The sequence below is a fragment of the Silene latifolia genome, chromosome Y, assembly GCF_048544455.1.
Source record: "Silene latifolia isolate original U9 population chromosome Y, ASM4854445v1, whole genome shotgun sequence".
NCBI classification, from domain to species: Eukaryota; Viridiplantae; Streptophyta; class Magnoliopsida; order Caryophyllales; family Caryophyllaceae; genus Silene; species Silene latifolia.
In genome coordinates this window covers 184,972,596-185,044,684 of record NC_133538.1, presented here as the reverse complement: position 1 = coordinate 185,044,684, position 72,089 = coordinate 184,972,596, and the positions used below count along the sequence as shown (strand labels likewise).

The 72,089-nt window shown below is 38.5% G+C and overlaps 2 long non-coding RNA genes across 2 annotated transcripts; one reads left to right on the top strand and one right to left on the bottom strand.

Annotated features, from left to right (window-relative positions):
- The first annotated feature begins 31,231 nt into the window (after window positions 1-31,231).
- Window positions 31,232-31,857, top strand: LOC141634458 (uncharacterized). The gene is made up of 4 exons (XR_012539190.1): window positions 31,232-31,291; window positions 31,391-31,522; window positions 31,622-31,731; window positions 31,811-31,857. It is a non-coding gene; the product is annotated as an uncharacterized LOC141634458 (long non-coding RNA).
- A 20,433-nt stretch (window positions 31,858-52,290) lies between these two features.
- On the bottom strand, window positions 52,291-53,408 carry LOC141627125 (uncharacterized). Its single transcript, XR_012536684.1, has 2 exons — window positions 53,166-53,408; window positions 52,291-52,577 (listed from the first exon to the last, which is right to left on the bottom strand). It is a non-coding gene; the product is annotated as an uncharacterized LOC141627125 (long non-coding RNA).
- Between the last annotated feature and the right edge of the window lie 18,681 nt (window positions 53,409-72,089).

Sequence of the window (72,089 nt, the reverse complement as noted above, 5' to 3'; positions counted from 1 at the left end):
AATTAAAATTAGGCCAAGTTTCCCAAATTCCATTAAATTCTTAGATGAAAATAAACAAGTTGTCTCTGTTGACATTGTTTATGAGTGGAAGCCTAGTTTGTGTACTAAATGCAAGCAGCTGGGGCATGAAAAAGATCAGAGCAGAAGGAATAAGGCAGTAACTAAAAATATACCTGCTGCTAAGGCTCCTGTGGCACAAAAAGTGTGGCGGCCAATTCCAAAGCCTGTTGTACCAATTGCTCCAATGATTGCAAATAGTACTGAGTCACCTGTTACAAAGAACACAGCTGATGAGAATGAGAATGCTACTACCCCTATAACTAGGATCAACAATAATTACTGTGGGACTATCTCCCCTTTAAGACAACCTAGGCAGGGGAGTGATCCTAGCAGGAAAATTTCAACCTCTCCTCATCACATGGCAGAATTGAAGGGAACTTGCAGCCCAAACATTAATCAATGAACTTTGGTTTTTGGAATGTGAGAGGGATGAATAAAGAAGTGAAGCAATGTTTTGTAAATAATTTTCTACATTCAAATAATATAGGCTTGTTTGGTTTGTTGGAAACCAAAGTCAAAGCTAGTAATCTTCATAGTATTGTTAATAAAATTTTCTCAGATTGGAGTGTCTCTACCAATAATGCTTATCACCATGGAGGTAGAGTTTGGGTGATATGGAAACCTCATGTTTTTGATGTTAACTTCATCAAATATGATGCCCAATTTATCCATGTTCAGGTGACAAATAAGCTCAATCTTATGCAATTCTACTATACCATTATCTATGCTTTTAATGGAGTGGGAGAAAGAGAGTCTTTATGGTTGAATCTCAAGCACATTGCAAGGAATATTAATGCTCCATGGGCCATTGGGGAGGACTTTAATTGTGTTCTGCAGGCTGCTGAAAGGCTAGGAGGAAATGTGACTGAGGCTGAGACAGAACCTTTCTATGACTGTATTCAAGAGTGTGGAGTGATGGATATTCAAGCTACTGGTGCTTTCTACATGTGGAATAATAAGCAACCACCAGAAACTAGAGTCTATAGTAGGTTAGATAGACTGATGGTTAATCAAGAATGGTTGGATCAATTCCCTGAATATATGGCTAATTTCTTACCTGAGGGGTTATTTGATCACAACCCTTGCCTAGTGAGTAAAGGTAGCATGGGAGGAAATCAACACAAACCTTTTAAGTACTTCAATATGTGGAGTGCTGCCGAGGGTTTTAAGGAAAGTGTGTCTAATGTTTGGCAGCAGTGGGGATATGGCAACAAGATGTATAGAGTGGTTAAAAAACTGAAAATGCTGAAACCTGTGCTTAAGAAGATCAATAAAAATCATTTCTCTGATATTGAGAAAACAGCTGATATTGCAAAGCTTAGGTTACAGCAGCTTCAGGAGGAGCTTATTGCCAAACCTGGGGATTTGAGTCTACTTCAGCAGGAATATGATGCACATCAGCAATATATATCTCTGTATACTGCTAAAATGGACTATCTTAAGCAGAAAGCAAAAGCACATTGGTTGAAGGAAGGTGATTCTAACTCAGCTTACTTTCATGGAGTTCTTAAAGCAAGAAGAAACAAGAACTTTATTTGTCAAATTTCTGATCAATGGGATAAAACTCATAATGATCAGGAAGGGATTCAAAATGCTTTTTTGAACTATTATACTATGCTGCTGGGATCAAAAACCTCTACTACTAAGGTTAATAAGTTCATAGTGAAGCAGGGGAATATTTGCACTGATGCTCATAAAAGCATACTTCTTTCCCCTGTCACCAAAGATGAGGTAAAAGAGGTAGTTTTTCATATTCCTGATGACAAGGCTCCTGGCCCTGATGGCTATTCAAGCAAGTTCTTCAAGGATAGTTGGGACATAATAGGAGAGGAAGTCACTGATGCAATTTTGATCTTTTTTTAATCAGGGCTCATTCTGAAGCAGATTAATGCTACTGTGGTCACTCTAACTCCTAAAATCACTAGACCCACTAGTGTGCTTCAGTACAGACCTATAGCTTGTTGTAATGTCATCTACAAGTGCATTTCCAAGATCTTGTGCAATAGACTAGCTAGAATTCTCCCTGATCTGATTGCCCAAAATCAGGGTGGATTCATACAAGGGAGGAGCATCATGGAGAATATTCTTATATGCCAAGACATCATCAGACTTTATGAAAGGAAGGTAGTCTCACCTAGGTGCCTGTTCAAAATGGATCTTCAGAAGGCATATGACACTGTTGAATGGGAATTCTTGGATCAAATGCTGAGTGCCCTTAATTTTCCTGAGCAATTTAAAGGGTGGATAATGCAATGTGTCACAACAGCTAGTTATTCCCTCAATCTTAATGGCATTGTGTTTGGATTCTTTAAAGGAGAAAGAGGGTTGAGACAGGGTGATCCCTTATTTCCTTTACTTTTTACTGTTTGCATGGAATATCTTTCCAGGATCCTTACCTATACTACTGGGGCAAATGATTTTAACTATCACCCAATGTGCAAACAAATGAAGCTGACCCATCTTATGTTTGCAGATGACCTACTTTTATTTTGCAAAGGAGATTGCTCATCAATTATGACAATTCTCAGATCCTTTGCAACTTTCTCCAAAGCATCAGGTTTAAATATGAGTAAGGGCAAGTCTAATGCATATTTTAACGGCGTAAAGGCTGACTTGAAACATGATATCTTAAGGATCTCTGGTATGGTGGAGGGTTCACTCACATTTAAATATCTAGGAGTGCCTATCAAAACCACGAGACTTAATGCAAAGGACTGCAAGCCTCTCATTGATAAAGTTGTCCAGAGAATCAGAAATTTAGGGGCTAGGAAGCTATCCTATGCTGGTAGGCTGACCTTGATTCAAGCTGTCCTTAAGACCCTACACAACTACTGGGCTAGTATCTTTATCTTACCAACTGGTGTGATCAATAGGATTGAGTCTATATGCAGAAATTTTCTTTGGGATGGAGGGGTGGACTACCTAAGGTCACCTCTTATTTCCTGGGAAAAAATCTGTAGACCTAAGAGTGAAGGGGGATTAGGACTGAACTGTGCCTCTGATTGGAACAAAGCAGCTGTTGGAAAGTTGGTCTGGTGGCTAGCTACAAAGCCTGATCACTTGTGGGTTAGATGGGTTAACACAGTCTACATAAAGGGTAAGTCGTGGTTGGATTATAGTCCTTCTAGTAATTCTAGCTGGTCTTGGAGGAAAATTTGCCAGATCAAATCCCTATACCAGGAATCATATCAGCAGAAAATCTGGAATTTGGATATAGGGAAAGAATATTCGATTGCCAAAGGTTAAGACTTCATCAGAAATAAAGGAAGAAGGGTTCAATGGCACAGTCTAATCTGGACCAAATACACGACTCCTAAACATGGCTTCATAGCTTGGATCTATTTTCACAAAGCCTTAAAAACCAATTTCAAAATGCATAAATTTGGGATTGGTGATGATGATACCTGTACGATTTATGGGATGGGCTCAGAGACGGAATCCCATTTATTCTTTGAATGCGAATATAGCTCCAGGATACTTGGCCTCATTGGCAATCAGATCAGGGAGACCATACCTGCGAACAACCATACTGAATGGCGTAAGAGATTAACCGGCTCAGGGATATGAAAAGGGATCATAAACGCTCTGTTAAATGCCTCAATCTATGCCATATGGAGACAGCGGAACCAGTGCAAGCATGATCTTGTGCTACTTAAGCCGGAAAAAGTCACAATTGGGATTATTAAAGAGGTTATGAATCGTACCTTAAGTTTTCAGGAGCATATGGACAGTAGAGATAGAGACCTGATAGAGAGATTGCATGCTTACAGTGGATGAAGATGGTGGATGAGCAGTTGAGGAGTTTGGGACGATGATGAGAACTGTTCAGAACTCATCTGATTTTGTTGATAAGGTTTCTTAGGCATGTCGGTAGTGTTTGCTTAATTTGTTGGGCTGCATCTTATGTCTTTTTGATAAGTCTTAAGAGGGTCGGGTTGGGTCATTTCCCCCGTCTTTCTCTTGTATGGTGACGGTTTTTTCTTAATACACTTACATTTTACCGAAAAAAAAGGGTGAAAGTATATGTGAAAGAGAGAAAGAGAAGACAGTCACTCACCTAAACTGCGACCTACATAACATGCATGCAACAAAAATGATAGACGATTCAAGTACCATACACACATTCCAACCAACAATGTCCGTCACAGCCGAGGGCTTACAAAAGATATGGGAGAGTGAGGTTACAGGTAAGAAAAGGCAAAACAGATTATGGAAATGTGGAGGTAAAGCGTCAAGCTAGCACCTAAACAGGACCATTTAAGACTATCCAATTCTCAGCTGTCTAGAAATCAAGCACAAGCACGCCCTTCCATCGGCGCAAAACTCACTACCCAATACACAATCTCCTCAAAAAGATACAAATAAGAGTGGAGGAGTAGACCCTCACAAACTTCCCTTTTTTAATACGGTCTCTTTTCCATCTCAAATTCTCTTTTTTTTTCTTTTCTTTCTTTTTTTTTCTGTTCACGTTTTTTTTCATTTTCATTTTTTTTTTTGTATTTTTCATCCTTTTCATGCTTTTCTCATTTTCTTGCCCACGTTTCTTTCTTTTCTACCAACTCCATATAAATGAGAACAAACCAACTAGCAGCAATAAAAATATACAACAAAAATTACACTAAACTAGCTTGACATGCAGGCTTAATTTGGGTGTATCTAATGGGTCAAAAGGCTATTTTTGGCTAATGTGGAGCTAAATGGGTGAAAATGAAAGAAAGGGAGAAATTGTAAGCACCTCCCTGCATGTGACTCCAACCACAAACCCGAATGTACGCAAGCAACAAACAATCAAATTTCATAAAAGTGCAAAAGTGATGAACATGTTATGCAAGGAGTACTACTCTCAATTCCTACATGAGCTGGTCATGAATGACACCAGTTATAAGGCTCTAATAACTCAGAAATTGTAAAGTAGGTTGCCAATTTATCAGGTCAAGTCTACACATTCAGCTATATTTTCAACATTAACTCGTAGATATGCGCATGACTAAACTAATAACTGCCAATTAGATGCAAGGCTTACGTGATATGACAAGTTAAAGTGCAATTTCATCATGGAAATATACCGTTCCGACTCAACCTATATGCAAAATGAAACGTGAATATTTTTGATATTTTAAAAATTTTCTAATTTGTTTTTTTAGATTTTTGATGGTTTATTTGAAATAAATTACAAATGCATGCAGAAAAGTAAACCTGAATGCAAAAACAAATGCAAAATGCAGACTCAAAGGATGAACTACCCTCCCCAAACCAAAACGAACAACGCCCTCGTTGTCCTCCAGCATACACCAGCAGATATATAATGGGAAAGGGATAAATACAACCAATAGATGAATGCAAAACAATAAATAAAAAGGAGACGAAAATAAAGAAAAGGGCAAGAAATACATACAAAATGACGAACTTCCCCAAACCAGCCAGAAAACTGGAGAAGTGAGTAGACCACTAGCTACTCGTCAGCAGTGTCCTCCTCCTCTCCCACCACCGTGTAATCGGGATCCCGCTCCTGCTCCCTCCTCCTCCCCTCCACAGCTCGGACTCTCTCCTCCTTCTCAGCTGTGTCCGCCTCGCTACCTGGTTGTGGGTGCCCCTCCGCTGGGTACCGGTAGAAAGAAAGGTGTAGCCAGCCCTCAGGAACGGGGCGTCCTCTCCTCATCTGATACTCGTACAGAGGGAACAAAGTAAGTGCAATGTCCCACTCCATACGAGCCTGCCTGGTAAGCAACTCGAGCAGCAAACTGTCATGACGCCCTTGGTCAGTGACCTCGGACGCCTCAAAGGGTGGAGGAGGAATAAAATTAGCCGGGTAGACCGGCTGTGTAACAGAAGGAGTGGGAATAGAGATCGGTGGAGGCGTGGGCGTGGAAGACTGCCCAGCCTCGGTCTGTGCGGATCCCTGCCCAGTCTCACGTCTCTTCCGCTTCTTAGAAGCGGAAGTAGTGGAAGGTGGTAGAAGGTCAAAAGTGGAGGAAACCTACCCCTAACAGTGGTCAAAGAGACAAGACGGTGTAGGTCGGTGGAAGGTAGGACCACGGACAAGGAACCACAAATCTTCCAAGTCTGCTGGTCAGAAGCTAGCCAAAACATTGCCAACATGGCAGAGAGATCTAGGTACCTATCAGTATCTACATGTGCCAGGTCACGAGGAAAGACAAGAAAGATAGAACGGGCAAGGTAGGTGGCTATGCCACCACAGACAATGGTGCCCGACTTCTTCCTCCCAATAGTATTAAAATACTGAGCAGTCAGATAGGCGATGATAAGAACAAAGGGGTCCTCGATATCAATGTTCAGATAGCCCCCAAGAATCGACAACTCAACATTGTTAATATTGTTGGGCTCTTTACGGCCAAAAATCGTCCCACCAATGAGACGAAGAAAGTAACGAGCTGGAGGGAGGTGGACATGAGCGAGTATGCGCTCCTCAAAGGGTATCTGTGCCAAAGTCCTCCAAAGTATACATAGGACCTTCCTAAGAGGGTCCTACTCACCGTGGGAAGACAGACCTAACCTACTACCAAACTCAGCTAAGGTCCAGGTCGTAATCCGGTTAAACAACCGGAAGGAAACACACGAGCAGTCTAGGTCAGTGGCGTAGGCAGCAGCAGAAAAAGTAAAGGAGCTGAAAAACTCAAGGGTCAGCTCCTTATAGGTCACGACACTCATAGTGGTCAGTCCAGTCATCCCCGTCCCGTTTAAAATCTCGACAACAGGCTCGTAAATACCCAACTTTTCAAGGGATTTCCGACACAAAAATTTAGTAGACGCAAAGTCACATCTCTCTAAGTCGAAAAAGCAGGTACGATGAATAGAGTTAACAAAACTTACCTCTGGGTAGTCGGGATGTGGGTCCAAGGACTCATCGGCACGGAACGTGGCACGTCCAGCAGCAGGCGTACCTCGTCCTCGACCCCGTCCATGCCCTCCATTACCCGAAGAATAAGCCAGTCCAGTAGTGACTGGGCGGGGTACTAGGGCAGCCCTGTAGGCAGCTGTGACAGCTGGTGACGACGCAGCAGGGGTCGTCACTGTAGTGGGAACGGTACCAGCAATAACAGTAGTGGCAGCAGCATTAAAAATAGCAGAAACGAAGGTGGCATCAGCAGGGACCACCGTCTCAGTCAGGGATGGGGCAACAGTCGAACTAGTCGACGGCATGGTGTTACTATCCATCCTAATCAATCAAGTAAGGGCAAAAACTAATCAATTAATCAATTAAACACGAATTCCCCCAAAATTTCAACAAACCCAAAACCCTAATCCTTCAATCGAGTCAAAAACAACAATTAAACAACAAAAGGAGGGAGGAAATCACTTACTTGATTGATTACCCACAAGAACAAGCAAAGAAATCGACAAAAATGCAAGGAATTGGCGGATTTCGAACCGACTCAAGCAAACCCTAATTTCCCGATTAAACAGAAACAAAGATGAAATAGAAGACGGGAATATGGGGTAAATGTCGAAAATCAATCTATAAACACAATGTGGGTGGTGATTTGGTAAAAAGGGAAGATTAATTGAGGAATTGAGGATTTTTCACAAGAGATATCGCGCAAAAGAGGAAGGCAATAATAAGAATGAAAATAGAAGTTAAAAATAATAACTCCCTGCGCATAATAGGCATAGTCACTCGATCGAGTGATTTGAAACCACTCGATCGAGGACTTTAACATCCACTCCGCTCGATCGAACAAGAATCCCCTCGATCGAGAACTCCCTTATTTCAGTAATTCGATCGAGAGACTTAAACCACTCGATCAACCTCTTTTCCTGGGCAATCCTCTCGATCGAGTACAAAAAGTACTCGATCGAGGTGTTTTCCTATTGCACACATCCCAATGCGACATATCTTCCCCAAACCTGCATAGAAACACACAAAAACACTTTCCGTAAATACCAAATCACAAAAATAGGCAGTCTATATTCGGTTTTGCTAAAACTAACTAAGCTACTGTCTAAAAGTCTAAAACTCAATTAAAAAGTCTAACGAAAATTCAAAATTACAAATTAATACAACGGGGCATTCCCCGCTCATCGTCCAAAACACTGTAGTAGCCCACGAGAGAGCTTCTAACTAGAGGAGGTCCTTCATCATCTCGGACCGTCCTCTTTGATCGCCACGAGGTTGAACTAGAACTGATGGAAGGAGAATAGTTGGCATCTACGTACGCTCTAACTTTCTTCTTCCCCTTTGCATTCCTATCTGCATTATTGACTTCAACTGTACCTTGACCGATTGCATCTCCAGCTTCCACTCTGTCTGTACCTGCAGCAAGGAAAACAACAAAATGGTCCTCCTTTTTGCTCTCAATTTGAGGCGGAGGTGTTATAATAGCAGCGCAATATTCAATATTCTCAACTGGAGTGTCTATATCTAGGTCAATAGAGGGTAGGTTGAACTGGCATGGGAGCCCTGCGAGATTTGGACTGATGAAATATTAGCTCCTCATCTCCTACCTGAAAAGTAAGGGTCTTTCCCCCGACGTCAATTACTGCGCGTACAGTAAATAAAAATGGTTGCCCTATAATAGGGGTATGAGTGTCCTCGAGTATGTCTAAGACCAAAAAGTCTACGGGAATAAAGAATCTCCTGATCTTTACATGTATGTCCTCTATAACTCCTCGTGGCCATGATATACTACGGTCGGCCATCTGAACGGTCATATTGGTACAATTAAACTTGGTCAAACTGAGTCTCTTAGCGAGAGACAAAGGTAAGACACTCACGCTAGCTCCTAAGTCGCATAGCGTGTTGTCAATCAAGTGGGTCCCTATATGACAAAGAATTGAAAAGCTACCCGGGTCTGATTGTTTGGGTGGTGTCTTATTCTGAACTAAGGCGGTCCCTACTTCAGTCAAAGCCATCGTTTCGTGGTCATTTATATGTCTCTTACGCGATAAAATTTCTTTCATGAATTTTATTTAAGAAGGTACCTGGGTAAGCAATTCGGTGAAAGGAACGTTGACGTGAAAGCTATTCAGGATCTCATCAAACTTCCGGAACTGTTGGTTAGCCTTGTTGTTCTGCAATCGCCTTGGAAAGGGTACCGTGATAGGAATTTCGAGCCCTTTATTCCTTTTTTCCAATGTCTCGATAGGTTCAAACTCATTTCGGTTCGATCGATCTCTTTTACCTCTCGATCGATGTCTTTCAACAGCTTTCTCACTCGATCGAGCATTTTCAGCTACTCGATCGAAACCTTCTTCATCAGCATTGCTCGATCGAGGTGGAATTTCACTCGATCGAACATTTTTCCCAGAATTTTCACTCGATCAAGGAATTTCACCCTCTCGATCGAAACCCTGATCTGCAGCTTTACTCGATTGACTCTCGATATCACTCGATCGAGTACTATCTTTAGTAATTCTACTCGATCGACCTCCAGAAATGATTCGATCGAGTATTTTCTTCGGATTAAGCATAGTTTCGTCAATGGACAACTGTTCACCATCAGCAACATCGCTTTTCGGGTCTGATATATCCTTAACAACTGGAATTTTGGGTCCTTCGTAAGCAAGACCACTTAGCAAGTTTATCAGATTTATCGTCTCGTATGAATTCTTCTCATATTAAGATGGTAAATGACCCGGCTTTCTCGTGGATTGGCTAGCAACAAGTTGAGCTACTTGGGTCTCGAGTGACTTTATTGATGCTTCTTTCTGTTGGTCACTCATCTGCAACTGCTTAGTCAATGATTGGATCATCGACTTCAACTCAGCCAATTCACTAACTCTACTAGAAGAAGCTCCTTGATGCGGCGGTGGAAAAGATGGAGGCTTTTGAAAGCCCTGTTGAGCTTTGTGAGGAGGAACATAAGCTTGTTGCTGCTGCGGAGGAGGAGGATTACGCACATTCTGACTAGTCCATCTTAAGTTGGGATGGACTCCACTTTGATTATTATAATAGGAACCTCCTCCTTGCCTATATTGCTGAAAGGCAAGGACTTGCTCCTTCTCTCTCAGACAGTCAACAGCAGTGTGACCGTCATTACTCCCACATCTCTCACAAGTAACGGCTTTCTGTATAGTCAACAAGTGAACCGTTTGTTGATCGCCAACAGCTTGCAACTCCAGCTTATCAAAATGGGCATTCATGGCTTCCATCTGAGCCACAACTGCACTATCTACTGAAGAGACAGTACGAATACCTCCTCTCGGGTTCCCATATTCAACACAATGGGTAGCCATTTCTTCAATGATACCCCATCCCTTATCATCGTCATTGTTCTTCTGAAATCGCCGATTAGATTAGGCGTCCAATATAGCACGGTGGTCATCATACAACCCATTGTAGAACTGGCTGCATAAAAACCACTGATCAAACCCATGATAAGGAAGAGACCTCACCAACCTTTTGAAACGACACCAAGCTTCATACAAGTTCTCGTCAGGTGTCTGCTTGAAACACGTAATTTTCCCTCTCAACTAATTAGTTCGTTGTGGAGGAAAATACCTTTTATAAAAAGGAAGGGCCACGCTCTCCCAGTCAGTAATACCGGCTGCAGTACGATCAAGATCAGTGAGCCATTCACGAGCTCCGTCGGTCAGAGAAAAAAGAAACAGGACTTCCTTAATCTTATCCTGGGTCACTCTCTTAGTGGTGGGAATGGTAGAGCAATAGTTAGTAAACACCTCCATATGTTTTTGTGGATCTTCACCCGCCACACCCCGATACAGATTCCGTTCGACCAGATTGATATAGGACTGTCGAATGTCGAAAGTATTACCATCCTTGGTCGCAAGACTGAAACCTTTAGGGATCGAGGCAGATGTGGGCTCTTAGTGACTCGCAATATTAGGCATCTTTATTGGCTTGATAGCAGAAATAGAGTTGTCTTCTTCATAAGACAGATCTTCTGCAAACATAAAATGTTGTAGCTCGGGTTCAAAAGTACTCAAGTCTTCCTTTTGAATCTTTCTTCGCAGTCTTAGTCTATGCCGAAAGGATCTCTCTGGCTCAGGATCAGCTGGGACTAATTCTGACCTGTTAGACCTGGGCATATACAACACTGAAAGAAATAAGTGGGAACTGTCTCAAGGAATAAAAATTCCCTGAGACAAAAAGAGACAAACGAAACAACACGGATAGACAGGGCTATTGCCTCCCCGGCAACGGCGCCAAAATTTGATACGATCGTTATGTACCAAAAATAATACCTAGATATAACTAACAGAAGCTAGTGATAAGTAGGGTCGATCTCCACAGGGAGGCAAGGTATCTATCTGTAGGTCCGTCTATCTAAGTCACAAATGGAGGTTTTAAATTTGGTTTTCTAAACTACTAAAGGTTAAGGGGCAAGAGAAATAAAGCAAGAGCAATAAGACAAGTAAATGATAGATAAGTGATCAGATAAAAGAGAGTATGTCAGGACTTCGGTTCACCATGGCAATTTATCGACTCAATAAAATATAGCCTAGACAATCTACTGTGAGAAGGGCAAGGGAAAGGTCCTTCCGATCCGCTATCCACCCTAGATTTCCACGAACTTAACTTCCGTCCTCATTAGGGTAGTCTACTGTTCATTGCAGGTCTGTTTATTCCAATCTTCCGATCCAGGAACAAAGTTAACCAAATTAATTTTATTTAGAAGCGTGCACTCAACTAAATATGTTATAGTTATATTGCTACGGTCACAGATTCTCACATGTAAATTACCTAGTCTATTCACTACATCGTCACAACACTACCATGGATCCCCTAATCCTAACATAAAGAGATTAGTTGCTCATGTTCTTAATGCAATCAACAATAATAAGAATAAGCATACTAATAAGAGACATAATGAAAGAATAATAATAAAGCATAAATCAAAATAGGAGAACAATAAATAAGAGCAAGTAAGAATTAAGATTATAAAGGGGAGTAAAATTTAACATAAATAAACCTATCACGGATTAATAAAACCCGTGTAGACTAGCAAACTACTCGATCGAGTTATTTCAGACAACTCGATCGAGGATATCTTCAACCAAACTTCTCGATCGAACACTTTAGACTCTCGATCGAGTATTCCCATAAAATCACATTTCGATCGAGTATAAAGAACTACCCGATCGACCTCTAATATCTGCCAAAGCACTCGATCGTCTTCCAGAACCTCTCGATCGAACATTTTCCACTGAGATCAGCCTTCAACTCGTCATGTCAGCTTCATATGACCTTCTTTCACGCATCCCGAGGTACGACTTCCGCACTAAGTATCCGTCTCCTTACAATGCATGTTAAATGGGACGAATAAGATGCGATTCCACTACTTTTAGGTCCATTTCTGCAATTAAGACAAAACAAACCAAAGTAGCCAATTCGGGGCATTTTGCAATACAAAGCGATACAAATGGCATAGAAATGCGTGCAATAAGAGGCTAAAAAGTCTATATAAATTACACGTATCAATCTATCTCATTAGATCCGGATATTTAAGATGCGTCATGCTACTCTCAAGTATTCACCCAAGAATATTTCTAGTCACTAATATGCCAAACACATATTTAGACTAAGAAATATCACCTTAGCTACATTTCTAGTCACTAATATGTCAAGCACATATTTAGACTAAGAAACTCACTTTAGCTCCCACTAAACTCCATGTATCATCATGGTACCTCGACAACTCGAGTAATACCATTATGATTAATGACATAATTTAACCCAAGGTTCCAACTCTTTGACGTATATAAGATCACAAAAGGGATCTTTCAAGCATGCTAGGCTTCTTAGCATTTACAAGATCAACAAAACTTCTCCCAAGGAGAAAGTTTCATTAGTCTTTTGCCGAATCTCATCCTCATGAGAGGCTATATTGCTAAGGACATACGAATTGATAAAGGCATTTGGGTTGTCACAAACTCTCTGTAACGAACTCAAAATTGAAACATCTTATGTAACCTTTATAACAAGATCAAGGTAACCTAATTTGGTGCAAAGTATTCGCCCCAAATCAAGTCTCGAAAATATCTCATGTTTCCTTCCTTATCACATCTTGTGGAAGAAGACCAATTCGATTTGTATGGTGACACGCCATCACATAGAGTTCATACTACATAATAGCCTTTGATGAGGGTTGATGATTCGTTACTTTCAAAAAGTAACGCAATATTATCAAAAAATTATCTCCTTATAACCACTGAGCCATAATAAAGAACATCTTCTTGCATTGTACTCAGTTTGTGGGTCTTGGACTTCCGTAAGTTCAAAATTTCTCCTACTCTGTCTTCCAAAATATGAAAATCTTTCTAGAAAGACAGCATTACGAGCCACAAACTCTTTGTTTTCGTTTTGGAGGAGTAAAAACCAAGTGGTTCAATTTTGGATAACCCTCACAAATACATAAATTTGTTCTGAACATAAACATTTATGGTCCCAAATGTATAAAAATGACAAGTTAGGGACCCTCCCTATTTATAACTCATATGGAGTCATTTAGGCTTTTATAGTCGGGTTTTAAACTTTTAGTGAGAAAATAACTTACAAAATTGCGAAAAACCTCAAACTATATCTCATAAAGTTTGGTTTATCTTCTTGACTACACCATACTCTATGGTTCACAATCTTCTTAGTGATAATCAAGATCATTACTTGATATTACCCATTTGATCTTCAAAGTCATTACTTTGAAATTTCCGATCAACATTTTTGAACTTGTCGTACATTTGGTTTACTACTTCATTTTGAAAATATTCCACGTTTCAAAAATCACGTTTATGTCTTATTAAATAGATACGAGGTTTTCATATCTACTTAACATTACGGTAAAAGTAACGAAGTATGTATATAACCAACTATTGTCCTTACACATACGTATGTATATGGTCAATCACCTCACTATTGTATTTCTTTTCTGCAAAAGAAAACATAATACATGCACACATACCATAAGATTCTCAATCAAATGGTTGTTCAATGTTCTTTTCGTTTACTCGTTTTAAACGAATTTACTTGAGGTTTGATCAATTGGGTTCACCGGATTAGAGACTTAAAATCTACAAGATAGTATAACATTTAGTTTTCGTGAAGAATGTAAAATACCTCTAACTTGAGTGGTCTAAACCAACCACCAAGTTATCATAGGAGTAGGTACAACCTTTTGTTTTAAATCATATGAGTGATGCCTTCTATGTTTAAACATAGATGATTATATTCTTTGAAAACCAAATTTAGGTACATTTTTCCCTAACGAGATCATTTCTACTCTAGCTTTATTTCGATACAAAAATGTCCTATGCTAGACGTCTTACGTTTTATCAATTTATGTAAACTTCTTTACAAAGAAATGACTCATACTTGGTACCTCATACCAAGATAGTGGAACTAGCCTATCCTTTGAGTAGATGTCTCCTTCAACTTTGTCCTATCGCATACATCTAGGGTTGCTTCTTCTTAACTCCCACTCACTTTCACATTCCTCTTTGCTTCAACAAGCAAAAATGAATCTTATGAAGACCTCTCTTCAAGTTATTCGTGATATTTTCTACACTTAGTAAGAGTGAATTACTATAAAGTGAGTGCTACATGTGGCAAAATCTCAACTTCTTGCGAAATTGGATTACCTAACCGTTCAATTGTCATCATATGCCTAAACTCTTTAGCGCATAAACAATTGATTTGGCCTTTCTCAAAGTGAGCCATTTGACAGTATCACATTGGAGCATTCTTTGTGTTTTGAAAACTCTTTTCGCAAACTTTTGAATTACTCTTGAGTAATTAAAACTAATATGTCATCATCATGACGAAGGTGTCACTTTCGAAATCAAGACTCTCTTGATAAAATGTGACTCCCTTTTAAACTAATAATAAAAGTTTTCTACATTAAACCCCTTTTTAAATATGTATGGATGTTAAGTTGTATAATAATCGCAATAATTGTTGTAAGCTTATATAGGTGAATAAGTAAATCATGTTACCAATCATTGCTACCGAATTCTTTCAAAGAAACCGCTTTCTATGAAAGAATGAAACAAGTATAATAATAAATAGAGGATGAAAGGAGGATGAAGTGCGCGATGTCATAGTAAATACATTAATGAAAAAGAACGAAAAAATAGGAAAAATTAGCATTCAATGTTTAAAAAACTTGATAAATATTTTTAACAAGTCCATTTATATAATGACCTCTCACTAAATTATATAAATGATTCCAAGATCTGTCTTTAGACAAAAATAGGCATCGCTTGGGCGAAACATCCCATAATTGTGTAAATTCGGTAAGTCAACGCTTGACTAATTCTACCATGAGAACTCTTGGTCGACGGATTTCGACAAACCCATCTACTAGCCCCGGAATACAATACCGTCTTATACCCCGTTGAGTCCAACCAACTTTGGCATGTGATAACCGTTTACCACTCTATTTACCTAAGGTAAAAAGAGAACACCCCGCTTGGGCGAGCATGGCTCTAATGAACAAGGGATTCATAGGTGTTACTAATTGGTAAGGCTAATCTCAATTTTAGTTATGTGAGAGATTTTATCAATTTAGTCATAAATTCCCTATAAGTGAATTAAGTCGGTGAATGTAAATGGCGTGAATTGACAAACGCGAAAATAAAATGCATGTGAGTGGCGATTTTGGCATGCGCGAAAAATAAAAGCAAGCAGGCATATGAATAATCCTAGGATGGCGTCCTAGTTAATAAAAAAATAGGCTATTACATATCGAAAACCAAGTCCTTGGTCCCTTGCCTCTTCATTCCAAAAGTGGCTTCTTCTTGTGGGTTTGGAACACCTTCCAAAAATAGACTCCGTCTCGATGTAAATCAGTCTTTTGGAAACGCCGGTAAGAATAACTATTACAATTAAATTACATAGATATTCCTATTATACATTAATTAATAAAATAAATAAAACTATTAATTAATTACAAACCGACGATATGAGATCGTATTTAAAGTACAAACAAATCGCTATTCCCATTCATTTCGAGTAATAACGATTAAAATAATCTAGGCCATACTAGGTACAACAAGATAAATACTTTAAATAAATGACAATCATTCAATCAACTTAAATAAATATGCTTAAAATGCTGTAAAGTGATGCCAAAATCGCTCTATCTAACAATCGTTGGTATCCATCTCAGTTTTGTGGATTTAATCGATTTTTAACTTGTAAAAATCAATAATTAACTCTTAAATCTCATTTAAGTTCAAACTAATTGTCCATACTGTTTTGGACCTCAAAATTAGTCTTCACTAATTTAATGATGAAAATTAGTTTGATTTGGTGATATTTGATAATTTAATCGATAAAATCATAACTTTTAAGTAATAAACCCAAAATAATTGAAAATATAACCAAAAATTGAAACCAGAAATTTTGAGTATTCTGGAACACTCCCAAGAACACCAAAATGTCATAAAAAATGGACAAAAATTTGGATAAAATTTTATGAAGAAAAAGATTGATATTTATCGGTTTTTAACCACTAAAACCAATAAACATCAAAACAAAGTGAAAACACATTTTAAATTTCACTTTTAACTTTTAAAACATATTTTTAAATGTACATAAATTTATCAAGGGCAGGAACAAATATTTCAAATATATGATTAATTTATTTCACTTTTATCGACTTTTATCTCATAAAATCACTAAACATGCAAAACTTCAAACAAACCTTTGAAATTTTACATACAATCTGTAGAAAATATGCATGAAATACCATAAAAAATTCATGACCCGAATCAACTTTTAACTATTTTTAGTTAACTCTTAACCAAAATACGGCATTTTTGACTCGGTTTTCTACCAAAAAAACATTAAAAATAGCAAAATAACTTCACAAGTCACCAAATTTTGCCACAAACCTTTTGAGATCAATAGGTATGCATGTTCAAAAAATTTCGTGCTAAAACCTCCTTTAACATAATTTTTGAAATTTTCAAATTATCTCATAATTTGTTTAATATGCTAAAAATCAACATGCAAATTACAAGCCTAAGCTCTGATACCACTTGAAAGATCATAGATCCTAATTAGACTCTCTAATTAAAATTCAAATTATCTCATAATTTGTTTTAGTTGATCTATGTAACATGCATGCAATATAAAAGCATATTAATATAAAACATGAGGAAAATAATTTTCCTTACATTGAGAAATGATAGTATTTGGGCACAAACAAGATCACCCATCTTGGTTGTTCTTGAGCTATTCATATTGGCAAGATCCTCCTAGAATCCAAGTCTCCAAAAGAGAAGACCTCCTTACATGATGCACCCAAGAACTTACCCAACAACCTTACAAATATTAACTAGATATTTGGTAAGATTACCCTTGAAATAATATGTGAATAATACTAACTCTTAGTATTAATTTTAATCACTAACTATTAGTAATTTTATGTGTTTTTATTTTAGAGAGAAGTAAGAACTCTTTCCATCTTTTTCTCACATGCAAAAATGTTCAAGTGTATGAAATGAACAAAATGATGGAGTGTAAAAGGAGGGAGAGTGGCCGGGTAGGTGGAGTGTATGAGTGGAGAAAATTTTGCAATTTTTCATGTCCAATACAATTTGTCCATAGATAAGAACAAATTAGATATGAAAAAATAAAGGCATGAGTGTAATGATTATGTTTATAATCATCCATTTACACTCCATTTACACGGTCCAATGTCTCATTTACGGGTCAATTTTGGTTCTTATTTTTGTCGCACAAATACGTGTAAATTTTATTTAAACATCATTTTATGTTTAAATGCTTCCCGATTAATTTTGTCCAAAACACTCCGTAAATATACGTGTACTGCTACACATATATTTTATGTAGCAATACTAATCACATTAGTTAATTAAAACTAATTTAACAATTAATTACTTAATCATTAATTCCCGTCTCAAATAATTTATTATTTAATTATCGCATAATTAAATAATAATTTCCGCGCCTCGAGTTCACAACTCAATATCTTTCTAAATTGATTAATCAACTAACTCTTAGTCAATTTATCAAGGGACTAATTAAACTGTATCTCATACAATTAATTAGTTTTTGTGTTGGGGTTCGTTCCTTTAGGTGTGACCGAAAGGGATCGGCTGAACACTGCCATCTCACGACAGTAACGTCTAACCCTAGTTGGTCAACCGTTACCGATATACGTTGATCAGCTGACTAGTATTGTGAATGAATATCCCATGCATATTCCTTAATGAGATTTAATAATATTATCACGCACTATTATGGAGAACAAAACTGCAACAGCCCCAGCCATGTAGTATTGCGTTGGAATTTGGTTTACATTCAAAGGTACGTCTATAGTTTGACCGGGAGATATAACATTTAACTACCTGTAAATATTTTTACGTAACTACCATTTAACCCAACAATGATTAAATTATGGTTGTTATTCTAAAGAAGGAGATTTGTTGCATCATTGAGTTGATTATGCAAAGTAGATATTACTGTTTTCTTTTACCAATTGAAAAACAAACAGGTATGAATTAACAAAATCTAAAAACTCTCAGTCCCAAGTATCATATATATATATATATAAACTTCATATTGGTTTTATTTTCCTAAAAAAACAACATTGTCGAGAGCAAGGGTTAGTTTCCATTGGATGGTGTATTTTTCTAGAAGTAGGGCTTTATTTTTTCACTTGGTTGGATAAATTTGAGATAAGTTTCGGAGACAATAATCGATCTTTCAAGGGATGAGATTGTTTTAGATCATGTGTGTGAATAGGGAAGAAAAATAGGGGTCTGCGTGAAAGATTTTGTTTCAAATGAGAAGATGGGGGCCAAGACTATTGTTAGAGAGAGAGAGAGAGAGAGAGAGAGATGGGGGGTCATAAGCAGCCCTAGCCATGTAGCATTGCGTCGGAATTTGGTTCACATTCAAACGTACTTCTATAGTTTGACCGGGAGATATAATATTCTAACTACCTCTAAATATTTTTACATAATTACAATTTGATCCAGCAATGATTAAATTATGGTTGTTATTCGAAAAAAGGAGATTTGTTGCATCATTGAGTTGATTATGCAGAGTAGATATTATTGTTTTCCTGGACCAATTGAAAAACAAACAGGTATTAATGAACAAATTCTAAAAAACTATCAGTCTAAGTATCATATATATAAACTTCATATTGGTTTTATTTTCCTAAAAAAAAGTATTTTATTAATCAAACACTCTTTTATTCTTATGTCAATATTATGTTAACGAGAATTATTTATTAGATATGCGGCATACATAAAATCTTAGACATGAACGATGTACTCTATGTCTATATTCCATTTTAATGTGAAATTTATCAAACATTATTTTAATATCCGTGCAACGCACAGGCAAGAAAACTAGTCAATCAGTAATGGCGAGCTACATCGACTCCGACGAGTTTTAGAATAACCTTGAACAACGTGGGTGATGCCGGTGGTACGCTGATTCGTGCGCGGGGTTAAAGACGAGGACAGAGGAAGGAGAAGGGGAGAATAGGTGTTAGGGATAGGACGATTCCGCTGGCTTGTTTGACCGCCGTCACTTGTGCGGCTCGACGGTGGCGCCGACGTGGTTGTCATTGGTGTTAGTCGGCATCATCTGGTGGTGGTGGCTAGTCGTCGGCTTTTGGTAATAGATAAGGATGAGGGAGATGAAGGTTATGTAAAAGAAAAAGAATGAGGGAGAAAAAGTAAAATTGTGGTTGATTTTTGGCAGATACACGTGAAGATTATTAATTAAGTTGGTCTTTTAACTCGTTCTCACCGTTCTCACCGAATGATCGTTAGGGTCCTGTGAGAACGGTGAGAACAATAAGGGGGCGTTTGGTATGGGAAAGGGTAAGAGAATGAAATCAAGAAAGGGTAAGAGAGGGAAATGAATGGGATCACCCATATTATACTTGGGTGTTTGGTTGACAATTAGAGGTAAAGGGAATTAAAAGCCAACATGCACCACCTCCACCACCATTACCCACCACCTGCCACCATTATCTACACCGACACCACCACAAGTAGCGGCGCCGACGATCTTCTTCACGGTACCCACGGCGAACCTAATCACCACGCCTCACGCCCTCAACAAACACCACAATCCCGACCCCAAATACCTTATTCATTCTAAAAAAATCCACCACAATCCTTCAAAAACCCCTCCCCCACCCCTTAAAACACCAGATCTGGTGTGGCCGGCATCGGGCGGTTACAGTGGTGGGGCCGAGGAAGGTGTTGGTGGGGGTTGGTGGGGTGGGAGAGTTACTGAAGGTGTTGGTGTGGTGTTTAGTGGTTGAGGATATGGGGTAGCGTGGACAGGCGGCGTCGTTGGTGGTGGTTGTGTCGGCGTCCCTGGTGGTGGTTATGTCGGTGTAGGGTGTAGGTGGCAGTGGTTGACGGTGTGAGAGGGTGTGGTGGGTGTTGGTGGGAGTGGTGGAAATAGGGAGTAGGAGGAAGAAGGGATTATGGGGTTATGGACTTACCCAAGGGAGGGAGGGGTAAGGATGAGAATGGGTTTGGGGGTATTGGGGGGGCATGGGTTACTCTTTCTTTGTGTCAAACAAACCACAACAAAAAGAATCAACCATTTTTATTCTCTTTTCCTTTCCTTATTCCCCCAACCAAACGCCCCCTAAGTGGTAAACTGGTAACAAATAAATAACCTCTCACGCTCCTACCATGTACTTCGTATAAACGGTTATTAATTTTCACTTATTTATTTCTCTCTCCTCTCCTCAACCACTGAAACTTTAAGCTCTCTTCACATTCCTCGCCTTCAAACGTCAATTACTGTGCACAAAATCTCAATCAATTAATCAAATTACAATCATAGTTACATTAATTAGATAGTTAATTGATTAATTTAGGTTGAATTACATTTAATTCTTCAGTATAATTATGTTTATTAAGAGGAGAGAGAGCGGAATCATCATCGTTAGATCTCTCAAAGAACTGACTGCTGGAATCGTTGATCATCCGTAAATCGACGGAATAATCCTCGTACTGCAAATTATAACCTCCACTACCGGTGATACTCGAAGAAATCTCGATTCAAGTACCGCAAACGCTTCGTCTAACTAAAGATTCGTCGCCAGCAGGAACTATACTCTGGTGACATAATATCCACGGGATTACCTGAGTTAATCTCTGGCGAGCTCCGCTCGACTATTGCTTTGGTGTTCGCTGGAAAATGTTGCGCCTCGGATAACGGTTAAGCAAGAACGGTGTTGTTGCTGGTCATTTTTTGTTTGGAACGATGTCGTTGTTGAATAAAAAGTCAAATTCAAGTGTCGTATAGGAGAGATCGTCGCAGCTATTTGAGGTAGAGTTGAGGATTGATCACGATGACGAACGTTCATTTTAATTTTTCGATTGAAATTAAGATGCAATCACTTTTGGAAGTTGAACTAATTTTAAGCTCACTGCTGGTTCGTCATTTTAATCTCGTAACTACTCCGGTTTAGAGGTATAGTTATTTGTTGAGCTAATTTTAAGCTCAGATTTTTATTACATACATTAATTATGTACGCCTATCTAGATCGCTGATTTGGGTATTTAGAATAATATTTCGTGTATTTAGTTATTTTGTATTTTTTGTTATCGTATGTCGGAATAAAAGTGTACCTAAACTGGAAACAAATGTACCTATATTGTTAAAAAATGTATCTAGATTTTATGTAAGAAAGTGTATCTATGATAGTTTAAAGTGTATCTGAGATTTGGTAAAAAAAATGTATTTATAATTCATTTAAAAAGTGTATCTACGTTATTAAAAAGTATATATAGAATTTTAGTAAAAAGTGTACCTACGATAGTCAAAAGTGTATTTGAGATTTGGCAAAAAAATAAAAGTGTATCTACATTATTAAAAAAGTGTATATAGTAGAAAGTGCACCTACGATAGTCAAAAGTGTATATGAGATTTGGCAAAAAAAATTGTGTATCTACATTATTAAAAAGTGTATATAAAATTCTGATAAAAAGTGTACCTACGATAGTCAAAATTGTATCTGAGATTTGGTAAAAAAAAAAAGTGTACCTTGCATATATATATATATATATATATATATATATATATATATATATATATATATATATATATATATAGATTGAATCATGTGAGCGCCTTCTTAGGGTAAGGCGACACCTTCTAAACCGAATCGATCTAATAACTATAGACGCACTTGAGATCTTTGTGTCGTGTCCTATTTAATCATACACTCAAAGCAAATGCTTGTAAACAACTTCATTTACGACATTTCACTCTCTCTCTCTACTCTCTCTCTCTCTCTCTCTCCTCGTCTTTTTCACGCATTAACTCCACTCTCAACACTCAACTACCGTTTTTCGATTAAATTCGTTCATCATCGCGAATCACACGCATTCATCACCCGATATTTTGATCGCGATCGTCATCATCATCATCATCTCTGTTCGGTCGTCCTTTTTCGGATCTAGGTATGTGATATTCTCGTTCGTATCACTAATTTCCTTCATTTTCGATCAATTATTGTAGATCTACTTTTTTCAGACGCTTTTCAATCTACTATTTGTTTCGATAATGTATTACTAAATCATTTTCATTATAATGCGAGTTTTAATCATCCTCGAAGAATTATCCGGTCGATCTAACGCAAAGAAAATCAATTTCGAGCATTTTTGATCTACTATTTGTATGTCTGTTTCGCTCTCTTCAATACTTACTTCGTCAATTTTTGTTTATTAGGTTTTTCTCATTGTTCATTGCTTAATATGTTTCGTTTTTGTTAATATTGTGCTTTTTTGTTGTTGTTGTTGTTGTGGTGCTCTGTTGATTCTGCAATGTCGACATAGGTCTGTGTTTGTGTATCATGAAACTTGGAGGTGATATTGTGAATATTGATCGATGTGTTGTTGTTAAACCTGAGTTAATTTTGTGAATTTTGGAGTCGTTTTTGTGAATCGTGGAATATTTTGTGAATCGGTGGAATATTTTGTGAATCATTCTCATTATAATGCGGGAAGTTAAACTGTGTTTGTGTATCATGAAACTTGGAGGTGATATTGTGAATATTGGACTGATGTGTCGTTGTTAAACCCGAGTTAATTTTGTGAATTTTGGAGTCGTTTTTGTGAATGCGGTGGAATATTTTGTGAATGCAGTGCAATATTTTGCGAATCATTCTCATTATAATGCAGGAAGTTAAACCTGCCTCATGATTGTCATCTTTTTATGATGAGTTTATGTGAATGTTTGTCTAAAGCATAGACCTTATCTTGCGAAACCTATAGACCACTTTGTCCGTAGTTGGTCATTTGTAAAACTTCATCTGAATGCTTTGCCTTGTTTTGATATGGCTTTTAATCCTACTTATCTGGAATGTACTTATACGAAACATGACATTTTGTGTATGTGTATGAAATGTATTACTTATTATGTTTTAGTTATTTTCATTTTTTTTTTGTCTGAACTGTGTTAGTTATTTATATGCCTAGGTCAATTGCTCCTGTCTGCGTATACATTGCCAACTATGGACACTTGGTGTACGGGTCGGGTAATCGATATATTTGAAGAGCGAGTTTGAGCTCATTAAATGGATATGCTATCTTCTTGGAGGACGACTTCTTTGTTGTAGGGACTAATCTTGGTAATTTGAAATATAATTTAGTAGCTACATTCCTATTACGCATGGGTACACTTTTGAGTCTTACAAATGTGTTCTTAAGGTATTACTATGCTCAAACTCTTGCCTCATCTCGTACAATTCCTTGGGTTGTATTAAAACGGAATTTTAGGTTACCTTTCTTTCCATGTACTAGTAGAAAGAATATGTATCATAGATGAAGATGATAACGATGAAGATCGATCCCTACAAACAAGTCTTTCTCACGACCTATATTTTACGCCATATCCCAACATTTGTGTTGCTCATTTAGCCCGGCCTTCTAGTTGTGACGGTTTCCTGGCTAAATGAGCAACACCAAATGGTGGGATATGACAGAACATATATGCCATGAGAAAGACTTGTTTTGGAGGGATCGATTATCTTCATCGTCCTCATCTTCATCTTTGATATATTTGCTTTCTTGTACATCTAAAGAAAGCTTGCCTACAATGCCCTTATAATACAACACAAGGAATTGCTGGCTTATTTGAATATGAGGACGGTAATACCTTGTGAACACGATTGTAGGACTTAAAGTTGTACCCTTGCGTGATAGGGAATGTAGCTACTCAATTATATTTCAAATGAACCTATTATGTTTAGTTGTCGGTCGGTGTACTTAGGTCTATCACCGTTAGTATTTAATCTTACTTTTGTATACTTGCTAAGGCACCCTTGTATAAATATGTAATCAGTAGTTTTCTATTTCGGATGTTGTATCAACATAATGTATGAATACTATGTTCCATTAATGAAGTTTACTTTCCTTTTATTTTGACAATCCTCGAGCATATATCTTTCATAATAACTTTGAATACAACTTTCATAATAATTTAGGCGGCATGCACTTGATGAGATTACATTACGTCTCTCGATCTTTTGTAATGTTGATTCATAATTACGTGAATCCTATACTTGATTTTGTGAATCTTGGAGTAGTTGTTGTGAAACCTAGATCTGCCATTGTGAAACTTATTCATTTAGTTACTAACCTACTATGCGTTCCTATTATTATTTTTTAGTGAATTATGGAGTCTTGGTGCAAAGGGTGTGTCGTTAATGCTTTTGAAGAAGACGAATCGTCATTTCGTGCGACTTATGTCCATCAAAAACAAAATGCAATCGGTTTGTCTTTTAAGGAAGGCGATTTGGCGGAAGTTAAATTATCTTCCCCTCGCTATCACTCACAACATTACATTTTTCAATATTCAAGGAGTTATGCATAATATATTTTCTAAACTTGATGCCTTTGAAGACAAGGCAAATATGGCTATTGTGTGTGTCGGAATTGGTCTCGATTATTTCTTATTCATCCCAATGCTCCCGGTGTAACCGCTGCATATTGGCTTTCTCTTGAAATCAACCATGTGGAGGGTATTCTAATTATTCATAGGGGTGCTAACCTAATCTTCCAAACGTGCAAATGTTTGTTTGTGATAATATGTCACTAAATTCATCCTTCATTTTCACCAATATAACCATCCAAGTGCCATGAACCTTCTGAATGCTATTGATCGCGCTACAATTTATGAAAACTTCCGTTCTTTACCTCCAGTGATGTCTACTGAACGAGCCACTGCAATTGCTATTGCTGTCAACTTATTACGCAATTGTATAGATGCATGTTCTATTGATTTACCTTCTATTATGGACCTATAGCCTACATTTGTATCCCTTTTCCTAAAATACTATCTTTGTAATTTTCGGCATTGAACGTTGCTATCTTGTTTGCCGTGTTCTATTGTCGATAGTTTATAAATATAATGTATGACTACTACGTTTTATTAATGAAGTTTGCTTTGTGTTCTTTGTTTTTTGTGAATCCTTGCGTTCCCTATTGTTTCATAATAACTTCGAATGACAATTTCAATAATAACTTCAATAATAACTTCATGCCCGTTGACATTTCCGGCCCCTCTTTGTTAACCCCGTCCCCCAAAAAGGGTTCACCCGTCCTCTCCTAGGGTGTCTTTTGGTCTTGTCGTTGGTCGAATGACTATGTACAAGGGAAAGGGTTTAGGGTTGGGTTAGGCGGTTCCGCGGTAGCGGATCCGCCTAACCCAACCCTAAACCCTTTCCCGTCCCGTTTTAGGACACCCCCCCTCATCGTTAACCCCGTCCCCCAAAAAGGGTTCACCCGTCCCCTCCTAGGGTGTCTTTTGGTCTTGTCGTTGGTCGAATGACTATGTACAAGGGAAAGGGTTTAGGGTTGGGTTAGGCGGTTCCGCGGTGGCGATCCGCCGCCAACCCAACCCTAAACCCTTTCCCCGTCCCGCTTTAGGACACCCGGCCCCTGCTTAACCCCGTCCCCAAAAAGAGTTCACCGTCCCCTCTTAGGGTGTCTTTTGGTCTTGTCGTTGGTCGAATGACTATGTACAAGGGAAAGGGTTTAGGGTTGGGTTAGGCGGTTCCGCGGTAGCGGATCCGCCTAACCCAACCCTAAACCCTTTCCCGTCCCGTTATAGGACACCCGACCCCCTACTGTTAACCCCGTCCCCCAAAAAGGGTTCACCCGTCCCCTCCTAGGGTGTCTTTTGGTCTTGTCGTTGGTCGAATGACTATGTACAAGGGAAAGGGTTTAGGGTTGGGTTAGGCGGTTCCGCGGTAGCGGATCCGCCTAACCCAACCCTAAACCCTTTCCCGTCCCGTTTTAGGACACCCGGCCCCCTGCTGTTAACCCCGTCCCCCAAAAAGGGTTCACCCGTCCTCTCTTAGGGTGTCTTTTGGTCTTGTCGTTGGTCGAATGACTATGTACAAGGGAAAGGATTTAGGGTTGGGTTAGGCGGTTCCGCGGTAGCGATCCGCCTAACCCAACCCTAAACCCTTTCCGTCCCGTTTTAGGACACCCGGCCCCCTCGTTAACCCCGTCCCCAAAAAGGGTTCACCCGTCCCCTCCTAGGGTGTCTTTTGGTCTTGTCGTTGGTCGAATGACTATGTACAAGGGAAAGGGTTTAGGGTTGGGTTAGGCGGATCCGCGTAGCGGATCCGCCTAACCCAACCCTAAACCCTTTCCCGTCCCGTTTTAGGACACCCGGCCCCCTACTGTTAACCCCGTCCCCCAAAAGGGGTTCACCCGTCCCCTCCTAGGGTGTCTTTTGGTCTTGTCGTTGGTCGAATGACTATGTACAAGGGAAAGGGTTTAGGGTTGGATTAGGCGGATCCGCGGTATCCGCCTAATCCAACCCTAAACCCTTTCCCGTCCCGTTTTAGGACACCCGGCCCCCTACTGTTAGCTTATTTTTGAATCCTATAGCTTATTTTGTGAAACTGGGAGTTTATTTTGTGCATCTCAGGTCTTATCCCTGGATTCAGACTATATACATTTTATGAATCTGGGGTGTTTATTTGTGAATCTGGGGTGTTATTTTGTGAATCTCAGGTCTACTCCTCACATTCAGACTATATAACTCTTATGCCTTATTGAAAAGAATCCTTGAGGTTATTTCGTGAAACTGGAGAGTTATTTTTGAATCTCGAGTCATATCCCCCAAAATAGACTATATAAATCTTAGTTCTTATGTTTTGTGTATCCTTTCGGCTTATTTTGTGACGCTAAAGATGATTATTGTGAAACAGGCTACAAGATGAAGCGACCATCACAAAGTTGTGCAAGCAAGCGCTTCGCTAGCAAAAAAACAGAGGGTGCGTTCAGAGGGACTGCCTACAGTGAGGACTCGAATGTCGCCAAAAGGGTTGTACAACTTTATGAAAGATACGGAAAATCCACCGAGCGATCGGCCAGATTCAAGCTATAAAAGACATGGGCTTTGGCGGTGCATTAATGATTGAAGCAGACAAGGTTCCCGGGGACCTTGCTTATTGGCTAGTGTCCAATTACAACCCAAAAAGTGATGGTTATTTGACAAAAACTCCTGTATTAGAGGAGGACATCCATCTTTGCATGAACATTCCAATGGGTTCAAGACCTGTTGAGGAAGCGTCACATGTGGATAAGTGCCACGCTTATTTAGCTACGTTGGAAAACTTCCGAAAGCAATATCCACACAAATATATCGATGATCACCACGTCTTGAACAAATTATCCATGCAGAAAGATGGTGGAGATGACTTTAAACGAAATTTCATCGTTTACATATTCTCGTCTCTGTTGGGTGGTGTGCAAGGGAATCGCGCAAGTTTGAGGATTTTGAAAAGTTTAGGTGATACTTCACGATTCCGGAATTCAATTGGTGCAATTTCATCAAGCAGTTGGTGACCAAGTTGAGTCTTGGCAAAAGGAGGAGTGGAGAGATGTCAAACGCTTGAAAGGAGATAATTTTTTTGGTGGACCCATTATGGTGCTCGTGTACATTTACTTGGACCGTTTCGTCTACAAATCAAGATTGGTCGTAAGAAAGTTTCCAACTTGTTGTAATTGGACGAAAGAAAAAATTGCAAAAAGAATTAAACAGAGTTGAAGGCAAAAAAGGTTTGGTCGAAGGTTACTGTGGAGCCTCCCTTGTCATGAGCTACCACACACTCGCACCCGCACCTCGGCCACCGGTCACAAAGCTTGAGCATGTTCATCCAAATCAACCATTGAAGAAGGCATACCGGATATAGTGGTCGACATTCCACATTGCGGTGACAAGGAAACCGATGGCCTTAGTGACGATAAGTGTGAGATTGTTCACAAACTTCTTGACGCCGCAAAGGTAGCAGCTGCGGCTTTCGCTAAAATAGATCTCTTGCTATTCAAGCTACGAACAAGCTACCTTCCTCGGCGGGTCTCTACTATGGTGGCAGCCGTTAATGGTATTGCGGACGGGTATATTTCATCCCAACAGGATGAGTTTGATGAGAATGTTGGGGATGAAGAAAATGCCGATGATGGGAATAAGGAGGAAAATATAGAGATGGGTAATAATGAGGATGCTAAGAAGGATGAGGATGGTGAATCAATTTGGACAACGTGGTCAATAATATCGTTGGAAACACGTTATCCATGGGAGCGAATGTTGTGGAGAATGATCACGTTGTTAATGACGATGTGGACAGGATGGGTGGATGGTCCGACGCTGATTTACGTGCGGCATTGGAAATTATGGATGACACTTTTGTACCGATTAAATTGCACCGGATCCCAAAGTGACAAGCAAACCCATTCGGAAACGTCGTAAACCAAGATTGCCAACCCCATCGATTGCCTACGGTGGAGGTCAGCGCTGACGACGATCATTTTTGTCTTACGAAGAAGACAGTCTATTGATCCTCGGTCCCGGCCAACACCAACACCAACACCAGTTGTCGAACTAGCCGAACCCCCAATTGTTATTGATTTACACGATACTCCAATGATTCCGATCGTCCGTCCACCATCTCCCGAAACGTGTGTGGAAGAATCGAGCAATTGCACGAAAAACCATTGGTCACTCACCTGCATTCGTCGTCGTCATGGAAACCGTTTGTCGGGTGATGAAACCACCGGTCCGTGCCGAAAGCGGACGAAGAGGGACCAGGTGAGGAAAGCATACAAGGTGAGGAAAGAATAGTTCATGTCGAGAGGGAAGAGGATGAGGGAACCAGATTTCCTACATTATCGGTACCATCGGTTTACGATCATGTTGATGTCACTAATGTTGATGTCAATAATGTTGATGTCAATACTCCTGCTATTGTGCGTCCTAGAAGAGAGATAATTCCAGTTTGCCTATCGATCTCCGTATCTCCAAAGAAACATCGGTGTTATTATTGCTTTTAATAGGGAGGAGAAAATACTTTGTTGGATTTCGGGCTTTGCTCAACAAGAGAACAAAGGTATTTGACTATGACCTTGTTTTGTAAATCTCAGGTCTCATTTTGTGAATCAGACAATTTATAAATCGTAGGGCTTATATTGTGAATCCAATAGACTATTTTGCGAATCTGACGGCTTGTTTTGCGAATCTGATTGTTTTGATTGTTGAGTGCAGTGATATTCTTTTTCAAAGTAACACTCAGAGATTGACAAGGAGCATGTTGAGGACTATACCTGAAGGTGATCGAGTATGTTCTGAAGTCAGTAAATATTTGGTGTGAGATCCTAAACAATAATGAGAAGTTGAAATCACCGGATTCTCCTGTTCGTTTATTTGTTCCATACTCCAATGACGGTGTTAGTTCCCCCGGGTTATCTGGAAAATATTGATGTTTCTTGATTCAATTAGTTAGTTTTGGTTTGGTGTTATTATGTTTTGTGAAACCTATTTTCATCTTTATGTTCTTCTTTTCATTTCATCTTGTCTTGTTTTCAGATTTGCACTCCAATCATGTCTACATCATGCCCACCGTTCTTCTTTTGTTTCGACCTTCGATGGAATAAATTGACAGTCATAGACCCTATGAATGGAGTAGATGTTAACTATTCTGATTATGTGCAACCTACGGTGCGTCTTTTCCTCCATTTCTGGTTATGCAAATCTGTGAATTCACGATCAAAGTGTTTGACAAGCATGTAACACATCCACATAATTAAGTGCTAATTTAGGTTGTGTCTGTGCAGAAAGACAGGCTCATTAATTGGGTTTCACCAAGATTCGCAGCAGTGGCTGACATGATGCCTGAGTTGTTTATCCCTCCTTCAATTTTGAAGTCCGTGAAATGGATACCGTCTATTTGTTTCACTGTTGGAGCATTACAAAGGGAACAAAACCGATTTGTCCTTTAATTATAACTTCACGTAAGATACCTTTACTTAACCTTGTGAACTTTGAGAGTTAGATTTGTCGGACACAGGTTAATTTCACTGAAACACAGGCGCCGATTCTGTGAACTTTGGAATAATTATAAGGACTTTTTGTTTTGCATTTATAGGTAAGTCAACTGAAACGCTATGCATTGAAGTTATGCCTTCGAATTATGACCTCCGGTGACAACATGTTGAAAGCTACTGTCGAACGAAGTGCAGAAGAGTGGAATTGTGTGCCTATGTATGACCCATTCCCTTATTAATCATGTTTTGTGAATCTTAGATGTTATTTTTGGTTTTATCTGTTGTTCTTAATTTCTGAATCGTTGGTCTTATTATGTGAATCAAATATCTTGATTTGTGAATCACAGATCTTAAGCTGTCTTATTAATATTTGTCAGGGGCTACCGGCGTCTACCTTATTCTGAAGACCACCTTGTGAAGGTTATTTGGCACCGCAAAGGAAGAGATGTCATACAGTAAGTATTTTTCCCCTTTACTTTTATTTTTTTGTGCTTTTCCCTTGCCCCTTTACTTTAATTCTAGTAATGTTTCTTAATGTGCCTTACTACAGCGAGGCTATGGTGTGTACTGAGTGGATGGAAGTCACACGAGCGGGTTTATCTACGCTTAGACCGCGTCAGTGGGTTATGGATCAAGTAAGTAGTCTACTATCAGCGTTCATTCCATTGTATTATCTGTAATCTTTTGTTTCATTCCTAATATTGTTTTTTTAGGTGATTGATATGTTTGGGATTAAGACGACACTTCATCGACCAGATCTTCTGTACTTGCCATCGACTGTCATCGTGGTTAGCTTTGAACTTGTTTTAATATTCAAGTATCTTGATTATCCCAAATTGATATGGTTTGTAAAATCACCTTTTGTGGTATGTAGAACTGTACAAAGAAGAAAAACTCTTGTATTTGGAATCAATACATCAGTGGGACATACAAACCGGTGAATGGTGCCACAATCCGAAAGGTCTGGTCCCTCCACAATATTTTTTTTATTATTATTTTTTTTTTTTTTTGTGGTGGACATGTAGGGCTGTAAATTGGAGACTAATCTTTATTATATCAGGTTTTTATACCGCTGATCAAAGACAAACATTGGTGGGCTTGTATATGCGATATGGATAGTAAAACGAATTACATCCTCAACTCAAGCAACTGCGTACAGTCTTATGATGTACATAATACAACCATAGACATGGTATTAATTATTTGCCTAATCTAACCCTTGACAGTTTGTGAATCAGAGTATATAAAACATTTTTAGTGTATAATCAGTATTAACTCGAAACATTTTCAGGTGGCCAAATTATCTCCTATTTTGGCACGTAGTTCCCCGTCATATTATCCCATGCGGTTTCTGCACTCTCACAGGGTTATAACTCTCAGAGTTCCTCAACAATCAAATAAGTAAGTTATTCCCTAATGTGTCTGCTTTACGGAAATTAAATATTGTTTACTAAACAGTTGAACACTATACTACATTCAGTTTTGATTGTGGAGCTCACGTGTTGAGGTATTTGAGTATGTTGGACCGTGATCTCGGTGATTGGCGAGAATCCAGGACAATTATCGGTAAGAAACAAGTTGAACAATATACGTACATGAAATCTGTATTTGAAACTGTGTTGTTCATTAATTTCAACTATAATTTCTTACAATTGCGAGAGAATGCCGTTTTCGAAAGTCCGTAATGATGCAACTACTTTCATGGGATGCAAATACTAGAACGGTGCAGTCCGGTTCTTTAATAACTTTTGCATATCAAATCCCCATTCATTCATAGTATCCGCGATATTTTGAATAGTAGCGAGCCATGCTTGTCCGTGTATATATTTTGAAATATTGTATGTGTTTTACGATATAGGAGTATAAGTAGCAAGATGTGCTTGTCTATGGTGGTGATATGATGTGAAGCGGGAGAGATCGTTCTTGATGTATGCTTCTCTGGTTGGGAATTTATTCTTCACGATTGTCTTTGTGAGCGTGTAGTAGAAACGGGCAGCATTTATTCTTTTGCTTTGTGAGTTTTGGGTGTTATGCGATGTATACTTACTTATCTCTGGTTGGTTCGTCGGAGGCATTTGTCCCTTATGCGTGGGATTTAACTTGTGGTGGATACAATCAAGTATTTTGTTAGTATAGTATTAGATGGTATATGCAGGATCTATCAAGTATTCTAGTGAATATGTTATTAGTCATTTAGTTGGGTGCTAATCTGCTTATTTAGTAGATCTCCGTTTGTAATAGTTGACTTTAATCAATGGAATTGATTAGTTCTCTTGAAGTTGTGAAATTTAACGTGGATGATTTATAAAGCGTCTGATTCGCAAAATTAGACCTGAGATTCACAAAAGAATGTCTGAGATTCAAAAAAAAGGGGACGATATTCACAAACAGATGGATTCACAAAATAAGTCGATAAAATGAGACCTGAGATTTACAAAAAATAAGAATGTCTGAGATTCAAAAAAAAAAAGACGATATTCACAAAAGATGGATTCACAAAACAAGTCGATTCACAATATTAGACCTCGGATTTATATATTGTCATTCACACGGTAAGATTCATGAAATAATATTTAAATTGTGTCGTTCACAAAATAAGACCGTTTAGCCAGTTGACCGTTCCTTTCTAATAAGATTACGAATCTTCCTAATAATCGCGAAAATTAGACCCAGGATTCACAAATTAATACCAACAAATAAGATTTCCAGGTCTTTTGTACATATTAAGATTTAAGATTCATAAAAAAACCTCTTACATTCACACAAGAATCTCTCAGATTCACAAAAATAAGATAAACAAATAAATATGTTGCCAAACTAAAAGACTGCTCCAGGATTCACAAATTAAGATATGTGATTCACATAACAAGACCCAGGATTCACAAATTAAGACCTGGGATTCTTTTTGGATTAAACCGTCATTTACATACCTGTGTTAATTATTTACCACACATACACATTTCTAGACATTTCTACACATCGTGGCAAGTGCCATGAATGTTGTTATTTACAACGTTTCACACAAAACATTCATTCATTCTCTTTATTTAAAACGTTTCACACCAAACACATTTCAACTCTATCCATTGCATCTGATGCATCTCTTTGTTTCATCAATCGGTTTGTTTCTATATAAATAGGTTTTGTTTCACATCTCTTTGTTTCATTCTCTTTGTTTCATTCTCTTTATTTAACCCTCCATACCCGTCTATCCCGAAACTTCAAACTTAATCCATAGTAAATTCCCTCTAAAACCATTATGTCTTCTAATAATTCATCTGATGCATCGTATGAATCTGATGGCTATGAATCTGATGGCTATAAATCTGATGGCTATGAATCTGATGCATCCTTTGATTCAGTAGAAAGTTTCGGACGCCGTTCCGAAATATCGTACGCCAAACCTGTGATGTGCATTCTTCATAATTTGCCAAGCACAAGAGATGGGTTTGGAAAGGAAACTCTCTCATATGATCTTAACATATTAGTAGAAATTATTCGGGGTGCTGGATTGAATTTAGTTCAAGCTATCCACCCGGCTATTACTGACAATGGGACGTTCAAGGGACATGCAATGATCGAGTTTGGAGGGGGAGATGAACGCAATTGCTTCCTTCAAGCGCGCAAACTGGAGCGCGCTTTTTATAATAATGAAGCTTCGAGGTGGTGGTTTGAAAACGTTAAACCTCCGTCCGGACCATATTTATGGGTTGCTAATAGAGATGATTTGGGACTGGTCGCATATTTGTATGCGAAGGGGCCTTCCTTTGAGTTCGGGACAATTCCGCTTGCATGGGAGAACGACCCGGTGGATTGGGTTGAAGGTGATAATGATGTTTTCAGTAATATTCGTTTTGAAATCCGCAACTACTTTCCGGATTATTAATTTGTACTGTACTTTTTTTTATAATGTTGGTTATATTTTATTAACTTCAAAGATGGTGATTTGGTTGAAGGTGATAATGATCATTTTACTTTTATTCTATGTATTCATATCCTATGTATTCAATTAGAAAAAGGTCATGACGAGTTGCGGATTTCAAAACAATCCGAAAAGGTAATATGAGGCACTTACAGAATAGAAGATGTACTTAGGCATTTTCTATTTAGAGTCCCTATCTTGTTTGAAGGTAATAAATGTGATTTATATATTGTCATTCACACGGTAAGATTCATGAAATAATGTTTAAATTGTGTCATTCACAAAATAAGACCGCTTAGCCAGTTGTCCGTTCCTTTCTAATAAGATTACGTATCTTCCTCATAATCGCGAAAATTAGACCCAAGGATTCACAAATTAATACCAACAAATAAGATTTCCAGGTCTTTTGTACATATTAAGATTTAAGATTCATAAAACAACCTCTTACATTCACAACAGAACCTCTCAGATTCACAAAAATAAGATAAACAAATAAGATGTCCATATTTTTGGAAACGAATAAATAATTGTAACACCCCCGTACACCAGAACGCCTTACCAAGGACCATTCCAGTATATGACGGTGTCACCATCTCGGTTTCCCGAGGAGGTAGATCAAATTAGACAATACAAGAACAATATTATATCATTAGAGAATCCGTTACAATACCATTCTATTCAAGTTCCCTAAAACACAGTTCAATTACAACACTTGTGATTCTACATCTCTAGACCAGTAGCGTGATGACTCGATCCCTCCAATCCCAGCAGCAGTAATCAACAATACCTGCTAAGCCAACTGCTCACCATCCCCGAATGGATCACCGCAGACACCACAAAACAACACGGGGTCAGTACTGGCTAATCAAATATAAGGTAAAACAATAAAGTAAATAGCTGATCATCCACTATCCCAACTCACCACCTCGTATACACACCGACTACACACGGAGTGTGTAGTCCTGCCAGATTACCCATCGCAACAGGTAATCCTCGCCGCCAGTGGGTGACCGCAGCCCATCCCCACCTAGTCCGGCTCCTCACGAGCGACTAACAATCCCCTGTCCCTTAATGTGCACATCCCCTCCCGTGGCGGGTTCCACGGAGGGCGAACTAGGGTGTGAAGCCACTCCCGCAAGTGACTCCACCACAATCTCAATCACAACATCACAGCTGTCACACGACAACGTCAACACTACCACAAACACTATACTCCGATGATCAGCGGATAGCCATGATTCACAATACAATCATAGAATTCAATTCAATTAACAGTAGACTGAGTAGGGAGACCCTACCTCATAACAAAGCATGAAAGACTTCCATCTATAGCCACGCACAACTCCATTAAGCACCCTAACAATGGTAACCACATCCTATTACACAACTATACTCAAATAATCATACAAAAGGACACAAGGCAGCAACTTACCTAACCTTGCACATCGGTGACGACATAGACAACCACCATTCACGACCACCTCGCTCCGCGAGTCCCGACGTTCCCATGGTAGGGGTTAGGCTAATTCCTTAGAGGTATGAGGCTATGGAGTGATTGAGTAGGGTGATGGTCTAGGGTTAGAGAAAGAGAAACTGTCGAGGAAATGAGAAAATAGAAATAAATCTCGCGAACTCGCATTTATAATAACGCGTCGACAGCAGTCATACTCGGTCGAGTATAAGAACACTCGGCCGAGTAGACTCCACTCGGTCGAGTATTGGTGATACTCGGCCGAGTGGCCTCCGCTAGGTCGAGTAACTAACCTATACATCTCCTATTATTACCAGTCTGATCCTACGCTATCCATCCCTGCGGTCTGCTTGGTCAATAAGTCGGTCAACAATGTTCCTAAAGATCCTGGGTGTTACAATAATATGTTGCCAAACTAAAAGTCTGCTCCTTTCAACATTGTCAGTGTCTTCTTCAATCATCATATCTATTTCTCAAGGCTTAAGAAGACTCTTTCCTTCATTATTCATCCTCATCCCCTTCCTCTTCTACTTCTTCGTCCGCTAGCTCTCCCTACGCAAAAGACACAGCTGGAATTAGAAAGATGTTTACAAACATTAAATGTACAATAATAAAAGTGAGGAATTATATCAGGTACTACATACAATCAGTCTCATTTCTGTGATTCACAAATAAAGATATGTGATTCACATAACAAGACCCAGGATTCACAAATTAAGACCTGGGATTCACAAAGCAACCTTTGGGATTCTCAAAATAAGATAAACAGATAAATAAAATACTTGATTAATATCAGATGTAGTTGCGTAGATGAATGCAAACCTGGTTCACTGGAGGAAGGTCTGCAAAATCATATGGACAATTCCTTTTGTCGTGGTTGCCCTTGCGCTTACAGTTAGCACACAACCTTTTTGCTTTTTCCGCCTTCTTGATTGCCTTATTTTTCTTGCTCACCAACCGTTTACCACAGCCTTTGTTCCTAGACACATTAGGCGGTAAGATGTTGGTTTCTTCTGGAACCTTGCAGCCCAGTAGAAGCTCAATCTGTTGTTGTTTTGTCAACGGTTGAGTGTTTCCCTCTAGTTTTGTCCTGAATTCCTTGATTAACTTGGCAAACTCTCTCACATCCGACTCTTCTTTCCTTTTGAGCATACCAACAGATTAATCGAATCTCGGACCACACCACGACATTCCAATCTGTTTTGTACTGGTATTGTTGTATTTCTCTAACAGATTCCCATTCCAATCATAAACGTCACTTTTGAGTGCATTCTTGCTCCACCTTTGCAAAATATATTTATCAGGTATGTCCTTAAACTTTCCCGAACAAACCCAAATGATGTGACTGCATAAAATACCTCTCCTTTCAAACAGTTTACATGTGCACCTTACATCATTCGTGCTTCTACTTTGCACTCAACCGCAAATTTTAGTCCTTTCTTTGCATCCTCAACTAACGACACTTCAAAGTTCGTCACGGGATCTCAGCGGAGTGTATCCAACCAAACTGCAGGTATTTATTGAAAGCTTCACCTGGTTTTGGAACTCGTAGAACATCGCATGGGTATAGCTTCTCACCGCTTGTGTCTCCCATTTTGACCCATACAAAGTGTTTCGAGGGATTGAATTCGCATTCTCCTCTTCATGGAGCTTCAAAGCGAGTGCATTTGGTGGTCAGTGGCGCTTTCATAGCGCACCAAGAACTCAGTTAATGTCCCGTATTTGTTTTCAAACCGCTTAAAGAAACTATTAGCACTCTCTAACCTTTGTGTAGTTCGTAGTAAACCGCCCATTGGCACATTTCTGAAATAAGCGGGTATCCATGTGTGTCTATCAGCGAACTTCCCATTCAACCACGTATTGTCTTCCAAGGAGAAATCGTTCATGACTTTAAGCCACTTCTCTTCAAATTCCCCGGGCTCCAGGTCATCGTCCCATACAACACCGTTCAGACGGGTTAAAAAGTCGGTATCTCTACAAATTTTACTCCCAACCTTGTCGGTTATTTTCTTCATGATGTGCCACATGCAAAACCGATGTTTATTTGTTTTGAACTTAGCTGCAATGAACAAAATCAAATTATCGACCGTCACCATCATTTTATAATAACTAAATTCACGCAGTTTCACATAACAAAGTCATACGATGCACTATTATGTAAATCTCAAGTCTTATCCTCAGATTCGGACTATACATCATATAGCTTATTTTGTGAATCCTATAGCTTATTTTGTAAATGCGGGGGTTATTTTGTGAATCTCATGTCTTAGCCTCGGATTCAGACTATATAAATTTTGTGCCTTATTCGCGATATAAGTACGTGAAACATATTTTTACCCCAGTTTCACAAATTCATGATCTAGTTTCGCATAATAAGCACTATGATTCACATAAACAAAAAACCAAACAAATTATTACAACCATTCTATTGTCCAGTGCCAACTAGAATCAACAAAACAAATGTAGGATTCACAATTTAATATGAAGTTTCACAAGTTAATAGGTACGAATTGCAAATTTGATAAACATACCGAACTCGCTTTAATTATTCCCGGGTCTTAAATCGGTGATTATGTAGTTGGGCTCTTTCCCACCCATAGCTTTGCTTTAAATCGGTCAAATACCCACATGAATGACTCATCGTTTTCATGTTCTATAAGCGCACATGCAAATGTGATTGACCTTTTATGATGGTCAATGCCCGTGAAAGGCGTGAACGTCATGTTGTACTTGTTTGTACCATAAGTTGGGTCGTATGAAACTCCATCCCCAAACAGAGCATACGCTCTTTGCATGTCACAATTCGTCCGTAAAAATCCTTGTCAATGCATTCTTGGAATCTTTTTCATACACAAAGTGGAGCCCTTTTGTTTCAGCTAGGGTGTCTAAGCGTGATTTGAACATTTCCCCATCATGACTGTTCATTAGACACTTCATTTCCCTCTGAAATTTTTTGAATTGCTTGACTGTTGCCCCGACATTTTGAAAACCACCCAATTGTTGAGTACATAGTTGGTGTGTTAAGCTAGGACCAACATTTGCTTTTGAATTGCTGACAATCATTTGCATATGAAATTCATTGATATTTTCAGCAAGTTTCTCAAATTCCTTATGTAACACCCAGGATCTTTAGGAACGTTGTTGACCGACTTATTGACCAAGCAGACCGCAGGGATGGATAGCGTAGGATCAGACTGGTAATAATAGGAGATGTATAGGTTAGTTACTCGACCTAGCGGAGGCCACTCGGCCGAGTATCACCAATACTCGACCGAGTGGAGTCTACTCGGCCGAGTGTTCTTATACTCGACCGAGTATGACTGCTGTCGACGCGTTATTATAAATGCGAGTTCGCGAGATTCATTTCTATTTTCTCATTTCCTCGACAGTTTCTCTTTCTCTAACCCTAGACCATCACCCTACTCAATCACTCCATAGCCTCATACCTCTAAGGAATTAGCCTAACCCCTACCATGGGAACGTCGGGACTCGCGGAGCGAGGTGGTCGTGAATGGTGGTTGTCTATGTCGTCACCGATGTGCAAGGTTAGGTAAGTTGCTGCCTTGTGTCCTTTTGTATGATTATTTGAGTATAGTTGTGTAATAGGATGTGGTTACCATTGTTAGGGTGCTTAATGGAGTTGTGCGTGGCTATAGATGGAAGTCTTTCATGCTTTGTTATGAGGTAGGGTCTCCCTACTCAGTCTACTGTTAATTGAATTGAATTCTATGATTGTATTGTGAATCATGGCTATCCGCTGATCATCGGAGTATAGTGTTTGTGGTAGTGTTGACGTTGTCGTGTGACAGCTGTGATGTTGTGATTGAGATTGTGGTGGAGTCACTTGCGGGAGTGGCTTCACACCCTAGTCGCCCTCCGTGGAACCCGCCACGGGAGGGGATGTGCACATTAAGGGACGGGGGCGTTAGTCGCTCGTGATGAGCTGGACTAGGTGGGGATGGGCTGCGGTCACCCACTCGGCGGCGAGGATTACCCGTTGCGATGGGTAATCGCGGGACTACACACCCGTGTGTAGTCGGTGTGTATACGAGGTGGTGAGTTGGGATAGTGGATGATCAGCTATTTACTTTATTGTTTTACCTTATATTTGATTAGCCAGTACTGACCCCGTGTTGTTTTGTGGTGTCTGCGGTGATCCATTCGGGGATGGTGAGCAGTTGGCTTAGCAGGTATTGTTGATTACTGCTGCTGGGATTGGAGGGATCGAGTCATCACGCTACTGGTCTAGAGATGTAGAATCACAAGTGTTGTAATTGAACTGTGTTTTAGGGAACTTGAATAGAATGGTATTGTAACGGATTCTCTAATGATATAATATTGTTCTTGTATTGTCTAATTTGATCTACCTCCTCGGGAAACCGAGATGGTGACACCGTCATATACTGGAATGGTCCTTGGTAAGGCGTTCTGGTGTACGGGGGTGTTACAAAGTGGTATCAGAGCCGACGATTTTGGAACCTGAACTAAGGAAAATAATGAACATAGGGTGTCAATTAAAATGAACCTGGTGTATGTACGTTGGGAGCCCCAGCCGATGCTAGATTTTGGGTGAGTAGGCGCCCTCATTTCAAAATCATGGCCCCATCGGACTTAAACCAGACACGGGAAAAGGGTAGCTAGTGTGAGTTGTGGATTGCTAAGTGTTGTGTGCTGTGTGTATCTATAGTGTGCGTACTTATTAATAGAGCAATATAAGTTAGTTAGAGGTGTAGAAAAGTGGAAGTGAATATGGAATTGTTGCAATGTGTGATCAGTGACAACTGAATCAATTTGTTTTATTTGGAATGTGTTAGGTGTAAAATTATTGGATTGCAAATGTGAATAAGGTGTGTGTCTGGTGGTTAGCGGAAGTAGAAATGATGTGATATAGAACTAAACTTGGTAATTACCATAATTGGATTGTGACATGTGCCTTATGGGTACAGTAGAATAGTTTCTTGATATAGTGAGGGATAAAGTGAAAGTAATGATTGTTTAGAGATGAATGTGCAGATATACGTGTTGTTGTGTGTTTACGTGGTAGGAATCAGCTTTAATTGTGACGAGCCGGAATCCCGGAACTCCGAACGATATTATTTGGTTTTGCAGGAACGGTGAAAAGTTACGACTCCTTCCTTATTTCGAAAATTAGATTGAGTAGATGCGAGTACTCGACCGAGTGGACCAAACTCGGCCGAGTGTCAGGTTACATAACCAAGTGCCCATTTTGTTAGAATAATAATCTATTCTGGTCCTCAAAACTCGACCGAGTAAGAATGGTACTCGACCGAGTATTGCACACTCGGCCGAGTATCGTAAGAACTCGACCGAGTAGTGAACACTCGTAGAGTATTCCCAACACTCGACCGAGTGTTCTTTGTGAGACCAATTGCGGGTTATACAAAAACCCTAAAGTCGTGCCTTTCTTTCTTATTTCCGCCTCCCATCTTCATCTTTTCTTCTCTCTAAAACTCCATACTCCTCTTCTCTCAAGCTTTTGGGTAAAATCTTGGTGCCACACTTGTCCTTAGTTGCCCTAACTCAGTTTAAGGTAAGATTTAAACTCAAATTCCTTTATTGTTTTCAAAGGCATTGTGTATTAGTATACTATATTTCGATTTCTTGCTAAAAACACTCTGAATCTTGTCCTAAACTATTTGATTTTCGAATGTGAACACATATAGAACTTGTGTACATCTTTGGTTGATTGATTTCATGAGGTAAAATTCACTTTCTGAATTCTAGGGTTAGCAAAACGAAATTCTTCTTATTGTTGATGAGTATTTCCTGATTTGAAGCAATTTGAAAACTTAAAACTAGGTGAATTGTAAAATACATGGTGATTTCTGATAGTTTATCTTCCAAAGCTTATTCCAAAATCGATATACAAGTAGAACAGTCCGTCTTTTGTGTTAAGAACTTTCAAGTGTCGATCCTTTGTTAAAAATGTTTTTTCTTGCAGTATGGTGAAAACTAGAGGTTTACCCAACAAGAGACCTCGCGCGGAGGTCCAACTCGAGGTTGGGCGGGGTAGCGATGAACGGTTGTACCGCCGGTGGCGGCTCATCCATCAGTAATTTTCGCTAACTTTGATCATCGTAAGGCTTTCGTGGCTCTTATGCGTCGTCCTTTTCGCCCCACCCGTTGTGTCAACCCTAGTATTCTTGAGACTCTGGGGATTAAGGAAGACATAGTTCATATTTTCAAAATTTTGGGCATGGAGGGGTTGTATCACTTAAGAAAGAAATCATACCCTCACTTGACCCTAGAGTTTTTGAGTTCTTTTGTGTATGATAAGAAGGGAAAGACCGTCTCTTTTCGTCTCATGAATAGGGATCATGAGCTTACCCTGGATGAGTTGGCTGACCATTTAGGTTTAGAGGCTGAGGAGGATGACTACCTTAGTGACGTGGCCAAGAACAGTGGCGCACCTCAGTACCTACCTTATTTGACTGGCAGACCCGCCCCTACCGTCAGTGCCATGCTGATTAATGATATTCAGCACGTTTCCCTTCGTATGTTTCTAAGGATGTTGACCTGTCTACTTTACTCGAGAGAGGACGTGAGTAAACTCAACTCTCACGAGGTCATGCTTCTTGTGTCCTACCTTAACCTCCACCGCCGGAAACCGTTTTACTACAGTGCCCCTGGTATAGTGTGCTCTAGTCTGGAGCGCATGGCACAGTCTGAGACCCGATTTGTTGCTTGCGGGGCCATAGTGACCCGCCTAGCTCAGCGACTGGCCGACTTTGAGGCCCCACCTCCTGAGGGGAATGAGTATGTTGAGGTTGTACCTACCATGGACGCCCAGTATTGGCGTCAGAACCGATGGTTGAGGAAGATGGATGATGGGTCGTATGCTTGGAGGGTGAGAGGGACTATGTGGATGGTGCTTCCGGACCCAGCTCGTCTCCCTGTTGTCGATCATTTGGCCGAGTGGGAACCTTGTGGAATCCCTAGACCTGAGCCCCAGTCTTACCTGATTGACCCGCGGATCCTTCTGGACTTACCTGAGCCTGTCACCGTGCCTGAGGGGCAGCAGCAGGCACCTCCCCCACCTAGGGAGCGTCGTGGAGTTAGGCAGCCTAGGGGAGACCCAGTTGTGTCCGAGCCCTCTTACTCTGTTCCCGACTCTTACCCTTACCACCCCTACCAGTTCTCGCCGTACCCTACGGTGCATGACCCTAGGATGCAGCCTCATGAGCTGGCTGAGCGGATCTCTTCTACTTTGGTACTCCGCAACCTTCATGAGATGACCCTTAAGCAGGGCATCGGGACTGATTTGGCACAGCCTGTATGGTGGAGAGGACCAGGAGTGGATACGGGAGTGTTCCACAGTTATGGGGTGGACCCGAGTTTCGGAGACCTCCGGAGGAGACCGAGGTTGGCTACCTCGCGGGGCCGTGGGGAGCCAACTCCGGCGATCACCGGGAGGGGACTACTCGGCGGCGACGGGTTTTCGGGTGCGGGGAGTTCGAGTGCGGTACCTCGCGCGGGTGGCGGTGATGACATGGAGGAGGGTCCTCGTTGCTGATCTTGGATGTTAGACTGATTTAGTTGATTTCTTGGATGTTAGACTTATTTGGTGATGATAGACTTGTTTTGTTGTGTCAGATTTATTATCTCTTCTTTAGATGTTGCTTTCGGTATTTGGTATTTTTTCGTTGGATGACTGTATCTGGCCATAAGGCCGTTAGTTAGCTAATTATCGTAGGCGGATGTGTGGAATGTCGACTCTGGTTGGGATTTGTTATGTTTGTTACTACTGCGGAAAGTATTGTGCAGGTTAATTGTGAATACTCTATGTAAAATTGTTAAAACGCCCTCTGGATATGAAAACTCGGCCGAGTATACGCCGTACTCGACCGAGTAGAGCTCACTCGGCCGAGTAAACAAATTCACTCGACCGAGTATTGCTCACTCGACCGAGTAGCCCTCATACTCGGCCGAATGTTGAGGTAACAGAAGGCACTGGTGAAGTTTACATGATAACTGTATAGAGGAGTGGTCCATGTCTTATCACGTTATTTGATACCATAATAGTCCACATAGGTGAATGATAGTTATACCATGGATACGTGATTGAGAATGTTTTGTGTTACGACGTTGCTTGGTTGTCAGGAACTTGAGTGGTTTCAGGGAGGAAGACTCGAACCATTGAAATTATGTGAAAGGTAACACCTTACGCAACCAGCGTAGTGGTTGTAATAACTTTTATATGGAGATATGTTTGATAACAGTGATAACTACCTCAACGATTTTCGCGTCACACTGCCATTTCTCATTAATTATACGGACCGTGTCATACGTTATTAGGTTGCTGTAATGTTTTGGTCCTTATGAGTCACGAGTATGTAGTGTCATAATCTGGGGTATGCTACAAGGGTCTATGAGTAATGTCACCGTCATGGGGTGCGCGTTAGCTTTAGTTAATAGTGAACTTCGGGGACGAAGTTCCTTTAAGAGGGGAAGAGTAATGTCGCAGAATTAAGTATTTAATTATGTAAGATGTGTGTTTAGTTATATCTATGATTTTGGAATCACAGGTATGTAGTTAGCATTCGAAAGCGATAGCTTATGTCGATGTTTCCTTGAAGCGATAGCTATGTGGTATTCGAGTAATATAAAGAGTATACTATACACGGGGGTCTCAACTCAAGTGTTATGACAAGTATTTTATTTATGAAAAAGGTATCTTAATTATGTATAAGTGGTTAATTTTATGACATATTTAGAATCATATGTATGCTAGGTATGCTCACATTCGGGATTACTGGTTTACAATTATGTTCTCTTTAAGCTGCATTTATGTTGTATTCAATTAATATATGAAAAGTTTTATGGCGCAAGGGTATCAAGTAATATGAAGATTCGATTCAATTGATGATAAATGATATACGTGTTTGGAATGTGGTGATGGTGTATTTATGTGCTTCGCAATGGTGTATCGCCTTGCATTCGTGTATTTAAATATAAACGTATGGAACGTGGTAGTACAAGTGTGTATGGTTTTCTTACATTGTGTAAAGTGTTGCAATTGCATATTTGTGTAGGTATAGGGCGAATCTTTGTTTTGTGAATAGGTTCTTGTTTGAAAGGTAGGCCGTGATAGATGATCGTCGTCGAGTAAGTTAGTTGATGGTAATGTATGGATATTGTGAGTTTGTGTACCTTTGTGAAGATGGTTAAGGTCACGGTATGTAATATTGCAGGGAGTGGCGTGCGGGCTGAACTTCGGGGACGAAGTTCTTTTAAGGGGGGAAGATTGTAACACCCAGGATCTTTAGGAACGTTGTTGACCGACTTATTGACCAAGCAGACCGCGAGGATGGATAGCGTAGGATCAGACTCGTAATAATAGGAGATGTATAGGTTAGTTACTCGACCTAGCGGAGGCCACTCGGCCGAGTATCACCAATACTCGGCCAGAGTGGAGTCTACTCGGCCGAGTGTTCTTATACTCGACCGAGTATGACTTCTTTGTCGACGCGTTATTATAAATGCGAGTTTGCGAGATTCATTTCTATTTTCTCATTTCCTCGACAGTTTCTCTTTCTCTAACCCTAGACCATCACCCTACTCAATCACTCCATAGCCTCATACCTCTAAGGAATTAGCCTAACCCCTACCATGGGAACGTCGGGACTCGCGGGCGCGAGGTGGTCGTGAATGGTGGTTGTCTATGTCGTCACCGATGTGCAAGGTTAGGTAAGTTCTTTGCCTTGTGTCCTTTTGTATGATTATTTGAGTATAGTTGTGTAATAGGATGTGGTTACCATTGTTAGGGTGCTTAATGGAGTTGTGCGTGGCTATAGATGGAAGTCTTTCATGCTTTGTTATGAGGTAGGGTCTCCCTACTCGCCCTCAATTGAATTGAATTCTATGATTGTATTGTGAATCATGGCTATCCGCTGATCATCGGAGTATAGTGTTTGTGGTAGTGTTGACGTTGTCGTGTGACAAATTTGTGATGTTGTGATTGTGATTGTGGTGGAGTCACTTGCGGGAGTGGCTTCACACCCTGGTTCGCCCTCCGTGGAACCCGCCACGGGAGGGGATGTGCACATTAAGGGACGGGGATCGTTAGTCGCTCGTGAGGAGCCGGACTAGGTGGGGATGGGGCTGCGGTCACCCATCGGCGGCGAGGATTACCGTTGCGATGGGTAATCTGGCGGGGACTACACACTCCGTGTGTAGTCGGTGTGTATACGAGGTGGTGAGTTGGGATAGTGGATGATCAGCTATTTACTTTATTGTTTTACCTTATATTTGATTAGCCGATCATCGACCCGTGTTGTTTTGTGGTGTCTGCGGTGATCCATTCGGGGATGGTGAGCGATTGGCTTAAGCGGTATTGTTGATTCTGCTTTGGGATTGGAGGGATCGAGTCATCACGCTACTGGTCTAGAGATGTAGAATCACAAGTGTTGTAATTGAACTGTGTTTTAGGGAACTTGAATAGAATGGTATTGTAACGGATTCTCTAATGATATAATATTGTTCTTGTATTGTCTAATTTGATCTACCTCCTCGGGAAACCGAGATGGTGACACCGTCATATACTGGAATGGTCCTTGGTAAGGCGTTCTGGTGTACGGGGGTGTTACACCTTATTTTTCACAACATCAAGCGGGTGATTGTGACCCTCAATAAACACGTCAACCATGTACTTGTTCTCATGGAACTTGAACTTTATCATTCTTTGGACAGACCCCACCTTCTAATCTTTGTTATTCTTGTGGTTGACCCTTTGTTGGAACTCTCTGCCTCTCCTCCACCTTTTTTCACCCTACGTTTAGCAATTGGTTTGTTCGGTTTGCTCTTTGTACTACCTATTTCTTTATTTCGATGCAACGGATTCATCCGCCTTTTCTCGCAACACCGATTAGGGCGGTCGTCTTTTCTTCTTATTACTGACCTTCCCGATTGCAAACCATGCACTTTGTTATGATAATATCATCACGAAACCTTTTGCTTGAAGATTTCCTTGATTTAAACCCACAAGCAACGGCGTACGTTTCATAAAACGGATCGGCGAGTCTAAGTCAATAAATGTTTTCCCAATCGCTGGTGTAAACTTTTCATCAATCCTATTTATCCATTGTTGGCTGCCACTCGGTGTGTAAGTTATAAGAGTAGTAGGTGTGGAAATAGTTGGTACTGTAGGGCTTGTTAACACAGTAGAGGTAGAAGCTTCACCGCAATTAACATTGGAATCAACAACTGAAAATTGTAGATTCACAAAATAAGCCAAAAGTGCAAGATAGGAGATTAACAAATAAAGTTCCACAATATTAGCATATAAGGTTCATAATCTATGCCACAAACCAAGTTTCAGGATCTTATAGTCTATATTTCAATAGATAACCTACTAGATACAAATAATTAGCTCTTATATTCACAAAATAAGCTATCTGATTCGCAAAATAAGGAGAATAGCAAAACAATCTCAAAAAAATAACATCTCAAATTCATAAAAGATTGATGTTTCTTCGGTTCAATTAGTAAGTTTTGCCAAACAGAGCAACATAGGCGATTCACAAATCAAGTTTCACAATATTAGCATCTAAGTTCCTCTGTCACAAGCCAAGTTTCGGGATATTAGTCTATATTTTTTAAAATAACCTCTCAGATGCACAAAATTAGCTCCTAGATTCGCAAATAAACTTCTCAGATTCACAAAACCAGACCAAAATAACGTCTCAAATTCGTAAAATAGGGACAAAACAGAATACCTGTTGCACTAGCACTCTTATCAGGAGTCGCTGTAGTATCAGGAGTTAGAACTGCAACATTAGCAGGAACACTATAATAAGTAGGACGAAATTGATAAATTTCGATCAAATTCAGGATATTATAGCATACATTCACGAAATTACTTCTCCGATTTACAAAATTCACTATTAGATTCACAAAATAACCTCACATATTCACAAAATCAGGATAATAGCGAAAAAAAGGAGATTACCTGTTTCAACAGCAATATTATCACCAGTTACTGTAATGTCTGTAATCTCCATTGAAATTGAAACTATGGCGTCAATTTGAGCCTTATTAGCTCTTATATTAACATTAACAACTACAGTTTCACGATAATAATGTTTCAAATTAACAAAATAGTAGGAACACCATAATAAGTATGAATACAAGGACAACCATAGATAATACTGATACAAGACAATTAAAGCATTCAATGGTGCGGACTTGTGCAACCTTTTCAGAATTTGTCATCTTATTTAGTTTTAATCTTACCCAGGTTGTATATATTAGTTATTTAAGTTTCACAAAATAACCTTCTAGTATCACAAACTAGGGTCCAAGATTCACTAACTATAGGCCGAGATTCGAAAATAAGGCCCAAGATTCGAAAAATAAGGCCCAAGATTCACAAACTAGGTCCGAGGTTCACAAACTAGGGTCCAAGATTCACAAGCTAGGGTACAAGATTCACCAACTATAAGAAATAAATAAATTACATCAGTAACGTTTAACAACAGAGATTCAGAAAATAAGGCCCAAGATTCACTAACTATAGGCTGAGATTCACCAAATAAAATCCGAGATTCACTAAATCAAGTATCAGATTATTAGTTCAAATAATTAAAAAAAAAAAATGGGTGAAGATTATGAATTCACTTTTAAGAAAAGGTCAGGTTGTATGTATCTAGATATTTTGTTGATTTGTTAAAAACACTTCCATTCCCAAGAAAAGGACATTGAACAATCGAAAAAGCATTCAATCAAAAATTTAATATATGGGTAATGCGAACAGTAATGTTGACGATTGTGCCAAATACCAGGCCTATAAATTCCTAATTTCTAAAACATAATAGTATATCCCAATAACCTCTCTTCTCTCTTCTGTAAAACATTTCAAACATCCCTATTGCACACAATGTCTCATTTATTTGTATTTCCCTATACTTGTGTTTTGGCGAATGTTCCAGGTTATATGAATCAAAACGGGAAGTATGTTTGTCCTGACCTCTCTAAATTGGCAGATTGTTTAACGAGCCAAGGTTATGAGATAAAGTCTTTGGTGCCTGTTATCTGCAGGCAGACTTGTCATTTTATGGGATTAGTACTAATCCAATTTGGCACAAATGACAATGGCTGCAAAACAAAGCTTTTAAGTTGCGGGGAGAAGTTCGAGCAATTTGGGCGTACTAGATCTGAATGGCTGGCTACCTATTCCCGAGTTCAGGGGCCCTTTCTATGGGTAGCATCAAGGCTTGATTCAAAATATTTTAGCTACACTCCAGTATGTAGAAGAGTCCCATATTCATTTAAACATGCAGGAAGATCACTCGCTGATGCGGATGAACGCAGCTTTGCACCTATAGCTATATCAATATTGCTCTATGTTCATTGCCTCGAACAAATAGGGGTGATTGATAAACTACACACATATCATTTCTTGTTTAATTTTTCAGCTTTTCAGTTTATTTTATTTTTGAATGTTGTTGTTTTAAGTTTATTTTATTTTTGAATGTTGTCTGCGAAATTTTATGTGATGAAAAATTACAAGATTTTTAAGTTTTCTGAATATTATATTTAGCTCTTATATTCACAAAATAAGCACTCTAATTCACAAAATATACAATGTCAAACAATTTACTTACGATCCAAGGTTCGGGATGTTATAGATTCGCAAAAAATTAGCTCCTATATTCGCAAAATAACCTCTCGTATTCACAAAACCGGAATGTCTATATTTACAAAATAACCTCTCTGATTCACAAAATTAGCTCCTAGATTTGCAAAATAACCTCTCGATTCACAAAACCGAAACAGTTTATATTTTCAAAATATCCTCTCAGATGCACAAAATTAGCTCCTAGATTCGCAAAATAACCTCTCAGATTCACAAAACCAAAACAAAAAAACGTCTCAAATTCATAAAATAGGGACAAAACAGAATACCTGTTGTAATAGCACTATTATCGAGTCGTTGCGATGATCGGGAGTTAGACCTGCAACATCGCCATCAGTAATACCATAATAAGTAGGGCGAAATTGATTATTTTCGATCAAATTTAGGATATTATAGCCTACATTAACGAAATAACTTCTCGTTTACGAAATAACTTCTTAGATTCACAATATAACCTCACATATTCACAAATTCAGAGAATAGCAAAACGACTTCATAAAACAGAAAAAAAACGGAGATTACCCGTTTAACAACAGATATTATCACCGATTATTGTAATGTCCGTAATCTCCATTGAAATTAAAGCCGCAACGTCAATTTGAGCCTTATTAATGAATGAATTATAATCAATTAATGAATGAATTAACAAAATCAACAAATTTTACACCGCGAATTCGAAATTGCTCAATTGCTCAATTTTGATCGAATTCAAACCCTAAACTAACGAAATACTTGATTTTGATCCTTATAAATTTACAAAACAGTTCGATTTTGTTCAAATTTGATCATTATATCATCAATTAATGAACGAAGTTAAGAAAATCAATTTTTCATCAAATAATATGAAATTACCTGGAAATTACCTCGAAATCTTCTAAGAAATCGATTAATTTGATGAATTCGCCTCTTTGATTGTCAGAATTTGATTAATTTGATGAAATCGTCTCACAAATTTGATGATATTTTAGCTTGTCATTGAAATCGACGCCCCAAATTGAGTGTTTTTGTATAACGTGAAAGCTCATTAGTTTTGGAAGGAAAGAATTTGGGCCTTTTGTTTAGATTAGAGAGAATAAGGTATTTGGGCTTTTGTTTAGTTTAGAGAGAGAAAGTGTTTTGGACCAAATGAAAAGTTTCTTGTTGACCCCTAATTTTCATCCTTGTTTTCAGTCCAACATTACAAAATCAGCCCATCAATGTATAATGCAAATCAGTCCAAGGTAGTCATTTGGTGAGACCGGCCGCCTCGCCATAATGAGGTGCCTCACCGGATCCGGCCTCTCTATATATATATATATATATATATATATATATATATATATATATATATATATATATATATATATATATATATATATATATATATATATATATATATATATATATATATATATATATATGGTTGAGATCCTATGAGAACCACTTTCCCATGAGAACCATGAGAACCTATATCTACCGTTGGATAAACAAGATCAGTGGAATAGAATGGAGCGCGTCCTCCTCCTTAACTCACCAACAAAATCATTAAAATACTCCTATTCTTAGATAACCCCCTTTCACTAACCCATATTTGCCTATTTCCTCAGTTGCTCTCACCAAAAGAATTAAGATGCAATTTTCAGCGTGATGAGAAGAAATTTGATAGTTAATTGCACAACGAAGATGAATTAATTGCAAGTAAACATCATTTACAAGAAGATCAAGTAATTCAATTAAATATGTGGTAAACAAAAATACTAACCATACTTCATTTGCAAATTTTCATTTTAATTCTACAAATTACTTTCATATCACATGCTTAGATAGATAAGATCGTGATATTAGGTGTTTCACATTTTACTATTCCTCTATTCATTTAGGCTTTTTGAAAACAACTAATTAGAAATGTATATAAGTTTGATTTATTCTCTCATGTTGTTTTGACACATTATTGGGGATGCTTTAGTGATTGGTAATGAATAGTAGGATGTATAAGTCAAAGGCTCAGAATGTGTGTACCAAGAGTTCAGAATGTGTGAACCAAGGGTTCAGAATGACATTTGATAGATTGTAACTGTGTGTTTCGTGATTTACGACTCATTTAAGGTTTTTGGAGACATTTAATGAGGAATGTATATCATCCCTTCGTCTCAATCATTTGTTTGCCTTTTTATTTATTGTGAGGGGTATTTTGATCAAATGAAAACAAATGATTGAAACGGAGGGAGTACATATTTATTTTGTACTATACCTCAACTAATTATACAATGTACGTAGTGTACTTTAATGTTTTATGGTATGTTTTCTTGATAGCTATCTAAACAGATTGATATACATATTAAAAGTTCAAAACTTATGTATCATAGTTCAGAAAATAAGTGCAACCAGTTCAGGAAAATATGTGGTTGATCGTGTAGGTGTTTCATGCTTTAAAAAAGATGATAAAAGTTTGCGGAAACAATTATTTAGAGATGTATTTGTAGCTAAATTGTGTTGTACCTCAAGTAGTTGGACCATATACCCAAGGATGTTTAATGTTGTATTGTCTTATTTCTCATGTGGTTTTGATAAATTATTGGTAGCTATATGAAACAAGATATATACTTCCTCCCATCCACTCCAAAGGTAACATGGACCCACTTTTCCACTCACAAAAAGGGGGTCCATGTTACCTTTGGAGTGGATGAGAGGGAGTATATATTAAAGGTTCACAACTTATTTACCATAGGTTCAGGAAATTTGTCTCATACGTTCATAAAAACATTTGATTGATCGTAACCGTGGGTGTAACAAGTTTTACTCTTTTCAATTGTGCAAATTGAAAATTAAATCAAATTATGAAGTGAGATTTGAAGAGTATTTTTCACCCATAGATGACAAAAAGCCTAAACATCTACACTACCATAATTTTATTATCTGGAGTGAGATTTGAAGTGAATTAAGTAGTCATAAATTTCAACAAAAATAAAGTCGTCACATAAGAACTTAGTAAGTTTTTACATTCTCTGGAGCACCAATATTCTTAACGAAATCGACTTCAACATTTTTTGGGAATGGCATCTTGCTTCATCAACTCATGTGTTAGCTTCAATGCCACATGATGCTACTTATTTATGTCAGAGTTTCAAATAGGATGGATAGACGATCTTGTATCAAAGATTCTAAGACAACGTATGCTCTGAAGTCGACTTAGTTTTGACAGCAAGTTCGGGAATATATTCCTACGCCAAAAAAAAAGCAGATGAAAATGAGAACAAATAAAATTGAGCTTCGTAAATGTAAATTCATAGCACATGTACCATATGTTCCGACACAATATCATCAGTCCTGAATAGCGATACAATAAGTACATTAAAACATTTAGCATATGTATCTAATATCTTAATAATTGTTGGCAAACAGATTCTGAGACAACAACTTGAACAAATAAGTGGAGTTTTACTAACAATTCAATTATGCATAGAATAAACTATGATAATCACATAATTATGTAAAAATATAAACAAATACTGGATACCAAATAACAAACACAAATGATAAATATCTCAACAAAAGTATAGATACAATTGACAAGAACAAATAACAAATAATAGAAAAGAAGTGAAAAAAATAAATCGCATGACAAACACAATAAAACTAAGCAATAATAAGCAGATAAGAAGAACATAGACATGAATAATTTACAAAAATAAACACAAAATCAAGCACAAACAGCAGAAAATTTAGATAAAAAAGTAACAACGGTGAAAGAAGAACGTAAATAATCATGTATTAAAAGGTAAATAAACAACAGATTGAATTGTTTGTACCTTGAGAATAAGAAAAAACGAGATCAATTAAAGCAATAATTGAAAAAATTGAGAGTGCGTATATGGTATAAAAAGGGATTTAATGATCTCTTAAGTGTAAATCGGGATGACATAGGAGGAAGAGTGAATAAAGTGGAAAAGACGAAGCTGCCCTTAGTTAGAATAGTAGAAGCGCGTGTCGAATCTAAGACACTAGATTGTTTGATCCAATGGTGAATAAGGGTTCTCATGGTTCTCATGAGAGATGGGTTCATGATCACTAAATCTATATATATATATATATATATATATATATATATATATATATATATATATATATATATATATATATATATAGTGAAGTTCAAATGAGTCCCTTCATATGCTTTGAGTCCATGAGTTCTTTTCACATCCCTTGGATCATGCATGGTGGAAGGTTGAGATTGAAAGCAAGAAATACACTTAACACTAATTAATTCACTTATCTCTCTAGTTTTAGTAATACATTCACTAATTCATTATCATACACAATTAACACCATCTTTTGTCTTATACTTCAAAGTTTATGAAAATTTTGTTAACATTTTTTTTTGTTTCGGTTTTTTTCGTTTTTTTTTTCGAGACAAGTTTTCGACATTTTAGGATTTTACGAGTGTATTTCTAACAGCAAAAAGTGTAATTTTAAGGATTTTGACGAATAATATTTTTAACTTCGGTCTTTTTCGAGTGATTTTGACGAATAATATTTTGAATTTTTGCAATTTTATCACAAGTTATTGTAATTTTAGCATTTTACGAGTGTTATTTTAACGATAAAAAGTGTAATTTTAGTCTAGGTAAGTGTAATTTTAGTACAATGAGATTGTTATTTTAGTCGAGGAGAATGTAATTTTAGTCCAGGAAAGTGTAATTTTAGTCCAAGAAAGTATAATTTCAGTCCACTGAGAATGTAATTTTAGTCCATTGAGAGTGTAATATTAGTCCAGTTAAGTGTAATTTCAGTCAAATGAGATTGTTATTTTAATCTAGGAGAATGTAATTTTAGTCTAGAAAAGTGTAATTTTAGTCCAAGAAAGTATAATTTCAGTCCATTGAGAATGTAATTTTAGTCCATTGAGAATATAACCAAGTCCATTGAGAATGTAACATTAGTCTAATAGAAATAAGTGTAATTCCAGCAGAAAAAGTGTAATTTTAGCAGAAAAAAGAGTAATTCTATCAGAAAAAAGAGTAATTTTAGCAAAAAAAAAAAAACTAATTCTAGCAGCATAAAGAGTAATTCTAGTAGAAAAAAGAGTAATTCTAGCAGAAAAAGTGTAATTATAGCAAAAAAAAAAGTGTAATTTCAGCAGAAAAAAGAGTAATTGTAGCAGAAAAAAAAGTAATTATAATTCTAGTAGAAAAAAGTGTAATTCTAAGATGAAAAAAAGTGTAATTCTAACAGAAAAAAGAGTAATTCTAGCAGAAAAAAGAGTAATTCTAGGAGAAAAAAAAAGCACATCTAAGATGAAAATCAACAAATAACCTTAGATCTATTTATTAGATCTAAGACTAAAATAAAACGATCTAATAAAACAACAATTGAAGAACAATGTAATTTTAATAGAGAAAACTATAATTATAAGAAGTGTAACTTTAACAGAAAAAAATGTAACTTTAATAGAAAAAAGTGTAACTTTAATCGAAAAAAGTGTAATTTTAATGGAAAAATTGTAATACATATTTTAAATAAGAAATCTGAAAAAAAAAAAAAAAAAATAAAGACACACATCAACACCCAACCTCTAACAAAATAAATAACATCATAATAATAACATAATAATAATAATAATAATCAGATCTAAAACATTAAAAAAATAAAAATAAAAGAAGACAAAAACTAAAACCCACATCTCTATGGACAAACAAAACAAAAATAACCACCACCATGTACTTTTTTAAATTGAAATCTGAAAAAAAAAAGAAAAAATAAATAAATAAATCTGAAAATGAAAAAAAAAAAAGGTTAAACTAGATCTAGATTTTAATTTTCAACAACCCAGAAAAAATCTACAATTTTTTTTTTCAACAAACAACTGGATCTAAGAATAAAAAACAACAAATTATACTTAAAAAATCAAAAATCTACTACATATTATGTAGATCTAAGATTTGTAAAAAAAACAAAACCACAATAAAAACAAAAAAAAAATCGAAAATTAGAAAAATAAAATAAAAAGAAATAGGAAAAACGTGGACTAGTGGTGGCGTGGCGTGGGGCAGTGGTTGAGGGGAGGTAGATACCGTGGGTGGTGGTGGTTGGCATGGAGCATCAGGCGAGGTGGTGGTTGGCGTGGGGCAGCAGGTAGTGCGGTGGTGGTCATGTGGTGTTGTGTCGGGTGAGGGTAGAGTGGTGTGTGGGGCTGGTGGGAGGTGGTGGTGTGCGTGAGGGTGAGGGTGAGGGATGTGGTGTCGGTGAGGGTGGTGAAGGGAGGTGGCCGTGGGCTGGTTGAGGGAAATGGTCGTGGGGGGTGGGGGTAGGTGGTGGTGGGCGGTGGGGTTGGGGAAGGGAGGGGTGATTTTTTTATTTTCTAGGGTTTTAAATTTTAGGGGTTTTAAGATTGAGAGGTTTTGAGAGAGAGAGTGGAAAAGAAATTGTGTGGATGAGAGATAAGTAGGTGGGAGGAAAAAGGTATATATATTGAATTAGTGGTTAATTAATATTAATTAGTGTGGGTAGTGAGAGATTGGGTTTAATTAGCTATAATCCCCTTTTTTTTGTGTAAATCTTAGCCTTCCATTTCCCTCATTTAAAGGCTTTAAGGAAGACTTATGGACTCAAGAGTAAGAGGATGACTTACATGATCCTAATACTATATATATATAGTGCGTTCTCACCGAGTGATCGTTCTCACCGGATCCTATATATATATATATATATATATATATATATATATATATATATATATATATATATATATATATATATATATATATATTGATTTGTGATCTTTTTATGTACGCAGTTGTTAATGTTATCATGCCCGTGAATTAGTTTATCGAGTGTTAAGACCGTTATAACTATGGCGGCATTGTTTATTTTTTCTTAAGCATGTATAAATAATAAATGCTCTTCAGTTTTATTTACGTTGTTATGGTTGTTGAAACAATTGAACGAGAACGGATTATTCGTAGTATGTAGATGAAGTTTTTGTGAATAAATATGTCACTGTACGTACTTTTAGTTGATTTCATTTTTATATCAATATGCAATCAATCTTTACCTAATGATTTTGTTATTAAGCTTATAATATTGGTTGTTTAAAGATATGATTGTATTGTGCGAATTGATTCAAGTTTATTGGGGGTTACGAAACGTCGTCGACGTTTTTTAACAAATCGTCGACGTTTTTTTTAAAAAAACCATCATACCCTTACTCACTCTCCCTCTCTATTCTATTCTCTCTCAAATCCTCCCAAACAACAAAATTTAAAAAAAAAAAAAGTACGAAGACTTTGTTAATCTCATTCAATGTCAAACAACGAATCATCAAAATCGGTAAGTTAACTAATTAAATGCTTAATAATTTTAATTCTTTTGAATCGGACTTTGTCTAGTATGAGTATGAGTCGATTATGAATGTGGTCATTGAAATAACCTAGTATGAAACGAAATGTAACCAAACCGTTCCTAATGGACCTAGACGTTGAATGTACACGTCCAAAATGAACCTAGACATTGAATATACACGTCCATAATGGACCTAGACATTGAGTATGCACGTCCTTAATGGACTGAGACAATGAATATGCATCACGCATGTAAGGGTTTGAGACGTTGACTTTGGCCGTCTGCCATGGACACAGACGTGGGGAATATTTGTCTACCTTGGACCTGGACGTGGGATGTCCTCGTCTCACTTGGGCCTGGACGTTGGGTATCAACGTCTGGCCTGGTGCTGGACGTTGATACTCAATGTCCCGTCATGAATTGGATTTCGAAATTTAGTTTTCGTCCTTTTATTTAATTTTTATTGTATATTTAGGTCGTTTTACGTATTTTATCACCTAATCATTATTAAATACAAAATTCATGGTCTAAACAAAATTAAAAGTCAAATTATGCAAACTAAATCTATTTTAATTCAAAAGAAAAACTGATTTACTTAAGAATAAGAAGGAAATTAAGAAGAGAATCGAGAAAAGTCGGTGTTGCGGTGGTGTGTAGTGTGGCTGCGGTGGTGGTGCAGGTGTTGCGGTGGTGATGATGGTGGTGCCTCGTGTTGATGCGGCAGTGTGGTACATCGGGGGTAAGGAGGAGTTACAGAGAATAAGATTGAAGGAGGGAGGAAGGAGAGAGTGAGAAAGGGTATGTTTGTCTTTTTTTTAAAACGTCGACGATTCGTTATAAAACGTCGACGACATTTCGCAACCCGGTTTATTAATGATGATGAACTCTCAGCAATACTTTTACACTTCTAACAACACCTTCCTCATCCATGCCCAATGAAGAAAAAGGGTGGGACCGACGAACTCTAGGGAAACAAATGGACAAAGAGCTGCAGAAGAATGGGAAAATGCTATCCAAGAAGAGCAGTGTAAACAGTCGAAGTGGGGCCCAGTTGTTGCATTCTCGTTCAAGGAGAATATTCGATAAGCTACGGGGTTTAGGAAAGGGGAATGGGGAGAGCAAGAGCTCAGGGACAAGCGGGAGTTCTCAGTCCCCCACCATGTCATTGGCTCCCGGTGATACCCAGGGGCGAAGCCAAGATTCAAAATAAGGGGTAGCGAAAAAATATATATCATAATCGGGGGGGAAAAAACATATCACAAGCTAATAAATATAAGTCATAAATACCAAATTACAAACTTAACGCAAAAATATTATTCTAATCACAACCGGCGAGTTCTCATATTTTGAAAATGGTTTACGAGTTATTCTTCGGTAGTAATCTTGCAAATAGATCGCTCTCTATAAAAGTTACTAAATTATCATTCAACAAATCATATTCCATGCTATTACGAATTTTATTCTTTACATAAGTCATTGCCGAAAAAGCCCTTTCCACAGCCGCTGTCGCCACAGGAAGAACCATTACAAGTTTGAGGAGCAAGTAGACCTTTAAGTGTATCAAATGTTTCTTCGTCTCAACAACCTTCATTGATAGATTATTTAGACTCTCTAAATTTCAAAATCGATCATCATTTCGAACATCTTCAACAAAGTTTCCAAGTTGATATTCTAAGTGTTGTAAATCCAGACATGAAAAATCATTAGGATAGAAGCGAGCAAGTCGAAGCAAATTAGGAATATCAAATGAAGAAAATCGATCTTTAGGATTGAAGCAAGACATATAAATTAGTAGATCTTTGCTTCTCTCATCAAATCGATCTTCAATCTCTTGCAATATTTGATCAACCAAGCTCAAAAACTATTCTCTTCCGGTTTTTCATCGATCTCTTGAAAAAGGAAAGCAAGTTTGATGTTTGTAGAAGTGAATATATTAAGAGAACTATTAACCTGGTAAGTGTAAAATAGTTGTATTTATAGCTCAATTTCGTGTCGTATGGACTTAAACAGTTTTTTTTTTTTTTTTTTTTTTTTTTTTTTTTTTTTTTTTTTTTTTTTTTTTTTTTTTGATAAGGTAAAAAAACTAGATTGATCCTCTTGGATAGGACCAACCTATCTCATCCTTTCGAATAAGTGAGGTAATTTGAAGTCACCGTCTTTCAAACCACCTCGAAAGAGTTGGACATTCATGTCCAATAGAAGCCATAAAATCAGCAACCTTATTGGCTTCACGGAAGCAATGTTTAATTATCACTTCATCGAAAAAATGAAGATCTAATTTCACATCCTTTATTATACTAGAAATTTCCCAAGGAACTTGCCAAGTACTGCGAATAGAGTTGATAACACATAGGTTATCACCTTCCACCATTATTTTTGAGATTCCTAAGTATTTAGCTGCTAAAATACCTTCTTTTAAGGCGAGGGCTTCCACAACAAGAATATTATTAGATCCACACTTTTTTGCTCCTAACTACACGACTTTACCATTATAATCTCTTATGGAGTATCCTAAAGTAGCTTTATTCCCATCAATCTTCGATCCGTCAAAATTTAGCTTGGTCATTGTTTCATATTCGTTTTCAGCAGTAATTGACTGCTTCTTATTGTTTGATGGGTTTTGCCATGGGCGTTTTGGCTTGTGCAAGGTGTTTAACCCTAGCTCATATTGGCCTTTTCCATAATTATTTGAGGTACATGAGAAGTATGATATTATAGATAAAGTTGGCATAGTCGAATTTTTTCTTCCTCATTGACACAAATTTCACAACCTAATTAAATTAGTCGACTTTATAAGTAATTAAGTACATCTCACCGACCAATTGAAGGAATAACCTTTAATTTCTATACGGTTGGTTTTCAATTATGTATGCATGAAAATTAATATTATCAGCTTATCAATGGTATGTACCCGTTTAATTCCTAGAGATAAAGCAAAAAGAATTCACTAAGTTATGATCTGTCGATGCTCATTGCTCAACATTAAGTTATGGAGTGAAATTATACATAAGTCAAATATTCTTTACACTTACACAATGACAAAACCTTTAAATTTCAAGGAATATAAGACACAAAGGTTCTTTTTTATCCTTTAAGTTCAGTTCAGTTCTTATAAGTTTAAATTTAACTGAGAATATTTAAGCTCTTATAAGTTCACTTTAGAAAAGTTTAGCTCATATAAATTCGGTTTAGAAAGTTAAGCTCAATTCATACCCGTTATTCTATAAGTTAAGCTCTTATAAGTCCAGTTCAGCTCCTATAAGTTTAGTTTGGTTCCTATAAGTCAGTTTAACTTTTATATGTTAAGTTTAGAAAAATTAAGGTTCAATAGCTTCAGCTCAGTTCAGCAAAATTAAGTCCAAAAGAACAAGAGGAGTGAGTATTATTACATTATAATAATTGTAATACCCGCCCTTTTTAGAGACCGTTGACCAGCGTTGACCGACCTTGGGGGTGGTAACGGTCCTTAGAATGCGTATCATAGTTATCCTATGTTGTGAGTTAGGAGTGGTACTCGATAGAGTAGAGGCTACTCGATCGAGTAGCTTAGATACTCGATCGAGTATGGGCCACTCGACCGAGTAGGTGGGCCACTCGATCGAGTAACGTCTTTTCAGCGAGGGTTTAAAATCGTGTTTTGTTAAATCCGCAAATCATTTCCGCCTCATTTCTTCAGATCCTTAGGTCGCCTCCTTCCCTTCCCTTCACCATATAACTTCCATGGAATCCTTAGAATGTTCTTGTGCCTTAAGAGAGCATAGCTTGAGTCGGGTAGCGGTCTTTTGCCAGGTTTTCTCTTGTAGGTATGTCGTTATCATCATCCGTATCCTTGTCTTTGCAGTTAGGGTTTGCTTAGTAGTGATAGATGGTTGTGTTATATATATAGGTGTTGCTTGGTTGCTGGATATTGCATATGTGGACATGGAATGGTTGCAGTTGCTTAAAGGTAGGTTCGCCTACTCAGTTTCTGTGGATGGTCTAGTGTGTCGGTTGTTGTGTCGTGGTTGTTGTGTTGTAGTTGTGTGGCAGCGTATATGCGGTAGTCGGTTGGTGTATACAATTTGTTGGTTGTTGTTGTATTACAGTTGTCTATGATTGTTTGTCTCTGATTCTCGAGGTGCGTCCTCGGCTGAGTAGAGTCGCTTGCGGGAGTGGCTTCACGCCCTTGTTTCGCCCTCCGTGGAACCCGCCACGGGAGGGGATGTGCACATTAATGGGACAGGGTTATCGCTCGGTTTGATGAGCGGGGATTTGGTGGGTACGGCTGCGGTCCCCCACTGGCAGGGCTGGTCCAGTGGGCAGTCGGTGACGGAGATTGATTGGAGTGGGTGTGATTGTGTGTGACTGGTTGTACTGTGTTGTGTTGATAATCGTTGTTGGTCTATGTTAAGTCTTGCCTCAGTTACTGACCTTGTGTGGTTGTCTTGTTTGTTTATGTGTCTGCCGTGATCCCTTATGGTGAGCAGTCAGTCTTAGCAGGTGTTGATGTTGTTGATGGGAACCCCGACTGATGCTTGGTTTTGGGTGAGTAGGCGCCCTCATTTCAAAATCTTGGCCCCATTGTACTTAAGCCAGTCACTGGGTATGGGAATGTGGAGTCCGTGAGTAGGTGCTTAACGTGAATGTGAACTGCGTTGGAACTATTCGTGGTTGAGTCTTTGTTAAAGTTGGTATAGGCATGATAGTTGCGTTTGGATTGTGTATGGTGAAGTTTTGGTAAAATTAGTGGGCTTATGCGATGATTAAAAAAAAAAACGTAAAAGGCTTTATTTAATAGAAATGCGTGAAAAGTGTGGAAGTGTATGCTGTAATATGAAAGTGATCATGATGGTGTTTGCTTAAGGTTGTTAGAAATGGCGATCCCATATAATTTTATAAGTCCTACCGTAGCTATAATGATGATAGTTAAAGACATGTTGAGTTGTGATGTGAGAAATAGCCAATAGTGATGCATTTGTGCAATGTTTAATGGCTGAAAATTTCCGCTTACGTGGTGATTAATTTGTGTAAAATAATTTGTTATGTTGAAATTGGAACATGATAGGCTTTAATTGTTTATGTAGAATATACTTGAATGACATGTGGGGATTTATTGTTAATTATATGCCTTCATTAACATGAGAATAAGTTGATAGCCATGTGGTGTAACGAGTTTAGGTATGACATAGTGACGCAAATGTGTTTATGAATGACTCAGTAGCAGGTAAACCGCGCTGTGTGCAGTTGTTGTAGCGTAATATGATATAAATCTTGTCTGATGAGACGGTATGCTATGTTTGAATAATAATGGTGATATAGAAGTGAGTACGATAACCAGTGACGAATTCTGAACTTGGTTTGGAACCGACACGTGATATTGTTTTGCAGGAACCTTCAATTTATTTCGTATTTCTGACCGAGTGCTCAACCTTACTTGACCGAGTGCGAGTGCTTACTAGACCAAGTAGACCTCACTCGATCTAGTTAGGAAGCTATGGCGTTGGAATGTAGAAATTTTCTGCAGATACTCGACGAAATAGCACCTACTCGATCGAGCAGAGGGCACTCGATCGAGTACCCTAGACACTCGATCGAGTAGGCTACAGTACAGAGGCTCTTACAGGTTTCATAAAACCCTTGTTTTTCCTCATTCTTCTCATTCTTTCTTCTTTATTCGAACCCTAACCTCCTAAATCTCTCAAAAGCTCTCATATTCTTGTGGTTGGGGTGATTGATTTGGGTTGTTTTTCCTTGTTTAATTGCGTTCTTTTACTTTCCATCTAACCAAGGTATGAATTTCTTCCCTATTTACATGTTTTCATCACTTTGAACCTATTAGAATGATAGAATACTCCGAAAATTTCGTTTCATATGGACAAAAATTGCTTGTAATTGTTGTAATGTAGTTCATATGCTTCCCTTTTGTGATTATTGATGTTAATTGTGCTAAAAATAGAGTAGAAATTGCAAAATTGGGGGGACGAATTTTCTAGGGTTTGCAAAATCAAAATTGTTTTTTGGTTGTTTTCTACATGTTGGATAATAAAATTGAGTACTATATGTTACATATGGTATGTTAGAAGTTGGATTTTGTTAATTTTCACCTTAAAACTTGCCTTAAACCTCCGTCTTAAAAGTGCCCCAAATTGAAATTCGTTTTCTATGACTAAGGTTTTATGTTGGATATGAATGTATATGCAAGAGTTAAACTCTTAATTTAGTAGTGGTGATGTTAATTCTTGAGGAAGGTGTCAAAATCGTTACAGCTGTAGAGACCGTCTGACTAGTCTAATTGAGTTGTTTGCTTCTAATGTTGAAGGTTGATCATGACATGTTTTAAGTTTCCTTTCTACGAACATATATGAATATTTCACATGTTATCAAGTAGTTATATGGGGGTAGCATCTGAGCCATGCCATAATAGCCGAATTGGTCGAGTAGATTATGCTTATCATGTTAAACTTTTCACAGCAATAGAGATCGTCTGAGTTACTACAAACTGAATTTATGTATCAAGTGGGAATTTGTTGGTGAAAGTGTGTACCTAGGCGATTATTCAATGTTCAGTTGTGTAAATTCTATGTTTTAAGTGCCTATGCAAGTTTGTTTAAACCGTATGCTGAAACAGATGCCGAGACTAAATATAGGGACCCGTCAGAGTAAGAGGGGGAGGGCTACACAGCCCGAAGTTGGGGAAGGTAGTGGACCCGTGGTACCCGCTGTACCGGAATACCCTTAGGTGGTGTTTGTAGACTTTAAACAAAGGGAGAGATTTGTGGCGTTGCAAAAACGCAAAATGAGACCCACCCGTTGTGTGGATACCACACTTCTTGGGGACTTAGGAATTGAGACGGATGTCCTTCATATCTTTGAGACTTTGGGGTTTATGGGGTTGTATCGGTTGAGGAAGCATTCCTACCCTTTTCTGACTTTGGAGTTTATAAGCTCGTTTAATTACGATCCAGCTGCACAAACTGTTGAGTTCCGTCTTATGAACACGAGTTTTGTGTTGACCATGGACCTCTTTGCTTCTCACCTTGGGTTGGCCAAGCCTCCCAAGGATTCCATCAGTGAAATTCCTTCCGAGTGCGGTGTTTGCCGCCTTATGCCTTGTCTTTCCGGAAATCCAGCTCCCACCTCCAGCAACATGTTGATTAATGATGTTTAACATGTTACTTTGAGGATCTTCCTTCGTTCTTTGTCAAACCTTCTTTATGAGAGGCCGGATATGAGTAAGCTGAATAATCATGAACTGTTGCTTTTGATGTCTTATCTGAACCCGGAGCGGACCGAGAGGGTGGTCTTTAATGCTCCTGCCATGGTCTGCGCTAGCCTGGCCTTGATGGCTACTTCTACCACCCGGTACCTGAGTTGTGGTGCTATTGCCACTCGGCTAGCTGAAAAGCTAGCCTCCTTTGAGGCTTCTTCTGAGTACGTGCCTCTATGTACACCAGTGCCTACCATGGAAAGAGACTACTACCTCGACCTGAAGTGGTTGAGAACTTTAGCTGATGGTGGCCTAGCTTGGAGAGTGTAGGGTATGAGCTGGATCAGGATCCCGACTCCTGAGCACCTCCCACCGACAGAGCCGTTAGACCCGGTGGTGGTAGCTATTGACTCCGATGAGGAGGAGGAGGATGATGATGTACCTCGACAGTTGCAGACATACCTCATTGATGACACGATCCTTCAGGTGATGCCCGAGCCGAAGAAGGGGGAGAATGTGGCGGTGGTGGAGGAGAGACCCAAGTTGGGGAGAGGACCTCGTCGAGTGAGGGAGAGGACAGCTGAGACTAGACCACGGCCGGCAGCACCACCGCAGCAGCACCCTTTTCCCTGTTACCCGGAGACGCGTTCGAGCTACTTGGCAGAGAGAGTGTCATCCACTTTGACACTGCGGAACATGCATGAGATGGCGTATTCTCAGGGGATTGGGACCGAGGGACTACATCCAGTGTGGTGGAGCGGAGTTGGGGACTATAGTGGGGTTTTCCACTCTTGCGGGGTGGATCAGTCAGCCTGGGGGACACCACAGTCCTTTGCTTTTGGTGGCTTGACCCCATGGTATGTGAGTCCTGGAGCTGGAGCAGGGATTGATGCGGGTATTGGGTCATCGGGAGCAGGCACCTCGGGAGGAGATGGTGGAGGAGATGAGATGATGGATGAGCAGCAGCAGCAGCAGGAGTGTTACTCCTTTTTCCTTCTTTTGTTTATGGTTGATGATGTTGGATGATGGTAGTCGTTCTTACTTGGAACTTTTATTTTTGTTTGTATGGATGGCCATAAGGCCGGATTTGCTTAGTTGAAATTGTTGGCAGGATTTTGGGGGTCGGTTGTCATCCCGACTCGTGTTTCGGTGACGTTTTATATATATACATGGTGTTATGACAGGATTTTCCAAGATTTTGACCTGTAGGTACTCGACAGAGTACCTCATACTCGGTCGAGTAGCTGCAGGTGTGACAGGGTTGGAGTGTTCTGATCTCAGGGCTACTCGATCGAGTAGCCAAGACACTCGATCGAGTAGCACTGTTACAGGAACTTTTCGTAAAATTAAAAATTGCTTAATGGTTATATTATTACATGTTTTGGTGTTTAACATGGTTATTGATGATTAGTAACATGTTTGAACCGTTAATTTCATATGTTGGAAGTCGTGTTTGGAATTTAGTTGCGTATTCGTAACGAATAGTGAAGTAGTAATTGTTTCTTATTGCATTCATTTTACATCCGTGATGTCTACTAATTATTGATCACCGGAGTTGTGTCTTTTCATATACATGTACATATGGTGCATACATGCATTCTTGACGGTGGCTAGTTATTCGAATATGGTTGCATATGTTTTTATGGTTTAATGGCGGTATGATTAATGAGTAATGTCAACAATGAATAATATGGTTTGAATACATTTCAAGATGCAAGTAGTAAGTAACATGTGTAGTAATTTGTGTTGGAGCTTGTGTCCTCCACAAATTAGTGTGATAACATTTGTAAATCTCTTAAGGGTTCACAAGGGTATACTTCGTATTTTATCAGTTGATTAACGATTACCTAATAACGGTTGGCTTGCTAGAAAGTTTGACGTTATTATCATACAGATGGCGGTGATCAACTGGTCCCTAAAAGTCACACCTAAAGGATGTGTTTGAGAGATGTGGTTATGGAAATGTAATCACATTGATGCCTTATATGACTAAACAGTTAGTCAATGTGTTGATGAGACGATTATTTAATGCCGATTAAATAATATTAGCTGAGACGAATTAACTGTCAAATTCGTAAAATTGAATATAATATGTTATATTTAATTAATGTATATAATGTTAGCTTGGACGAATTAATATGTTAATTCGTAATTAAATGTAATCGGTTATATTTAATCAGCGAATGATAACTATACGATACTGTCATTATTGACCCATATTAATAAAACGGAAAAATATTAATGACAATTTATATTTAACACATTTTATACATTTTTGGAATAACCGAAAATAAGGATTTTTATCCTCATTTTCGGTAGTTGCCAAAACCGAAAATAAGGAAATAATACTCATTAATTCGGTATATGGGCCGAAAATAGGAAGAAAAAAATAACCCTATTGCTCTTCCTCTTTCACGGTTTGAGAGGGAGGAGAGGGAGTAATTTTCTAACCTAATTCTAACCTATTCTTGCCTCTCATCTAAAAACACAAAAACGAAAAACCCTAAGCAATTTTACAGAAATTGAGGGATCGATTCTAGCAACAAGTTAAGGACATATCTTATATCATCTTGGGTGCAACTGATAGGCGAATATCATTGCGATATTGTTCTTAGGCCGATTTTGCTAGGACCGAAGGTTATTCCTTAATTCTCTACCTTTTGTTTATGTAATTCATTTTATGACTCGCATTCGTCATTATAATTCGTTATAATCCTTAAAATTAAAGGGATACATACAGATAAATCCCACAAGTGGTATCAGAGCCAAGGCCACGAATTTTATTTTGATGATTTTCATAAAATTGGATGTAAACAAAAATTGGTCTTGAAAATTAGGGTTTCGGCTGTAATTTTTTTTGAAGCCGTAGCTGATTTCGTTTCACGGTTTGGTCGATCGACCAGTACCCTTGGTCGACCGACTGCCTCGGTTGATCGACCAAATTTTTTTTTTTTTTTTTTTCGTTTTTGATATTTTGATTTTCATTTGATTCATACATATTGATGTTTTAATCAGTTAAGATAATAATAAAATGAATTTGTAGATGCTTTGATTTAATTCGGATTAAATTAAATTGTAATTGGAATCGTCATGTTGATGATATAAAATTCGTTTTTGCTATATAGTTTTTGGCATATACGGTTAATCACGCTTCATTAATTCATATGCTAACCGTGTTCTAATAGCAACTATAAACGATTTTCTTCATCTTAATTTTTTTTGTTTTAGGGCATTTTTGCCGCAAGAAAAAAAAAATTGACGGCTGTTTTTTTGGTTTGCCGAATGCAAAAGAAAAAAAGGGTTTCTGTTTTTTTTTTCCTTCTTCGTTTTTTGCTAAAAAAATTGTTTTTTTTTTATTTCGATTTTTTACAGAATTGCCGAAAGAAAGACAGAAAGAATTTTTTTTTTGATTTCTGTTTCTTTGAGCCGAGCTGAAAAATATAAAAAAAAAATCGGGTCCTTTTTTGTTTTGCCGAGACCAAAAGAGAAAAAAAAAGGATTTTTTTTGTTTTTTTGGCCAATTAATTATTGTGAAGCGGTTCATAATTCATTGATACCTAATTATTTTAAAGCAGTTTAAAATATTGATGGATTAAATTCATATTACAAGTTTAATATGAATTAAGATTAAATTTATAGTGAGTAATTGAGGAATTGTCACTTAATTTGATCAATTAAATAGGTGGTTTGGATAAAATTAATCTACATAATTAAAGAATTATGTCTTGCATGTTTAATTTGTTTTAGTTGATGCGTTTTTTGTTGTTGAATGAATCGTTTGAATGGTTTAATTTACGTATTTTTGCAATCGGTTGTAATTTGTAATACTTAGTGTGGCCTTAGTCAAATTATGTTTTCGTAATGATGGGAACATAATTTTTAATGTAATTTGAGATCTCGTATCTCCGTTTGGTTTTCTTTATTTATTACGGTTTTGAAATTAGAATGTAAATAGGTTTATTATGTAATTTTAAATTGTAATTTTTCAGAAGACTAAAGATGGAGATTGGAGCTCACTCCCGCTACATGGATCAAGATGGAACATCAAGACAAGCTTCTCGGGTCCAAGGACGGATTCCAAATTTGTACTTACGTTCATTTTGATAGGATAGGCCACACTTAGTTTATATTGACTTAGTTTATCTAAACATTATAGTCCGAAGAGTTTCTCGTGATTATGATCGACTAAAGATAGAATTTACAGAAATTTATCGACCAAGAATTCTAACAGTAGAATTAGCCAAATGGTTGACTTATCAATTTATAGATAATTGAGTCTTGGGATCAATTATATAATTCTTGAGGAAGGTCAGTTGTATAAATGCATGAGTCTTCGTGTTATAACAGTATTGCATTAGACTTAAATTAAAATCGATGCACATGCTTATTATTTATTCTTCTTTTCGCAGTGTAGAACACGTTTATATTACTGTTACAACAAATGGCTGGAAATAACGAAATCCCAATGCCAAGTGCCACACTTGGACGCGAGTCCTGGCTGAAAGTTTTTATGGACAACATGAATCAGTACACGCGACTGAAGAATGATGGGTCCAACTTTGCGGACTGGGAGGCAGCACTACGGAATGCTGCCATTGCTGACGGTAAGCTCAAGTACTTAACTGAGCCAATACCGGAAAACCCTGGCCCCAATGCGAGAGTTAACAAGTCACTTGCTTATAGTGATTTCGTTATGGAAGCGGGTGCGATAAAGAACGTACTCATCTTTGCAATGAAAACCAATTTGCAGAGACGCTTCATTGCCCAAGGTGCGAACAAGGTTTTCACCACGCTCACTAACGAGTTCTCAAAAGCACCGAGAATCGTTACTTAGGAGCATACCTGTCGCTTCTTTGATGCGAAACTCCAAAAGGGCCAACCGGTTAGCCCACACATTCTTAACACGATTGAGAATGTCGAGAAATTGGAGGCACTTGATTGTAAAATCAGTGAGAGCATAGTCATTGACCGTATGCTTCATTCTCTTCACGATGGTTTTGCCCTTTTCAGGGCAAACTACTACATGAATGACTTGAAAAATAGTCCTCGTGAGCTACACTCCCTTCTCGTACAGACCGAGAAGGATATGAAATTGAGTGGGAGCATGAAGCAGGATATTCTCACGATTTCCAACAAGGGTAAAGGTAAGGGCAAAGCTCCAGGCGACCTAACTGTAGGTAAGCCAAAATTCAAGAAGCCAGGAAACGGTAAGAGTGGGCCCGGTGAGACTAGTGGCTCACATGGCAAGTCAAAGAGCAAGGGCGGTGACATTGAGTGCCACCATTGTCACAAGACTGGACATTGGAGGAGGAACTGTCCCGTGTACCGTGAGGACATTAAAGCAGGCCACGTCGTTCCTGTTGGTATGTCATCTTATATTCATATGATTGAGATTAACCATGCAAGTTTCGGAACTTGGGTACTTGATACTGGTTGTAGTTCTCATCTGTGTAATCATTTGCAGGGCCTAAGAAACATCACACCTCTCGGAAAGGGTGATGTGGACCTGCGAGTCGGGAATGGAGCTAGAGTTGCTGTTGTCTCGAAGGGAACATATGTAATCCAACTCCCTAGTGGTTTTGAGTTATTTTTAAATAACTGTTACTATGTACCAGTTTGTCTAAGAACATTATTTCAGTTTCCGTACTTGATAAAGACGGATTTTCATTTTTATTAAAGGATAATAGCTGTATTTTTTCTTTAAATGAAATGATTTATGGCAAAGCAGTTTCCATGAATGGAATTTATATCTTAGATCAAACCAAGGAAGTATTACACATGAATAATAAGAAATTAAAGGTTGGTGACAAAGATCAAACCTATCTATGGCATTGTCGAATGGGACACATAAATGAGAAACGTGTAAAGAAACTCGTCGATAATAGAACTATTCCCGCATTCGATTTTTCTACATATGGCACGTGTGAATCATGTCTCATTGGCAAAATGACTCGAATTTCCTTCAAAGGTGTTGGAATGCGCGCTAGTGACCTATTAGGACTCATACATACTGATGTTTGTGGACCTATGTCAATTACCGCTAGAGATGGCTATAGATATTTTATCACTTTCACGGACGATTTGAGTAGATACGGATATGTCTACTTAATGAAGTATAAAAGTGAGTCCTTTGAGAAATTCAAGGAATACCAGAACAGGGTTGAAAACCAACTGGGTAGAAAGGTTAAAGCACTCCGTTCAGATCGGGGTGGCGAATATCTTTCAAATGAGTTTGATCAACACCTTAATGACTGTGGAATCGTTCTACAGTTAACTCCACCTGGAACACCTCAATTAAATGGTGTATCCAAACGGATAAATCGAACCTTACTTGATATGGTTCGATCCATGATGAGTCACACGGTAGTGCCTGATTCATTATGGGGTTTTGCTCTTTTGGCAGCTGCTCTTATACTTAACCGAAATCCGACTAAAGCTGTTGACAAGACTCCATATGAAATGTGGAAGGGAACGGTCCCTAACTTGTCCTTTATTCGGGTTTGGGGCTGCGAGGCTTATGTCAAGTGGAGACACGAGGATAAGCTCGGCCTGCGATCGGTCAAGACATACTTTATAGGTTATCCAAAAGGAACGTTTGGTCATTACTTCTATTCGCCTACCGAACATCGAGTTTTTGTTGCGGCTAGTGCGACGTTCTTAGAGAAAGAATTTCTCGAGAACAAGACAAGTAATAGAACCTTCGACTGTCGGAGATTCCAAACCAACAATCGAGGAATGATGGAGGAAGTTGTTCCTCCAACTGATGATACGGTTAATATTCCTAAGGAACCTAGGAGGTCGGGTAGAGTCTCTAATCCTCCGGACCGATACATTGGTATGGTCGAGGAGAATGACGTTTTACTCCTAGAGAGTAATGAACCCGCTACCTATAAAGGTGTTATGGCCTGTTCCGACTCAAAGCTATGGCTCGAAGCCATGCAATCCGAGATGGACTCCATGTATGAGAATGACGTATGGGATCTTATTGATTTACCTAATATGGTAAAACCTCTACAGTGCAAATGGCTTTACAAAATAAAGCGTTCTGTAGACGCGCAAACAGATACCTATAAGGCTCGACTAGTGACAAAAGGTTTCACTCAAGTGCACGGATTGCATTATGATGAAATTTTTGCACCTGTAGTCATGCTACGTTCCATTCGGATAATCTTAGCGATTGCCGCATTTCATGACTATGAAATTTGGCAAATGGATGTGAAAACCGCCTTCTTAAACGGTTATTTGGAGGAAGAGTTGTACATGGTGCAATCCGAAGGTTTCATAGATCCTGAACATCCTAAGAAAGTATGCAAGCTTAAATGCTCCATTTATGGACTTAAGCAAGCTTCTCGAAGTTAGAATCATTGTTTTGACCAAGTGATAAAAGAATATGGTTTCACTCGATCGGTCGAGGAACCATGCTTATATATCAAGTCGAGTGGGAGCAAGATTGTATTCTTGATATTGTATGTCGATGACATACTCTTGATTGGGAATGACATTCCTCTCCTATCTTCGGTTAAAGAATGGTTGAAGAACCATTTTCAGATGAAAGATCTGGGTGAGGCACAACATATTTTGGGAATCCGTATCTACCGAGATAGATCACGACGGACGTTATCACTTAGTCAGGAGTCTTATTTGGATAAGATTCTTGAGAAGTTCATCATAACCAACTCTAAAAAGGGGAACCTTCCAATGACGTCTGGGATGCAATTGAGCAAGTCTCAGTCACCCACGACACCTGAAGGGATTGAGCGCATGAGTCGTGTTCCTTATGCATCTGAAATAGGATCAATCATGTATGCCATGATATGCACACGTCCAGACGTGGCATATGCATTGAGTATGACGAGTCGGTACCAAAAGACTCCAGGTGAAACACACTGGATAGCTGTTAAAAACATCCTCAAGTACCTACGGAGGACTGAGGATTGGGTATTGACTTATGGAGGAGATACTAAGCTATGCGCAATCGGTTTCGCAGATGCTAGCTTCCAAACGGATCGAGATGACTCAAAATCTCAGTCCGGGTTCGTCTTTACTCTTAATGGTGCTGCGGTCAGCTGAAAGAGTTCCAAACAGAGTGTTGTAGCAGATTCTACCACTAAATCCGAGTACTATGCTGCTTCGGAGGCAGCAAAAGGAAGTGATATGGATGCGTCAATTCTTACAAGGACTTACGATAGTTTCTAGTTCGAATGACCCG